We start from the raw sequence: 72,089 nt of genomic DNA, 5'->3' as shown, positions 1-72,089 counted from the left end.
ATCTAGAAAGAAGTATGCCAAATCTAGGAGGTATATCTGCCACGACCACATCCATCAAAACATTTTTAACCAGAATCTGATCCAAACTGACCACCAAATCTTTGATAATACCAATGCACCTTACTCTACCAAAATCAAAGAAGTAGAGATCATGATACTTTCTAGTGATATCCAACCCCAATTTTTCCATGATGGCTTTAGGCATGAGATTATGAGAGGCTCCGGAATCAAACATAGCATTGTGTAATACATAGTCATGCACCCACAGGCTGATGTAAAAAGGAGCTACATCACTATCTTGAGCCTGACCTTCCAATGCTGGACCAAAAGTCAACTTAGGTCTATCATCCTCCACGTTCACCATATCAGATGATGGATCCAAATTCAAAATCTTAGACACCTGACCTTTGTAGCTGTTGTTTTTCATCAACTCAGTCAAAGGAATAGATATTTTTAACTTAGCAATTTCATTTTCTAAGTTAAAAACTGAAATATTTTCTACCTCTTTCATTGAAACATCCTTCCTTTCAGTTTTCTCCTTTGACATACTTAGCTGATTGGATATTTCATTTGCTGATGGCGTTTTTTTGGTGGTAGGATCAGCGATCTCTTTTCCCTTTTTCTGCACAATGGGAGGATCATTCTTTGGCGCTGCTATCTCCTTCCTTTTCTGAATTGGCTTTATGGGCATATCTCTATTTCTAAGTGAATATTGTCGTTGTTGGGCTGACAAAGAATTCATGTATCCTCTTTGATATTCATCGGACTCCTCCTCAAGAACTGTTTCATTTGCCAAGATGAAATTTTCATCCCTTTGTACAGCTGAATTATCAGAATACTCCTCATCTTTAGTAAAAAAAATTGGCATATCATTGGGTGTAAATAAATGATTCTCTTCTCCAATTATGTTCTCCTCGTCGTCTGATTTCGGGCCATGTACAAAATTCTGTTGTAAGGGTGTCTTTACCTTCTGCTGCACTATTTGGTCTTGTGCTCGCTACTCTCTTTGCTTGATTCTAAATTGTGGTTGTTGCTGACCACGGAAGTTGGGATTTCTGACTTGTGGTTTAGACTTGTCAATTGTCAATCTGTCAAACATCTTCTCCATCTTCCTGAGCACTTGATCTGAAGTGGAAACCTCTTCCTTTATTGTCACTTTCTTTTCAACCTTTGTTCTAGCTCTCTTGGCAACGAGATTAGCTTCAATGTTGACTGCAACTTTCTGCATGTCTTCCAAAGTGGCAGGATCTCTTTCTCTTAATTGATAGGCCATATCAGGATCGAAACCATCCGGAACTTAATCAAAGCCAGACCCATAGGTAGCTTTATATGATCAAGAATTGTATTGTAAACTGAATTGAATCTAATACAATAATCTTGAACAAACTCACCAACATTCCGCTTGATGTTCTCGTATTTGGAAAAGATCTGACGAGGATTTTTCTTCACTTCCCAGTGATCCAAGAATTGTCTCTGCAAATTAGCCAATGTAGTGATACTTGCAGCCGGAAAAGCTCTGAACCATTTCCTCACTTCACCACCAAAGGTTTGTACAAATAGTGTCATTGTCACATTTTTTGCATCAATCTCATGAAGGTCGAAGAAATCTGTCATCCTGTCCACATGTTGTTAAGCTATAACACCGTGAGGAGTGCCATCAAACAGTGGAATTTTGCTTTGATAATCGGCAGGCATATCATCCAAATTTTGAGGCAGCAAAAGGGGTGCAAAACGAGCAACCATTGCTCTCGATGGATTTGCAATTGGTCTTGGGGATGTTGGGGGAGTGGGTGCAACTGGTGTATGGGGTGTATGAGGTGGGGATGGTGGTGAAGAAATTTTGGATGTTTGAGGGGTAGAAGGAGTGGACAGAGGTGACACCACTACAGATTTTTGATCAGAGATAGAAGGCTACACGGGAATGGTGGGAATGAAGGGAGTTTCGGTAGGAATTCCGGAGCTAGATGCAATTGCAGAAGACCCAAGGGTTGCAGATGCAGTCTCTAAGAAATCAGCGATATTTGAAGCCACAATTGAAGTTTGGAGCTGATTCAAGATATAATCGTCAATTGATTTATTGGCCCTTTCAATTTCAATATCTTTAACAAACTATGGATTTAAGGCAGTAGAGGCAACAACACTTTCAAATTTGGTTTCGAACAAAGACAACTCAAACTGCTCATCAAACTCAAGATCTTCAAGATACTCAAAAACAACAGGACATGAATGAGATTTGAACGTGGGAATCACAGAACTTTCTTGGCAAAGAATTCTCGGAATAAGATTGGGATTTTCGTGCACAAGAGGTGGATCAGGATCCGGATTTGCTCTGGTATATCTTCTGGAAGCCAGTGTGTTATTATTTCCAAGAAATCAAATGGACATTACCAACTTTTTCAGCCTATCAAACTCTAAACTTATCATCCAAAATCTTAGAATTGTCAAATGTACTGGGGAAATTTGTAATTTAGATATTCCATTTATAAGACTAGACCGAAGATTGACTGAAGTAGCGTTTATCTACTTGCGTTAATGCAAAGCAAAAGCGTTTCGAAGGCTACCTGGCTAATCTTCAGGCTCCGTCTGTAGTTTATAAAATCAAAAACACTAACAAACAAACAATCTCTTCCCCATTATGGTCACCACTATGTTAGTTCCTAAATCTACCTCAGGCTCAGAAAGGTAGGATCTAGGGTAACATCAAACCAAGCTTAACCTGGTAGCTAGCCCTACTAGGTCGAGAGAGGGCTCTCTCCTGTCAATCTCAGCAAAAATGATCAATGAGGCTTGAGATGACTTGAATGAAGACTGATTTTAGGCTAGGTATCTATGCAAAAGGGCTTGATTGAATTTGATGATGTTTTTTTGGCTCAAATGGAAAGGCATTTTTTCGGTCTTGGGAATGAGGCTCAGTTTTGCAGAGGTCTCTATGGGGCAAGGTAGGCAAGTGATTTGATACTTCAAATTGAATGAAATGGAAAGATTTAGACAGGTGAGGAGTTGAAGAGGGTAAGAAAACCTCAAGGATCCTCTTCAAACAATTGAAAACATTAATAACTAAACAAACCCTAGGTAGAGCACTGCAATTTCAATGGATTCTACCTTTATCCTTGTTTGTTTTAGTTAAGAAGAAACAAGAGAGATAATGGCATACATAAAACACATATGAACTTACAATTTACAGAAGGAAACACAATATCAAAGCAACATGCCACATGAATCCTATAGAGTGACGCAAACCACTAGTCTATTCCTTAGCCAACACTGTTGAAATGAGTATACAATAAGCTCCAAGCTTTTTCTCAAAAGTCCAACCATGATAATGACTGAAAAATCATAAGATATAGGCAAACAACTACTCATCCTAGCCTCCAGGGGTCGAGCTCATGAGTTTAGGAGTTGTTCCAACTAATTCTAAACTGAGAACTATAAATTAGGTAGTGGAACAACATGCCTCTAAAAACTAGGGAAGTGATTCATTCAGTTGCAAACTAACTTCTTATGGATGAATCTACCTCCATGAGTGAAAATTTGACATAATTACATCAAGATCCATCAATTTACATTAAATTACATCATGATTTTGACATCAAGAAAGAGAAAAGTCAAACTGTAAAAGAACTAGGCGAAAAACAGAGTATACTTGGTCAAACTGAGCAAAATCTTCCCTATGCGCCGCGCTGATTTCTCTATGCATAGTGCCTGTTTGTAGCCAATTTTGGAGGCCTTCCTGGTGTCCAAATTCGCTCCAAGTGTGCTTGTTGGAAATTTCTACCTGTCTAATTTCCAACCCAAGTGGAATTTTTGAATTTGGCCTCTATTTGCCCCTCCAAAACGAAGTTCTCCCAACACTGCTTCCTCTGTGTCAAAATAGGGACAGTAAGATCATATTTTAAGTGTTTTCGACCTTTTTGAGGGCTCAAAACCTATCAAAATTTCTTGGCCATTGGTAGGAAAGCATATTTCTTCATGCCAAATCCAAAATTGCTGAGTTTTTTCATTTGGAGGCTCCCATCAAAAGCGAGTGCCAGGTGGTGCGACGCATAGGGCAGAAAATTCTATGTTTTAGCCCAAAAATTTCAAAAATGCAAAAGGTGTCCCAGATTTTTTGAAATTTGGGCTGAGTACTCTCCATCAAGTGTTGTTTTGGGCCAAGGAAGCCTCAGCCAAGATCGAAAGTTTATCTTGCGCTTTTTGCCTCCTTCTTCTCTTTTTCAATTTTGCCTTCAAGCTCCTAATTCTAGCTTGGCACACCATATTTCTTGACAAATAATGATATGCCATGTTTCTCAACATATTCTTATCATTGATGGCTTTCTCCAAACTCCTCTCTAAGTGGATATTAGCTCTCTCAAGCCATGATTCTCGATCGGCATTGATTTATTGCTCAAGTGATGTGAGCTTCACCTTCCTCCTTTTGGTAGCTTGGCGGTTTTCTCGTATGTTTTGTAACTCCATAGTCGCTTTCTGATCCTCAAGCTGCTTATTTCTTTGTTCCAAGTACTTTATTATCCACTCGGCTCTTTCCAAGTTGAGGGACAAAGCATTGATGTCCGCCTGTTGCTCTTGGATGACTTCCTTGAGCTTTGAGCTTTGTGGGCCCAAATCAGTATCATCACCCTAAATGAGAATGAAATCGGTCTCCTACTCACCTGAAGGCCCCTCATCATGTAATGGCCTCTTTCCCTTGTCTTGAACCTACTGTGCTGATGAAGGAAGCGAGACCCCTTCCACCCTAAGTGGAGATAATACTCATTTTGCTGTTGCAAATAACCGTCTAGTGCCCTTCTGATAGGTGACAAACAGTGGCACACTAGCGGTCTGTGTCTCATGACCCTCCTGCTGATGAGAAGGTACACCTGCCTCATGAAAAGTCTCTGGAGGTACCTGAGGAGCTGTGAAGAACTCATGAGAAATGAAGTCCTCCCATGAAATGCCCTGCAAACCAAGCTGATGCATGACCACAATTTTGATGAGAGCAAAATGATATATACTGTTGAACTATTGTTGAGGAGTCTTTTGTTGTACTAGGGTGGTCATCTTCTCAATGTTTCGACACATGAAGTAGGGGAGATTCATCATTCTCACCTTGGTAAAGTGCATCAACAACTTGATATGATATGCATATAGGCGAGAAAACCGGCTCTCACAACTAAAATATTTCATTATCAGTTTCATCAAGGGAGCATATGAGTCTTTTAGGTACCGAAAGGGAAACACTCTGCTGAGTTGTCTCAAATAACCGGGCTTGATGTATGGTTCATAGTGTTCCCTGTCAATTTTCTGCCTCTTATTCCATTGCTCTCCAATATTAGGAATGCTGGTTGCTAAAGAAATAGATTATGGTGTTAAAGTTAATGTTACACCAGCTAGAGTGGCTTGACCATTATGTAAATGAAGCACAAACAACCGGGCCAAATCATGATGATATTGGACTCTAGAAACCATTTCACAGAATTCATAGCAGGATTGGTGTTGGAAGCAAGTGATAGCGAGAGGGCAGGCCTGCAGCTTAGCAAGTGTGGTAGGTTCCTCTCATATATGTTTGCCACCCTTATGAGGTCTCCTTGGTGCATGTATTTCTACTAGAGAGTCACTGTGTGTCTCTTCCTCACGGTCATATGAAGGATCAGACTCCATTCTTTGCTAGTGGGTGTGTTTTCTTGATGAGTAGTAGGAGATTTATGGTGTTGTTAATTTTTTTCCACCAAGGGAAAAAATATATGAGGGACTGTGGTGAGAAGGAGTATGAGGGACTGTGGTGGGAAGGAGTATGAGGGATTTTGGGACTGTTAGGACAAAGTTTTGTTTGGGAAACAGGGGATTGGGAGTGATATGTAAGCTTTAGGGACAACAATTAGGGTTTGGGGTTTTATAGTTAGGGTTTGGGAAAATGGGAATTAGGGATAGGGGTAAATGAGTTTTGGGAATATGGGAGTAAGGGAATGAGGTATAAGCTGGGAAAATGAGTGGAGAAGTGAAAAGTGAGGGAGTAGTAGGATGAACTTGGCAGCCAAAATGACCAATGCAAACCCTAGGCAATAGTTTCTTGAGAAATGGCAAGGAAGTAGGGTTTGATTTTTCTTTTACATAATCACCATAAATTGTATGATAAACTCCTTCACTAGCAAGGAAGAGGACTTAACTTACTTGCACACTGGACGTTTTGAGCAAGTTTAGCAATTTGAGGGAGTTTTTTGAGTGAAACGGGCTTGGCAGCTCTATGCACCACGCCTCCTATGTGCACTGCGCTAGTTCAAACTAACACTAAAAACCGCGGCCCTACGCGCCGCGCCTATTATATGTGCCGCGCCTCTCACCCAGTGCCCCGCACCCACAATTTTACACAGTTTTTCTTCAAGTTCGCTCCTTGGACTCAACACAACCTTCACTTTGCTCACACTTTGTTCTTTGAATGAAAACGAGCTTTTGAATTGAGAAGAATGATTTATGCACAAGAGCTTTTAATTTTTGTTTCATAAGACCCACTTTAATAATGTTTGCAATGTGACTTTATTTTTCACCTCTGTTTTTTTTTAGCAGCTTGCTTTATTTGAGCCTTTTGATGAACTGAATGACTTGCTTTTTGTTTGCCTTGCAAGGAATGGAGCTACTGAAGCTTGGCAAGGTGACCAGGGTTGCCACTGAAGTGATGTACATGTGAAAGAACTGAAAATACATGAATTTATACAAATAAAACCTAAAATACTTTGTTTTTCCTCAAAACAGAGTTTTGAGGAAAAATACATTTCCGAGTAAAATTTATTGATACTGGAACTTTATCCAACCTCCTCAAGTGCCTGCTGGCTATTATTGGACATTTTGAATACCTCTTTGATGAAACCCTAGACCTAATGAAATTGAAACCCTAAAAAAGACTTTTGCAAATTTGAAGACAAAAAGTGATCGCAGATAATCTTGATGAATGGAAATGAGCCAGCAGGTAAAGGACATGAGGGAAAATGTACAACAAGCCACTACCGTCAGATGATCCATGCTCCTAATGGAATGCAACTGATTGAGAGAGACACCTAATATGCAATGCAACAAGAGAATTTGATCTATGACGAAGGGATGAAGATACCGGCACTAACAGGATGAAAGTCTCTCTGTGAGGTTTCAAGAACTGCAGACTACTGCCTTTCTAGTAACAACCAAAACAAACTTATCTCCAAGTGTTCCATTGGGCCTAGAGTTTATTTTCATAGAAAACAAAAACTGAAAAAAAACCTATTACAATATTAAGGCCTTAAAGCCTCATATGAAGTAAAGTTTCAAAAACCGCACATTGACTGGGCCATCAAAAACACCTTCCCCCTCCAAATTGTGCAGAATGAAAGTATTGTTCATATGAACTTGAGCAATGACAAACGGTCCCGTCCATAAGGCATCAAATTTACCATGGTTTCCCTTCTTTTCCTTCAGTGCATCCCATTTTAGAACCCAGTCACCAACCTAAAAACTGCCCATTTTTGCCTTTCTATCAAAGGTTTCTTTGATCTTCTTTTGATGAATTCTTGACTTCTCAACCAGTTGTTATCTGATCTGTTGTAATTCAACCAAGTTACTCATTCTCCTTGCCATGTCATTTTCTTCATCTTGTTCTTCTTGCAAGAATTTGGCCACATGGAGAATTAGCTGGATATGAAAAACAGCATCAGCGCCATAAACCAGCTTAAATGGAGAATTTCCTATGAACTTCTTGTTGGTAACTCTGTCAGCCCATAGTGCAAACTTCAACTTGGAATCCCAGCTCCTTTTGTTGTCCTCCAACAGTTTTTTTATTATGCTTACAAGACTCTTGTTAGATGATTCTGTCAGGCCATTTCCTTGAGGATAATATGAGGTAAAATGCACCAATTGAATGCTCATGGCTTCACACATGTCCACCAATTCTTCTGCCCTGAAAGCTGCTGCATTATCAGTGACTAGTTTGGTTGGGCAACCAAATCTAGTGAAAATATTCTCATTCAAGAACTTTATGATAACCTGATGATTAGCATTTTTAGTGGGTATAGCCTCAATCCATTTGGTGAAATAATCAGTGGCTATCAAGATCCATATTTGATGACCACTGGAATGTGGGTTGGTCTCACCTATGAAGGGACCATTGGCGTGTACTGGCTTCAAGGGCAAAGATTTTAGCTGTTGTCTTCCTACAAACCTCTGACATTTGTCACAAGACTTCACAAAAGAAAACACATCAGATAACAAAGTAGGCCAATAATGCCCAGCTCTCAGGATCTTTTGGGCTGTGGTTTTCCAATAATGATGCCCTCCACAGATGCTAGAATGGAATTGGTGCATGACTTCCACAGATTTTCCTTTGTCTAGACATCTCAAGAGGATCCCTGATGGGTCTTTCCAATAAAGCAAGTTTTCATTAATGCAGAATTTGGTTGATATGAGCTTAATGGCTCGGGCTTGACTTGAGCTATGCCCTGGAGGGACTTCTAGCTTCTGCAAAAAATGAACTACACTGGAATACCATTCACAGGTGGCTAGATTCTCAGCCAAAGACTAATTCTACTCTTCTTCTTCTACTGCTTCCTCTGTCTGCTCACCACCTGAATTTGAACCCATGCAATTGATGTCTAACAAACTACAATTTTCTTTGGCCATAAGCTTGGCCAAGCCCTGGCCTTTGAAAATCTTGGTGGGCTTCACCTCTGTGTTGAACTCTATGAATTTTGCAATCCATTTAGCTCTCTTTCCATCAATATTTGGCTAAGTTAGAACATCTTTTACTGAGGCTGAAGGTACATATGCAATCACTTTGGAATGCAGAATATAAATTATGAATGCCTTTAAAGATTTTATGAGAGCATAAGCTTGTTTTTCAATAAGGTCATACCTTAGTTCAGCATCCCTCAGAGTTTTGTTGAAAAAGGCCACAGGGTGCTCTACACCTTCATCATTTTTCTACAATAGAACTGTTGTAAGTGTATCATAAGAGGCAAAAGAGAAAATATAAAACTCCCTAGTATAATCTGGACTGATTAGAGTGGGAGCTTCCATGATAGCTTGTTTGATGGCTTCAAAAGAGCTTCTTGCACCATCTGTCCATTTTATTTCTGATCCTTTCTTCAGCATGAAAGTGATGTGCTTCACTAGCTCTGAAAAGTTTGGAATAAACCTCCTGACAAAGTTAATCTTACCCAGCAAAGATTGAATGTCCCTTTTTGACTTTGGGATGGACAATGTCTGAATTGCTTGCATTCTTGCTGGATCGATCTTCACACCTTCAGCAGAAACAATATGTCCCAGAGGTTTTCCTTCTTCTAGACAAAACTGTGAATTCTTTGGGTTTACAGAAATTCAAAACCATCTGCACTTTAGAAACAACTTCTTCAAATGCTACAAATGGTCCTCGTGACTGCTGGAAAATACTGTTATGTCATCAAGGTAAATAAGGACAAACTTGTCCTTCTCTCCCACAAAGGCTATGTCCATGGCCCCCTGAAACGTAGCCCCAACATTCATCAGTCCAAAAGGTATCTTGGAGTACATGAAAGTGCCCCAAGGAGTAGTGAAGGCGGTCTTTTCCTGATCTTCTGGATGTACAACAATCTGATTATAACCTGAAAATCCATCTAAGAAAGACATGACTCTAGCCCCTGAAACTTTTTGCATCAAGTGTTCCATCTTAGGCAGGGGGTAGTTGTCTTTTTTAGAGCATTTGTTCAGATTCCTGAAGTCAACACAAAGCATGATTTCTCCATTCTTCTTTCTTAACACCACAAGGTTAGCTATCCACTTTGAATACCTTAGGGGGACTATGATCTTGGCGTCCAACAACTTCTTGATTTCCTTTTCAATCAAAGGCAATAAGAGAGGGCCGATAGATTTTAATTTCTGCTTAAAAGGGATGGTGTTCTTCTCCAGTGGAATCTTATGTTGAATGATGTTGGTATCATAGGTCTTAATATCACTGTACTCCCAAGCAAACATATCAACAAATTGTTTCATCATGGTGCAATACTCAGAACTTTGGGCAGAAGACAAGTGAGTGGACATATTTATGTACTTTGGATGGGTTGGACTCCCTACATTATGTCTATGAACAACAAACTCATTTTCGTTTTTTGGCAGGCTTATAAGGTACATCATTATGATCAAACAACTTTTCTAGGGGCACCAATCCTTTGGGTATACGGTTACTAGGTAGCTGAACAATGCTATCTTGACCAATCTCATCCTTTAGCTTGGACTAGTTGCATTCTTCAATGGTTTCGTTTTCTTGGTCAATGTGCATTACAGAAAATTCATCAATGACCTGTAAAAACCTATTAATTTCATCATCATCTTCAAAAAATTTCCAGTGTTTGACATTGTCAGGCAAAGATGGTCTATATTTCATCTGAACTTCATAAGTCAATTTAGGAGGCAAAGGAGGAATAAACGTGCTAGCAGACACAATAAGGGAATCAGCAAGCTAATTTCTCATTCTAGGGATGTAAGAAATGCTGAAACTATTAAAAGAACCTTTGAGCTTCCATACCTCATCTCTGTATGCTTTTAGCCTTGGATGCTTCTCTTGGAAAGTTTTGTTCACCTGCTGAATGATAAGGTCTGCGTCTCCAAACACCTTCAGACCTTTGATGCCCATTTCTTTAGCAGCGTTTAAGCCCAATATAAAGGCTTTGTACTCTGCTATGTTATTTGTGACTTGGAAAGTTAATTTTAAAGACAAATGAATGCATTCTTGTGTGGGGGACACAAGGACTACACCTGCCCCTACAGCTTCCTTAGAGCAAGCTCCATCAAAGAACACGTCCCAAATTTGTGGGCCTTCTTCCTTTGCGATCTGGCAAGTTGGTTTCCTAAGTTGCATGGAGGCCAACTGGGATTCTTCAATCTGAAGAATACAAGCTCCAAAATCAGTGTCAAGAGCATAGATGGGATGGTTAGTGGGATTTCTTTCATCACTGATGATATAAGCCAACTGAGTTTCTCTGTAAAATCTCCTACTCTTGCCTCCAAAAATTGGGACAATAGCATAGGACAGATCATTTTGCAATGTTCCACCTAATCTCTTGATCCAGTCTCTGGAAAGAAACATGCCAAACTTGGGGGGTACATCTATTACCACAATATCTATCATCATGCTCTTCATAGGCAGCTGAGACAAGGTGATGGCTAGGTCTTTGATTAATCCCAAACATTTCACTTTTCTGGAGTCAAAAGAAAACAGGTCATGTTAAGGCTTGGTAATGTCAAGACCCAACTCATCCATGATAGCCTTGGGAATTAGATTATGGCTGGCTCTTGTGTCCAGAAGGGAGTTGTGAAGGATTTTGTCATGAATGGTCAAAGAGACATAGAATGATGGGGAGCTATCATCACAATTTTCAATCATTGGGCTAAGAACAATAGCTGGTTTGTCATCCTGTAGATTTACATAGTAGGTGGAGGCTTGGATGGCTTTAGGCTCAAGGGCCTCAAGGATAGATCTCTTGAAGGACTCATTCTTCACTAGTTCAATCAGAGGTATAGGTATGCTTAGCTTCTGAATTTCTGATTCAAAACTGAAAGGAGAAGGAGACTTGTCAAGGCCTCTTACCTTGTGAGCTGGAGCTTTGAGGATGATGCGATCAACTGTCGGTCGTTTCTAATTTTTAGCTTGCTATATCACAAGGAGAATAGCTCTCTGAACAGGAGTTTCATTTGCATTATTCATCTTCGACCTCAGATCATATCTGTGCCAATCATCAGTTTACAGAACAGCTTCACCATCCCACTCTTGGCTGATCTAGTCATTGAATAATGACTTTTCACAGGAAGCTGAGGTCAAAAAGGAGGCACTGCCTTTGTCTTCCAAACAATGGATCTCATCATCCTCTTCAAACTACTCTTCTTGCATGACTACATTTTGGAAAGGGGTCTTCACCCTTTGGTCTTCATTGGAATCTTTGCTTTTTTGCAGAATCTGCCACTGCTCATTAGCTTTTCTATATGGATTTAGGTTTCTAAGAGCAAAGGTATTAGGAACTCTTCCTTTCCCAGGGTGCTTCTCAACCTTTAATTTGGAGATTTCAAAGGCTAGTGACTCTATCATCTTGTTCATTTTATCTATCCTAGGATTTGAAGATGATGAAGATTCGCCCCTCTATCTCCTTCTATCAACATTCCCCTTGAGCTTCTCTGCAGCCATGATGTTTGATTCTACTTCCAAGGTTGCATCCTGCATATCAGCCAAGGTAGCACATCGTCTCTCCCTCAATAGTAGATAGAAGTCAGAATCAAAGGCACTGGCATAGATGAGTTTAAAAGAGGTAGTGGTGGGTTTTACTTCAGTTGGTATCTTGTTGTACATGCGCTAAACCTCTTATTAAAATCAGATAAAAACTCACCATTTTCCCTCTTTAAGTTCCCAAACTCGGTGTGGTAGTAGAGTAGATCCTTCTTATCCCCCCAATTCTTTAGGAATGCACCATCTGAAGCCTCAATATCTGCTATAAACCTTGGGGTCGGTTCTTTGAACCATTTCCTAGCCTCAATATCTGCTATAGACCTTGGGGTCAGTTCTCTAAACCATTTCCTAGCCTCTCCATCTAGACTTTGGACAAATACTCTCATCCATGTATCATCTTCACTAATGTCCAGGTTATCAGCATAGCTATAAAATGATTCAAGATGTTCCTTAGTTGTAACACCTTCAATCCCAGTGAACTTAGGCATATACTTCTGATATTCTCCAGTAGGCATGGCATTTAAAGGAGTGGGCAGTACTAGACATCCATACCTAGCAACTATGATTCTTTCCATTTTGATAGGTGCTTGTGGTCCTGCCATAGTTGTGGTGGCTATAAGGGTACTGGAAATCTAAATGGCAAGGGGTTGAGGAGTGACTGATAGGACTAAAGGAGTATGATGGATAGGAAAGGTTTCCTTTGGGCTTGCAACAAAAGGAGAACCTAAAGAATAAAGAGCTCTATGAGTCTCTGAGATTTTTTCATCACTGCTAGTATTAGATGCTATACTCTCAACATGTATTTGTTCTATTACAGGATTTTCTTGAAGAGATATAGAATATTGTTTAGAGCTACCTGAACCTGATGCTCCTTTCTGCAACGCCTTTCTTTCTTTGATGATTTTTTCAGGGTCAGGTACTGGGTCAGCTAGTGGCTTCTGAGGATTTCTCCTAGTATGCCTCACAAACTGAGCCAGCACTATGGAGTGGAGTTTCCAAGAGGTTCGTCCTCCAGTAGAGTTGCAAGATAGATGATTACAACCGAAAAAGTGTCCAGACTTTGTCTATCATCAAAGTTGGATCTGTGTCGTCCCCCAAGGAAGCTGAGCTTCAGTCTCCTCTCCCCAACAATGGTGCCAATTATGTTAGCACTCCAAGAAGCTCTCCTAGGTTGTAGCTCGAAGATGCCTGGTAACATATAAATCTTCAATATCGTTCTCTGAACTATTGGAATGGATTGGGGTTAGAATCAAGTCAGATGACTGTTTCAACTCTGTTTTCACTCAAGACACGCATGAACACCCTCAGCTTTACAAGGCTTTAGACCACTAATGCTCAATAGTTTATATATTCAATGGATAGATGGAGAATAATGACTGTACCAGTAGATGCATACATAAACACATACGAATGGTGAGCTACAGAAAGTAAATGAAGCTTGCAAATATAATTTATCAACACAAAGATAAGATGACAGTTATCTGGAATTTAGACACAGAAGAAAAACATGAATAACATATTCAAGTGCAAGCTTAGAGAAGAGGAGGAGATGGCAATTGAACATGTAACAAAAAAAGAAGCTTATATTGTTGGAATGAAGATGAGATGTTGAGAGGAGCAGAGTCTCTACAGTCTCAAAAAGTTGAACCCTTGTTTCTTCTAGCTTTCAGCCATTTATAGGCCTTTTACAATGCTCTCAGGCACTCTGAGGCTCGAGATGTCTTAATATATCCCCTCTGTCTTCTAACTACTTGATGCCATAATCAGATAAACATGAGCTCAGAGGGCTCTTTTCTAACAACATAGTAACCAAATTCGGGTAATTTTTCCATGCTGTCAAGTGGCTCACTCGTGCCAGCGATGTTCCATGACCATTTATGTTGGTTTGGCTGCACCATGCTGTTGTTTTTTTCCCTTTTCAGCTTTCTGTCTCCCGGCCTCTGTCCACTCGAATCCCTCTTCTAGCGTTAAATAATTATTTCATAATGCCTTAAGGGGAGGTGGCCACCTATTCTGCCCCGGATGAGTGCATCGGGCCTTTGAAATCCCTGAAACAACCGCTTTCTGTTAACACAGAGAAATGCCTTCAAACTGTGAAAATCCGCCAAAAACATTGTTCATCTAGACTTCAAAAGTCCTTAAATCTGGTCTATTCTCCTATCAGGTTTGTCCTCAATCACTGTAGCAAGTCGCTTCGGCCTTATTCCAAGGCTTCCCTTTGTATTTTGGAAATACGTTTAAGACATTGAAAATAACGTAAAAATGGCTTCCTCTAGACTTGAAACAATATACATTTTCATTCCCAAACCTTTTCGGGTCTAGTTAATCACATCGCATATATATATATATATATATATATATATATATATATATATATATATATATATATATATAGATAGATATATATATATATATAGATATATATATATATATATATATATATATATATATATATATATATATATCCCGCTCCTCTGTGAAACTCCGATGCGATTGATCGCAATCGCATATCGCGATAACCCCAGGCCGTTTGGTGAGCGCTCTATTGTGTTGGCCGATTGCGATTCTGCGATGCAACGTGGGCCATCGATCTGCGCGCTTGATCGACGGTCCTCGTTGACTCTGCCGATTGCCATTGCAACTCATATATGATATGTGTCGATATCCTCCGTCTGCCTGTGTCGATTGCGATTTTCCGATCAGATCTGGACCGTTGATCGGCCAGATCTGACGGTTGTTGTGCATTCATTGTTCAAGCCTCCGCTGCTCTGTTTTTCACTGTTTTCTCTATGTTTTTGTTTCCCGATAGTGTTTTTCCGCCTTTTGGAGGGTTTTCTCTTGCGATTATTTTGATCTTTTAAATGATTTTTAAAGACTTAGAGAGTTCTTGGATCCATTTTGGATCTGTTTGGATTAGCACCTCAGGGCTAACATACCCAATCAAATCCTTCTTCTTTTTTATTGCATACATTATGCCACAATCTCTAGTCCTGATATGTATCTCAGAATTCTTTTTCCTGCACTCCAATGTGTGCCCTTTGGAGTCTCCATAAATTTGGAAATCAAATTTACTCCTTGCGTAATATCTGGTCTTGTAGTTGTGAGATACATGATGTTGCCAACCAATGTTTTGAATAGAGTTGGATTGACATATGATCCTTCATCATCCTTGCTTAATTTTGTACCTGTTGCAACTAGTGTAGGGACAAGTTTGCAATTTTCCATCCTGAATCTTTTCAACAAATCTCTAGCATATTTATTTTGACAAATAAAATTATTTTTTAAAATTTCTCAACTTTTGTGCCAATAAAATATTTCATGAGAACAATATTTTTCATCTCAAATTGTTTCATCATGGCTACTTTATATTCATATAACTCAAAATCACCTGTATAAATCATGTCATCAACATATAAGAAAACAATCAAAATTTGTCCATGCTCATTTACCTTTTTGTACAAGGTAGGCTCAATGCTGCTTCTGTAAAATCCATTCTTGATCATGTAGTTGTCAATTCTGCTATACCAAGCTCTAGGCTCTTGGTTGAGTCCATAGAGCACTTTCTTCAACCTGTAAATTTTATCTTCTTTACCTTCAACTTCATCACTTTGTGGCTGCTGCATATAAATTTCTTCTTCTAGAATTCCATTCAAGCAGGTTGATTTCACATCCATCTTATATACTTTCCACTTGTTCTGAGCTACTGTGGCTAGAAATTCTCTTACAATATCCAATCTGGCTATCGGAGCAAAAGCTTCTCCGAAGTCTCTTCTCCGTTGCTGCGAGAATCCTTTTTCTACAAGTCGTACTTTAAATCTATCAAAATTACCTTTCTCATTCAACTTTGTCTTGTACACCCATTTTACACCAATAAGGTTTTTTTCCTTTGGTAAATCAACCAAATCCCATGTATCATTCTTTTCAATAGCTTCAATTTCTTCATACATTTCTTGCACCCAATTTTCATCTTTGATTGCTTCTTCAAACAAAGAAGGTTGGAATGAAAACAATGCAAAATTTGGACTAACATCCAAATCATCATAAATATCTTTCAGACTTCTCATCTTTCTCTAGTTACCATTACTTGATTCATCACTTGATTGATTGTTAGGAGAACTTTGGTCTATTGATCTGCTTGAAGATCCATACTACTCTAAAACTCTTGGAGTCCTTGTTGGTGTCTTCACTTGTGATTCTTGTTGCTCCTTTTCTGCCACATCATCTTCTTCCATCAGTGGCACTTGTGCATCAACTCTTTTGTGACTCTTGTTCTTTGAACAAAACATCTCTAGTAATTATGGTCTTCTTGGTGACAAAATTATACAATTTGTAAGCTTTTGATTGCTCACTATAACCAGTAAATATGCATTTTTCATTTTTATCATCCAATTTACCTCTTATTTTTTAAGGAACATATGCATAAGCTACACATCCAAATACTCTGAGATGAGATACGCTGCAAGACATACCTGACCATGCGTCTTCTGGTACTTTGTTCATCACACTCTTTGTAGGAGATATGTTTATCACATAAAGAACACATGCAACTGCTTCTGCCCAATACTTATTGAGCACTAGAGAAGGTATGTAATTACCACTTATTTTGTCATCCTTTCCTTAAATTCATAACTTCTTTACATTATGAAATAGGTATATGGTGAAAGATTATGATAAAATTTAGAAGATTTATATGCAACATAAAATGACTAATAATTACCCTTTTCCTATGCAGAAAAAGAGGAAAATGGAAAATCGCCATTCCAAAGGAAACGACAAGACGAAATCAACTATTGTCCCTTTGACAGGGAACCGCATCCAAACGAGGCAATCCAGATTGGAGCGTACAAGCTAGGAAAAGGAAGAGGAGATACCAAATCGGCGCAAGAGAATGAGAAGATAACTGAGAGCTAACAATATGGCAAATCCCTCAGGATCCTTTGATCCTGAGGGATCGCTACCTTAATGATTCTTTGTATCGTTGATATCTCCGCTCGGCTGCTATAAGAAGGGACAACATTGCTAGCCCAAGGGGCGGACTATTGTTGTTTTTATGAAATTCACTATTGTAACTGAAACTTTGATCATCGACTCTCTTTAAAAGAATTACTGTAACTCTATTTTGATGCTTAATATATAAACTCTGTTGTTGTTCCATCTTTGATTCTGGAGTAATCATAAGCAGTGCGTCCCTGGAGGCTAAGGGCCTGGCCCTGGTGGATCACTTGCTTCCTATACCACTAATTCTCAATTCCAAGTCGTGTGTGGTTTGATTTCATTTAGCTGCTTTGTTCAGTAATCTGTTGTTCCTTATTATTTCATGTATTAAACAATGTAAACTTCGAAACGGGAACTCCAGCCAAAAAACCCCGAAAAAACATCTAAAACAGTGCTAAAAATAAAAAGTATGTATACTAGAATGATGATTTTATTTTTTAGGGGTCAATTTTGAACATGTTTTAAAAATGGCAGTGACTACAAATTTTCGTGCAAAATATAGCTTCAAAACAAAAATGATGATACTGGAACAATGATTTTTTTTTTAAGGGTCAATTTTCAAACTTTTTAAAAATTGCTAGTAAAACCAAATTTTTATGTGCCAAACAAAGTTGTTTATGAGGAAAAACACATTAATGTTTTTGGTACGATATCATTTTTCTTTCCAAAGTATAAATTCACAATGTTTTCAACCATAACATGCTAGATACAAAATAAAAATGATTCCGGAAATCACCCAGCCACTAGCCGGACGGGCGGGCGGGTCGTTGGGGTGGCGCCAGCCCAAGCCGCGGCACCCCGGTGGACAGCCTGCCCACTCGGCTGGTGGCTGGGAAATTCCGGGAATCGCCTAGCCACTAGCTGGGCAGGCGGGCAAGCCGTCGGGGTGGCGCGGCTGGTGGCTGGGCGATTCCTGGAATAGCCTAGCCACCAGCCGGGCAGGCGAGCGGGCAGCCGCGCCACCCCAGTGGCCTGCTAGCCCACCCGGTTGGTGGCTGGGTGATTCGCGCCACCCCGGCAGCCCGCCTACCCACCAGGTTGGTAGCTGGGCGATTTTGGGAATCGCCCAGTCACCAGCCGGGTGGCCGGCTGGGTGATTCCCGGAATCACCCAGCCACCAGCGGCTAGTGGCTGGGTTAGCCACCAGCCTCCTGCCCGGCTGGTGGCTAGGTGATTACCGGAATCACCGAGTCGGCCACCAACAGGGTGGGCCGCTGGTGGCTGGGTGATCCTAGAATCACCCAGCCACCAGCTGGACGACCGCCTGGGGGTTGGGTGATTCCTAGAATCACCCAACCACCAGCTAGGAGGGCGGCGGGTCACTGGGTGATTCCGGGAATAACCCAGCCACTAGCCGAGCAGTCCAGCCACCACCGCCTGGTGCCTGGGTGATCCGCCTGGCTGGTGGCTGGGTGATTCCGAGAATCACCCAACCACCAGCCGCACAGGCGGCTCCCTAGCCACCAGCCACCAGCCGCACAGGCGGCTCACCCAACCACCATCCACCAGCCGCTTGTGCGGCTGGTGGCTGGGTGATTCCGAGAATCACCTAGCCACCAACCGGGTGGGCGGCTGGTCGCGGCTGGTGGCTGGGTGATTCTCGGAATCACACAGCCACCAGTCGGGCGCCTGGCTGGTGGCTATGTGATTCCGGGAATCACCCAACACCCAGCCACCAACCGGGCGGCCGCCTAGTGGCTGGGTGATTCCCGGAATCACCAAGCCACCAACCGGGCAGGCGACTGGTGGCTAGGTGATTTCGAGAATCAACCAGCCACCAACCGGGCAGGCGACTGGTGGCTAGGTGATTTCGAGAATCAACCAGCCACCAGCCGGGCGGGGGGGTGGGCCGCCGGGGTGAAGCGGCTTGGCCAGCTGGTGGCTGAGTGATTACAGGAATCACCCAGACACCAGGCGGCTGCAGGCTGGGTGATTCCCGGAATCACCCAGCAACTAGGCGGCCGCCTGGCTGGTGGCTGGGTGATTCCCAGAATCACCCCGCCACCAGCCGGGTGGGCGGCTAGTGGCGTGGTGATTGTGTGTGATTGCGGCTGGTGGCTCGGTGATTCTTGGAATCACCCAGCCACTAGCCGGGCTGGGTGATTCCGAGAGCGCCTGGCTGATAGCTGGGTGATTCCGAGAATCACCCAGCCACCCGCCCGACTGGTGGTTGGGTGATTCCCGGAATCACCTAGCCACTAGCTGGGAGGGCGGGCCGGCTGTCGAGGTGGCGCGGCCTGGCTGGCTGGTGACTCGGTGATTCCCGGAATCACCTAGCCACCGCTCGGAATCACCAAGCCACCAGTCGGGCATTAGCTGGGTGATTCCCAGAATCACCCAGCCACCAACCGGGAATTGGAATCACCCAGCCACCTGATTCCCAGCAGGTGGTTGGGTGATTCTAGGAATCACACAGCCACCAGGAGACCGCAGGCTGAGTGATTCCCGGAATCACCCAGCAACTAGGTGGCTGCCCGACTGGTAGCTGGGTGATTCTAGGAATCACCTAGTGACCAGCTAGGCAGCCGCCTGGTGGCTGGGTGATTCCTGGAATCACCAAGCCACAAGCCGGGTGATTCCTGGAATCACCCAGCCACAAGCCGGGTGCCCAACTTGTCGCTGGGTGATTCCGAGAATCACCCAGCCACTAGTCGTGCCTGGCTGGTGGAAGCACCCAGCGACCAGCCGGGTGGACGGTTGGTGGCTGGGTGATTCCAAGAATCACCCAGCCACAAGCCGGGCGCCCGACTGGTGGCTGGGTGATTCTGGGAATGACCCAGCCACCAGCCGGCCAGGCCGCGCCACCACGGCTGCCAGCCCGCCCGCCCGGCTGGTGGTTGGGTGATTCTCGGAATCACCCAGCCACCAGCCACCAGCCGAGCGGTCGGCCGGCTGGTGGCTTGGTGATTCCCGGAATCACCCAACCACCAGCCGCCGATCGTCCGGCTAGTGGCTGGGGGATTCAGAGAATCACGCAACCACCAGCCGCCCACCTGGCTGGTGGCTGGCTGGGTGATTCAATCACCCAGCTTGAATCACCCAGCCAGCCACCAGCCAGGTGGGCGGCTGGTGGTTGCGTGATTCTCTGAATCACCCAGCCTGCGGCCGCCTGGTGGCTGGGAATCACCCAGCCACCGCCCGCCTGACGACTGGGTGATTCCGGGAATCACCCAGCCACCGCCCGGTATCACACAACCACCAAGCGGGCGATGGCTGGATGATTCCCGCAATCAACCAGCCACCAGATTCCCGGAATCACCCAGCCACCACCCGGGGTGGCGGTGGCTGGGTGATTCCGAGAATCATCTAGCCACCAGGCGAGCGGGAATCACCCAGCCACCAGCTGGGCGGTGGCCGCGTGATTCCGGGAATCACCCAGTGACCAGGCGGGCGGAATCACCCACCCACCAGCCTGTCGGCCGGCTGGTGGCTGGGTAATTCCAGGAATCACCCACCCACCAACCGGGCGGGCGGGCGGGCGGGCTGCCGGGGTGGCGCAGCCTAGCTGGTTGGTGGCTGGGTGATTCCCGGAATCACCCAGCCACCGAGCGGCCGCCCGATTGGTGGCTAGGTGGCTGGGTTATTCCGGAAATCACCCGGCCACCAGCCGGGCAGGAATCACCCAGCCACCAGGCAGCCGCAGGCTGGGTGATTCCCGGAATCACCCAGCCACCAGGCGGGGTGGGGTGATTCCGGGAATCACCCAGCCACCAACCGCCTGCCCGACTGGTGGCTGGGTGATTCCTGTTGGGCCGCTGGTGGCTGGGTGATTCTCGGAATCACCCAGCCACCAGCCACCAGCCGGGCAGTCGCCTAGTGGCTGGGTGATTCCCGGAATCACCTAGCAACCAGCCGGGTGGGCGGCTGGTGGCTAGGTGATTCTGAGAATCACCCAGCCACCAGTCAGGCGGGCCGTCGGGGTGGTGCGGTGGGCAGTCGCCTAGTGGCTGGGTGATTCCCGGAATCACCTAGCGATCAGCCGGGCGGGCGGCTGGTGGCTGGGTGATTCTGAGAATCACCCAACTCAGAATCATCCAGCCACCAGTCGGACGGGCCGCCAGGGTGGCGCGGCTTGGCTGGCTGGTGGCTGGGTGATTCCGGGAATCGATTCCCGGAATCACCCAGCCACCCCAGAATCACCCAGCCACCAGGCGGTCGCTCAGTTGGTGGCTGGACGATTCCCAGAATCACCCAGCCTTTAGCCCCAGCCTTTAGCCGGGGGCTAAAGGCTGGGTGATTCTGGGAATCGCCCAGCCACCAGGCGGCCCCTGGCTGGGTGATTCCCGGAATCACCCGGCCACCAGGCGACCGCCCGGCTGGTGGCTGGGTGATTCCCGCCCGACTGGTGGCTGGGTGATTCCCGCCCGACTGGTGGCTAGGTGATTCCCGGAATCAATCACCCAGCCACCAGTCGGGCGGCCGCTTGGTGGCTGGGTCATTCCCGGAATCACCTAGCCACCATCCGGGCGGGCGGCTGGTAGTTGGGTGATTCCGAGAATCACCCAGCCACCAACAGAGGGGGCGGGCGCACCACCCCGGCGGCCCACCCGCTCCCCCGGCCGATGGCTGGGCGCCCCCCCGGCTGGTGGGCGGGCCGCCGAGGTGGCGTGCCCCAGCCGTGGGCATGGACGTGTGAGGGGTTAGGGTGGGCGTAGGCATAGGCAAGGGCGGGTGAGGGGGTGGGGTGGGCGAGGATGTGGACAAGGTCAGGTGAGGGGGTGGCGCGGGCAAGGACGTGGGCGAGAGCGGGTTATGGTGCGGGCGAGGGCGGCTGAGGGTGTGGGGCGGGCGTGGGCATGGGCAAGGGCGGGTGAGCGAGTGAAGCGGTGGGTGAGGGCGACGGCGAGGGTGGGTGAGGGGGTGGCTGGGTGTGTGAGAGGGTCGGCGAGAGGGCGAGTGAGGGGGTGAGGGGGTGGGGCGAGCGAGGGCGGACGAGGGGGAGAATGAGTGGGTGAGGCGAGCATGGGCGATGTCAGGTGGTCATTGCAGATATTCCCCATGGTTTCAATATTCCAAACATTGACTATGATAGTGACCCTTATACTTATCAAGCTCTTAGTAAAGTGGTTGCGGGATTTGTAGAAGTCACGTCATCACCATTATGGAGATTTGTGACATTTCATTCAAACAAACAATTGGAAATGATTTTGTCAAGCTTCAAGGGGAAAATTTTCAAGGATACAGCTTACATGGTAAGACGTTTAAAATGTATATTTGATTAATGTTGAAAAATTCATTTATGTACAAGTTAATTGAACTTTTACTATTTCATGTTACAGGCAAAAGTCAAATCTTCTTAACAATGAAGATCAACAATTTATAAATGATTGTGAGTTCGTTCATATTGATAGTTGGACAAAAGATGATAGCCATATGTCCATGATTTTTAATCGGGTAGACAGAAAGAGTAATAGCCAAATACTGACTTATGAGGCTGTTATGAGAAAACTAACATATGAAGACAAAGAAGCAAAAGGAGAGATAGTTAACATTTATCAAAAACCACAATTATTGATTAACTATCTTATATACATTTGTTCAAATGAAGGAGATTGGGTTCTGGATTTATTTTCTGGCTCAGGTAAGTTTTATTATATGGAATTGAATTTCAATATGTTAATTTTTAATTAATATGTCATTGTACAAATTTAGTTCATTATTTTTTTTGTGCTTGATAATTAGGTACAACACTAGCATGTTGCCTTCAAAAAGGAAGAAATTGCATTGCAATTGAAAAATATCCACTACAGTGCAATTTCATTCAACAAAGAATTAATGCTCTTCAATTTCTTCCAGATGCAATGCAAGAAATTGGTTTGAAGAAAGGGGACTTTAGTGAATCACGTGTGGCAAAAAAGGCAAAGGAACCCCAACCACCATTACATGGAATGTTTGGAAAGACATACATTGAGAGATTTGCAGACATCAAAGATCCATTAGAAGAGAAAAATTAGCAAAAAAAAGCAGAAAATATTGTGGAAGAAGACAATGATGAAACTCTAGAGGATGAAGAGTTTGGATTACGTGACATTGTTGATTAAATTTAAGTTATGCTTGTAAATCAAGCTTTGCAATGTTTTGACTTTGACATTTTATGAGAAGAATAAACACTCAATTAGGATTGTTATCCGTTCAATATTTGTAATATGTGATTTTCGCATTGATTTTTAAGTTAATCATTATTTTTTATTTTTTTTAAATGTGATTATTATTATTTTTTTGACATGAAATTCATAAAAAAAGCTATTATTTAATCATTTTTAGTTAAAATTATCGTATAAAAATTGTGATTTTGACATGTCAATTCTAGCAAAAAATTATCAAAACATGTAGTTTTTTAGTTATATTTATGTTAAAAATGGTTATTTTTATGTCCATTGCTAAAAAATATTGTTTTTTAGAAACAATTATTTCATGTGGATTGAAAAATTAATTAAGGATGTATAAATATGTAGAATATCGAAAATTCTAAATATCGATCTTCTAATTTAAAAATGCAAAACAATAAAAACCTCACTAAAAAAAATGTTAAAATTAAAATAAAAAACAAGAAAATGTGAAGAAAACGACCACTTCAAAAATGATCAAATTTACAAAATAATTATTTACATTTTATACATTACAAAATTTAAAGCCAAAAAATAGGTCTTTTAAAAAAAGGGGGTGATACAAAATACTCACTTTTCGAAATCAGCATGAAAATCACTACCATTCTAAAACGTAATGTACATAAAAATATCCTTCCCATGACATTCCTTCCAAAAACTATGCTCTAAAAAAAACATGTTCGTTCTGCATCACCCATTTTCAAAATCAGGTCACCTTTTTGCTATCTCTACGAAACGGGTAACAATATCAGTTTCCGTTTCAAAGTTTACATTGTTATTAGCTCTATTATATTTCGTTCCTATTTGAGTAGTAAGGTTATTCTCTGCATAGGAATGTTATTCTACTCGTTCTAAAGTTATATTGTATTGTTGTTCCTTTAACAAACTGATATTATTGTATAACATTGTTTTTCCTTATAGATTGTTGTTACTATTCGATTACAGAGTAACAGTGTTGTGTATTTATAAATCGGTATTATTGTCTATTTATCTACGGTTTACTCTAAAGTGTGATTGTTGTTCATTTGGACTGTTGTTCCACAGTGATCGCAATTACTGTTTCTTCACAACCGTGATTAATAATTGTTATGTCGAAACTCAGATTACTGTTTCTTCAACAGAGAATTGTTGTGTGTAACATTCGATTTGGTTTGCTATGCATTTACATTTGATTCCGGTTGTTGTTTAATATTTCATCGCTTCCTTTAGTTCGTTGTCCCATTTCTGTTTGCTGTTCAAATCATTTTTCAGTGAAGATTGCAATTACTGCTTCATTTTCGTAGGTTAAAGATTTGTTGTTCAATCGAGTTAAATAGATCAGTCGTTGTTCCATTTCCTATTATTTGAATTATCATTGCTTTGATGTGCACAAAACGATATAAAACTGTAGTGAACATTGACAATTGCTGTCTAGTTCCCAGGTTGATGATATTTTACTTGCTTGCTTTTCAATTACATCAGTTTACAAAGGGAAGAGTTATCATAACTACACCCTTGACTGATAAATTGTTGTAGTTTTCTGAGTGAATGATTTAAGTCTCAGAGTGTTAAGTTTCTTTTTGAAAGTAGATTTTATTCCAAGCATCCGTTTACTCTTGTATTTAAAGCACTATACTACTAGCATTACTCTAACAAATGACCACCTCAAACTAAGAACACTCTTTGAGATAACAAATCATACCTAGATTGATAATTAATGTAGGGTAAATAGAGGTGAAAAAGACCCTTTTTACTGCTCGACATTTTGGCGCCGTTGCCGGGGAAGAGTGTAGCCATTTGTTTCTTTTCAGAGTAGTGTAAGTACCTGCTAGGAGAGAATTGGGTTTTAAAAATGGAAGGTAAGAACCTGCGTATGGAGCACGTAACATCCCTGCTCCCTTGCCCGCTTTCCTGCAGATTTGTTGTTGTTTTGGGTAGAAATCAATATTTGACTTGTGTGCATGACTAAGCAGAAAAAGCCTGAAAAGAATCTGAAACCACTACCCAAGCTTGATAAAGCTAAGGGGCAGGTGACCCTTAACCGATTGACCTTTATAGATAAAATCCTTAAGAAAGCAGAATCTCAGCCTTCAGTAGGACCTAGAAAAGTTGCTTCTAGACAACCTACTAGTTCCCTTTAGGCCACAGGATCACCATCTGTAGCTTTTCCTGAGGTGCATAGCCAAATTGAGGAGCAATATTTTCAAGAAATTTAGAATTCTAACCCAAAATCATTGCAAGAAGGGAACCTTAGCAACCTCTGCGAAGAAAAAGGAGAAACAGGGGAAACTGAAGAACCAAGATCTCCTCTTGGGATAATTCAGCCATTAAGCAGTCCAGATAAGGGAAGTGCTGCAGAAATCATTCATAGAAAAGTTGAAAAACCTCAAGAGCCAAAATCCCCCCAGACATTAGGAACTCTCATCATTCCAGACAAAGGGAGTGTTGTTAAGGCCATTCCTATTAAGACCATCCCTGCTCTATCCAACCAACCTAGGAATACTCTCCTCGAAATCCCGAAAGGCTATTAGCACATATTTGACCAAATGGCCCAGAACCAGCCAAAACACCCAAACCTCCACACTGCAATATCCCATTGTATATATTGCAGTCAATGCACCTATGAAGGCAATTCCTCTTCAGCATATCCCTACATTTCATGGCCAAACATCGGAAGATGCATATTCATTTTTGTTTGAATTCGATGTACTGTGCAGAGGATATGACTATACCACCGACCCCCAAAAGCTTAAACTGTTTCCCTCTACCTTAAAAAGAGCTGCTTTACGATGGTTTATGTGATTGGGTGGGGGTGTCATCAATGACTAGGATCAAATGAAAGGTGCTTTCTTGAAGAAATATCAAGATTATTGTAGATCCAGAGAATTAAAAGATGAAATATTTCAGATGGTAGCTAGACCTAATAAAACATTAGAAGAATATGTTGAAGGTTTTCAGTATAATATTCAAAGATCCCCTTATGAATCATTACCCTTACCTGATAATGTATTAAAAACAACATTAATTAAAAGTATGAAAGAACAATGGATTGAAACACTAAATATTATGGGAAAATGAGATATATATCAAGAAGATTTTGCTAACATCATTGATTTATGTATCAGGAGCTCACAAGGAAGCAGAAGGCTAAAACCAGCAGAACATGACAGGTTTACAAGGGATAACAAGATCTCTGCAAAAGGAGTAACTTGCGCAGAAATTGGAAATTTATTAGAAAATTGCAAAACTGACATATTGGGGACTCTAACAACATAGCTAGATATTATGCAAGCCAAACAGAAACAAGCAGAGGCAGAACAAAATCTGGCAATCTTCTATCCTAGATGCAGAAAGAAACACAGCCACAAAGAGTGCCCATTAGATGTGATTCAAGTTTGCGCCATTTGTACAAAAGACCACTCTACAGAAAGTTGTCCCTCATTTCCTGGTTTGAAAGTGGTATACAAAGAAGCAGAAGAAGAACCAGAATCACTGTACCTACTTAATCAATGCCTTCAATGGCAGTCACGACAATCAGGTATGTTCCCCGATCCAACTTCTTCTTTTCAGCCTCCACAATATCATGCTCAGCAATATAATACGATGTGGCAAAATCAACCTCCTTTCTCAAATTGGTCACAACAACCATTTCCTTCATCATCACCATGGCCGAATCAAACAAGCCAAGCCAATTGGCCAAATTTTCCCTATGCTCCACCATATTAGCAAAATAATGTGTATCCAGCATAATGGTCCCCTCCTACCTCGCAGAGTCAAGCCTGGCAAACAAATTGGCAAAGACCAATGAATCAGCCAGTAGGAACCATTCCACTCCCTCAACCTACACTGCCAGCACTACAACAAATTCCCCAGTTCAATTTAAGACCGCAGCTCCCAGCCCAACCCAACCCAAACCCAAATAACAGACCGGTTCAATATATTCAAATAATTGAAACACCAGAACTAGAAACCAATCTAAGGGAGTGCAATGACCTTCAATTAAGATCTGGGCGTATTGTAGAAACCGAGGGAGATAAAATTGTTCAAGTTGAAAATCAGTTACCTGTAGAACAACCATCACAAGAAGAAGATGTGATCAGACAACAGACTCATAATCAAACAACCACATCTTCTCCCCCATTCCCAGAACGATTAATTATACCATGACCTATAGAACATCCTAATTTTGATATTCTGGGAGAACTTAAGAATTTGTACATAAAAATCCCACTCCTCCAAGCTATCCAAGATATCCCAATATATGCAAAGACCATCAAAGAGCTATGTATAAAAAAACCAAGGAGGAGAATAAAAAATAACCCAACAGTCCAAGTAGTTGGCACCTTATCTGACCTATTATCAGGAAGAGAAGCACCTGTCAAATATGAAGACCCAGGAAATCCAATAGTGACAGTACAAATCAATGGGCAAACCTTTTCAAATGCCTTAGTTGATCTAGGGGCTGCAATTAATATCTTAACAACCACCACTTGTCAAAAACTGGGCATTACATCAGTAGAACCGACTTCCACTTTATTGGAACTGGCTGACCGATCAGTGGTTAGGCCGGAAGGCACACTACATGATGTCATGGTATCTGTTGATTCCTAGGAATATCCTGCCGACTTTCTGATAATAAACCCCAAAATTGACTTGATGGACATCCGTTAATTTTAGGCAGACCTTGGCTTGCAACCGCTGATGCTTACATTGGCTGCTGACAAGGCAGTATGACCATAACTAGAGGGAGTAACATCAAGAATCTAGCCCTATACCTTCCTTCCCAGCCAAGTGTGACGATAATAAAAACTAACAAACATCATGTATCATACCTTACCAAAAAAATTAGATTCCCATTAACTATAGAAGATGCCCTCGATTTCAAAGATCAAACAAAGGATAATGTTATTAACAACTTTATTAACCAAGCTGAATCCAAATCCCACATACAATGTCACATGATAGAGGCAGCATTTGATAATGAATTAGAAGAAGATCTTCTCAAAAACACTCACGATCAAACAATACCTACTACCTCTGTTTCAAATAGAAACACTGTAGAGATTGAGCCAGGAAAAACTTTAAACATTAATAGTAACCTAACTCCTGAACAAGAAGAGAAGCTAATCCAACTACTGAGAAAATACAAGGAAGCATTTGCATAGGATTATCTGGACATGAAGGGAATCGATCCCTAGTTATGTACACACCACATTTACACAAAAAATGATGCAAGACCTGTTCGCCAACCCCAAAGAAGACTTAACCCTCATCTAAAAGACATTGTGAAAGCTGAACTAAAAAAAAAATTAGATGTAAACTTTATTTATCCTATCTCCGATAACAAATGGATCTCTCCGCTTGTAGTGGTGCCAAAGAAGAATGGAAAATGGAGGATTTTAGTAGATTACAGAGAACTAAATAAAGCAACACAAAAAGACCACTTTCCCCTTCCATTCATTAACCAGGTATTAGATACATTAGCAGGAAAGAAATTCTTTTCTTTCCTGGATGGCTTCAGTGGATACAATCAGATTTAGATTGCTCCTGAAGACCAAGACAAAGCAACTTTTACCTGTCCTTGGGGAACGTTTTCCTACAAAGTTTTACCCTTTGGACTATGCAATGCCCCTGCCACATTTCAAAGGGCTATCCTCAACATCTTTTCAGATTTAATAAATGAAGGGCTCGAAGTGTACATGGATGATTTCACATCATATGGAGATGATTTCGACCCAGCACTAGACACATTGGAAAAGGTGTTACAATGATGTATCGCTACCAGGCTCTGCCTGAGCCATGAAAATGTTATATGATGATGACTGAAGGACTCATCCTAAGTCATTATATCTCAGCAGTTGGAATACAGGTAGATCCAGCCAAAATTCAAATAATTTTGTTAATACCTGTTCCTACCACACAAACAGAGGTACGCAGTTTTCTTGGATTTTCTTATTATTATAGGAGATTTATAGAACATTTTTCTCACATTGTTGCACCTCTATACGCACTGACAAGAAATGTTGACTTTGTTTGGACAAATAAATGTGATCATTCTTTTGAGGATCTGAAAAAGCTTGTGTCAACAGCCCCAGTACTCAGAGGTCCAAATTGGGACCTGCCATTCCAAATTTCATCATATGCTTCAGACACAGCTATTGGAGCAGTCCTTCAGCAGGAAGAAGACAAAAAACCATATGCAATTTATTATATTAGCAAGAATTTGTCTCCTGCTAAATTAAACTATACCATTACTGAAAAAATAATTTTTAGCTGTAATACATGCTGTAAATAAATTTAGGCATTATATCACTGGATATCTTGTTGTTTTATATATAGATCACTCTGCCATAAAATATTTAGCAAATAAACCAATCACAAACGGTAGAGTAACAAGATGGCTGATTTTATTGCAGGAATTCGACATCACAATAAAAGACCGACCTAGAAAAGAAAATCCTGTAGCTGACTTTCTCTCACGAATGCCAAAACCAGTGGACGCAGCAACAGTCGAAGATCAATTTCCAGATGAACATTTGTTCGCTGTTACTGTCAAAACACCCTGGTATGCTGATGTTGTGAATTATTTAGCAGTAGGCAAATTACCAAAACATCTGACTCCCAATGAACGAAAGCAGATTGTCCAGCATAGTACCCGATTTTCTTGGATTGGGGGCTACCTATTTCATACAAGAGCAGATATGCACATTAGAAGATGCGTCCGTGAAGATGAAATTTTTGACATTCTGAAAGCCTATCACGACGGACCATGTGGCGAACATTTCGCAGATTGAAGAACTGGTCACAAAGTTCTGCAAACAGGGTATTATTGGCCCACAATCTTCAAAGATGCAAAGAAATTTGTTCAAGCTTGTGACAGTTGCCAAAGAGCAGGACGCCCTAGACAGTCCGACGAAATGCCTTTGAACCCATAGCTAGTCATTGAACCATTTGAACGTTGGGCGCTCGATTTTGTTGGTTCGATCAATCCATCATCAAACCAGAAAACATATATTTTAGTAGCAACAAAATATGTCACCAAATGAGTTGAAGCAGAGGCATTGCCAAGAGCTACAGAGGATTCTGTCATTCAGTTCATGTTCCACATATTTGTGCGATATGGCCTCCCAAGAAACATAATCACGGATGGAAGACCACAGTTTGCTAGTAATAAAATTGATGCAACACTCAAAAACTATCATATTCAGCATAAAATTACTACTCCATACCACCCACAGGCGAATGGCCAAGTACAAAGCACGAATAAAGTAATATAAGAAATACTAACAAAAACCATTGTGTCACATAGATGCGATTGGGCTACAATATTGCCGGAAGCCTTGTGGGCATACAGAACAACATGGAGAAGCACTATTGGTTATTCATCATATCAGCTAGTATTTGGAAAGGAACCCATCTTTCCAATAGAATTCGAAATACATACCTTGAGAACAACATAAGAAGTCGGTCTAGATTTAAAAAAGGCCCAGATTAATAGGCTACAGTAGATCAACGAGCTGGATGAAATCAGGCTCTCCACTCTTCAACATACTGCATTAATCCAACAACAGAGAGCCAAATGGCACGATGCCCTCATCAAAAAGAAAGTCTTTCGCGAAGGAGATTGAGCGCTCCTATACGATTCGAGGTTTCAAGATTTTTCGAGGAAACTTCAGACTCGTTGGCTGGGACCATACGAAATCCAGAAGGTACATGATAATGGCACCATTACTTTAACCACCATCAATGGATCTGGACATACCTTTAAGGCAAATGGCCATCGAGTTCGATTGTACTGCAAACCACTTACTCGAGAATCCTTCTACCAGCAAATTCGGAAAGACTCTGACATGCAAATTCTGGCTGAGGAAGAAAACTCTTCCTCTCCTTTGGTTCACTAGGAAATTTGATTGATTTTAAAATTTTGTACATAAATTTTTCTGTTCTGTTTATGTAAATTTCTTTTTGTACATATTTCTGCATTTTTCCAATTTTTGGATTCTGCTGTTTCTTTTTGAAGGAACAACATTTTCACCGCTTTGATATTCATTTTCAAAGGAACAGCACTGTTGCATTTTGTTGTTCCTTTCGGAAGGAACAGCATTCTCACTGCTTTGCTATTCCTTTTTGAAGGAACAACACTTTTTCATTTTGTTGTTCCTTTTCAAAGGAAAAACATTTCCGCCATTTTGTTGTTCCTTTTCGAAGGAACAGCACTTTTTCATTCTGTTGTTCCTTTCCGAAGGAACAACATTTCCGTTGTTTTGTTGTTCTTTTCCGAAGGAACAACATTTCTGCCTTTTTGTCGTTATTTTCCAAAGGAACAGCAAATCCGCATTTTTGTTGTTCCTTTCCGAAGGAACAACACTTTCGTTTTCTGATATTCCTTTCCAAAGGAATAGCTCTTTCGTTTTCTGTTGTTCCTTTCCGAAGGAACAACACTTGCATTTTCTGTTGTTCCTTTTTGAAGGAACAACACTTTCATTTTCTGTTGTTCCTTTCCGAAGGAACAGCACTTTCATTTTTCTGCTATTCCTTTCCGAAGGAACAACACTTTCATTTTTTTGTTGTTCCTTTCCGAAGGAACAACATTTTCGCATTTTTTTGTTTGCACTTGTTTTCTTTGTTGTTCCAATTAAGGGACAATTTTTGTTCCTCTCAATGAACAGCAGTTTCGAGAATATTTTTCCCTTTGCTTGCGCTTTTTGTACAGTAGTTGTTCTCTCTTGAGACTGACATTTTTAGAGTGCATTTTCTTCTTTGTGTGTTTTACCATTTAGATCATTTTTGTGAGTCATGGTCATTTAAAGCACAGCTATACATTTATGCAATGAATACAAAAACTAGAGGATACTGAAATCAGCAAATTACATAAAAATCGTTATCTTTAGAAGAAATTGCTTTGAATTGATAAGAGAAAAGAGGAAATGACACAACTATTAATCACCTTTCTATCATTATTCTACTAATACCGATATGATTGATTATTTTTATTATAATGGTTCTTCCTAAATCCCCATAATTCTCTTTGATCATTATTATTGAATAAGAATAATGGCATATTTTTCTATTGAGATGTTAAGACTTTTTCCACCATCCCTACTCTTAAGGAGTGTTGAACCACCCTCTGTATATAAATAGGAAAAGTGCTATATAAAATAAAAAATAAGAAAAAATGTTTATATGATTGCTAACATGGTTTTTCAGATGAAGGATAGGGGGTCTCATCAAGAGCCAGCCTACCCTGATCATAAGGAAGAAAGTGAAGTGGCATTCCCACTAATGGCCACCACAGCAGGGATATGATCCAAAAGGCACATCAGAAAAAATAAAAAGTCCTTGGAACTGGAGGTCTCATCACAAGTTGGCATGCCCACCTTTCACTCATTCCTGGTTAATGGCATTATGATTTATCTAGTTACCAAGACAGCATAATGGCCTCCATTCTAACATTGCGCAGCACTTTCCTAGGCATACACAAAGGATTATGGTTCCAAGAGTGAAATAAACAACTCTGTCAAGGTTATGGACATCTGTGGGCAACAAAGCTCTGTTGATGGTATTGAAGTCATATTTCTTATGCACTAATAGTAATTATAAAGCCCTTCTTCTTATATCTTTATAAATGGTTCAAATGAGATTATGTATATAACCCTCTCGAACCTTTGATACATGAAAATCAATTACAAATCAATTATGATGATAAAATTCGATAATGATTGCATAAGACCTTCTATGCACGTTAGTTGTCCTATCCTCCAATTCTCGCATCATATCACGACATTTCCTTATTTATTAAGCAATTCTATTATACGCCTCGATTTCGGAAATCCGCTCGTCGTTGTAAACATGGCATTTCTGTATATGTTGTTCCTTTATGACTCTGTACTATGGCAGTTCAGCATGTTGCTCCTTCATTTGACGGCCGAGGATGGCCTATCACATTGTAGGGGGGGCGCAGGTGATCCCCATAATTCGCTGGCATACATGTTAGCTTATCATTCGGAGAATTATGACTCATGAATAGCAAAGCTTAACGGTATTTTGTTTCCCAATATGCATGGCTTGCTATTCCGAAGCTATTTATGTGTTTTTCTCTATAAAAATTAGCAGTAAGTTTGAAATTCGAATAGCTTGTTGTTCCGTCATCTTCTTTGTGTTTGCTAACAGTGAGCTAAAAATTTGAACAGCCTGTTGTTCCATTGCCATCTCTGTTTTTTTTTATAGTGTGCTAAGCATGGGAGGAAGATCAATTCGCAGTGAGCCACAGGTGTTGATGGTCTCTAATGCTGCACAAGAGATCCTAGCGAGGGTAGGATGGATAGTTTATCTTAAGCATCTACAACAATCCAACGAGCCGGTGGCAATTGAGTTTTTACAGAACTTGAAAGAACATCATTCCATGGTGAGGGGGAGATAGATAGCAGGCACTGACGACACAATTGGGGAGGTTTTGGGACTGCCAGCCACTGGACCTATGTGGACTCTGAAAAAGGTGAGACTACGAGACATCATGAAGATCTGCCAGGATGAAGGGCAGAACCTGACTATAAAAGGGAAGGGAGTTTTACCGGCAACCTTGGAAGAGCCATGAGCGGAATTGGCGAGAATTATCCAAAGCTACATCACTTGTGACAGTATAAAAGACGTGGTAAGACCACATCATCTTAAACTTTTAGCTGTGTCAAAGAAAAAATGCGCAGTGAATTTGCCTGCGTTTTTAAATTTTTTATTACACGATGTTGCCCAAAGCATGAAGAAATCTCGCCATGTAGAGTCAGTAGTAAGCCACCGCGGGTTAATACCACTAATAGTCAGCTACAGTCTTGCTCAACAGTAGAGCAGTTGGGAAGAACTGATTTTCACGATAGACGGGGGACTGGCTTTGCCAGCCCAAAACGAAAAACATGTTGCCAGTACATCGGGCAGACCATTGAAACGAAGAAAATCTGTTAGATTTTTATGGATCAGAGGAATGCTAGGAAATTCCCAGGGGAACATCAGTCAACCGATGGAAATACATGATTCAAGAGACGAGCAACCCCCACAATTGGAAGGAGGGGAGAACGAAAAATAATTGGAGGAAAACGATGAAGGAGAACTGGAGGAAGAGATTGAGCAATCTGGTCAGGAGGAAGAGGAAAGAGAGCAACACAATGGAAGTCCATTGCAAAACCTACTACAAGAAGATGAATTGGCCCAGATTCTGGCCAATATGGGCGAATATGTCCAACCTCACAGCCCACTTAACCCCCACACCAAAGAAGGACCACACGAGCACTCTACTCATGATAAAAGTGCATCTGAGGAACTATGTGATGAGGAAGAAGGACCGCAGGAGCACTCTGTTCATGATAAAAGTGCATCCGAAGAACTGTGTGACGAAGAAGAAGAAGAAGAGGATCACTCTGCCCATGATGAGAGTGTATCTGGAGAGAAGAGTGACGAGAATGAAGAAGAAGAACAATCTGTTCTTATTTAGAATACACCAGAAGAATTCCACAATGAAGAAGGGGTAGAAGAAGAAGTTACCCAGGAAACAGCAGAGCAAGCTAGGGTTTCTACCCCTGAACAACCCGATCAGCAGAACACTGAAGAAGCACCCCAAGAAGAAAATAAGGAAATTGGCCAAGGCGAAGGTACAATACTGGAGGTACAAAGCCCAATCTCGAGTAAACGAACGGCTGTTCCTTCCAAGAAAACAAAGGAAATTAAAAGATTACAAAAGGAACAGCAGAGGCTGCTTAACATGATCAATCAACTTTGACAACAGATAAGGGTTTTGAAAATGGGGAAGAAATCAAAAGGAACCTCTGTGGTAAAGCATGCAACCGCCCAGGCAAAACCCCTTAAGAAAAAGACGATTCAAGTCCAACCTGCCATTCAAAACCGAAAGGAACAGCATCTGGCTGTTGCCCATGTCAAAATACAAACATAGAACGTATCAGCCTGTGATAAAGAAATTCAGACAAAGACACCATCCCTAAGGAAACTCGGACCATAAAGATGAGACGTTGTGATAAGAAGATCCAAGTAGATCGCCCGCCTACAACTATTATGTTGGATAATGACACAAGGACAGTAACTTTGCGAAAAGATTTGGCACAAGCCCAACAAACAATAGAGAAACTTACAGAGCAGACTGTGCCTCGAGAAAAATACGAGAAATTACAACAGCAGCTGAAGAACATTAACGCATCAGAAAGCTAGGCCTTTGAAGGATGGCGAAAATCAGAAGAAAGAGTTAAAAAAAGTAATCCATATACTAGACATAGTCATCAAACAAATGGATACCTTATGCTCTCTGTATATTAATGTACTAGCATGTAGGGCACCTGCTGGGAACTATGCTTTATTTTTAATGGAAAGATATTTACAATTGAAAATTAAAGTTGTTAAAGCAGGAGTACCTATAGAGATAAAAACCATTGATGACTTCATAAACTATTGTAAGCATTATGGGGTGAAAGTTTAGCGATTGTTATGCGAATTTTATTTACACAATCTTGTATTAGATGGAGAAACATAGCAGAACCCTAGCTCTTTTGTGGGTTATGTCCAACTACAGCCATTTATTTCTTTTGGTGTTAATCAAATAAATTGGCTTAAAGCCTACAATATATTTCAAAGACAAGAGAATGGATTAGATTTATGGGTGAGGGGTGAACCTAGAGACCCACTGCAGTTATGGAATAAACATAGGAGCCTAATGAGAACTCAAGGAGTGATCGAAGCATTGGGACCTATTCACACAACAGTCATCTAGCAAGGCGTAGAATACTTCTTTACCATCAAAGACCTTGCCATAGCAGTAGCCAAATTCCGATACCAGACTTCTAATCGAAACATTCAAAACAGGGAACCATTCAATTATGAGAACTTTAAGCTAGATGCTGACCGCTTGGGTATCTATGGTGACCTCATTTTGAGAGAAGGCCCGTCTTGGTTAGGCTGTAGGTTCCAAAGTCTGGTCATTTGGCACCCTGCACTAGGATATCAAGCCTTATATGAAATGCCTGAAGGTCAGACAGAACATCTTTTTGAATTCCTATCTAGGCATCATGGTTGTAGACCAACTAATGAGATCCCTTCTCCAGCCTATTCCCTAACTGCCTTGCATGTCAATTACAATGTTTTCATGAGGGCATGAAAAAGGGTAAGCAGGGGGGTGTTTTGAGCACTAGAGAAGGTATGTAATTACCACTTATTTTGTCATCTTTTCCTTAAATTCATAACTTCTTTACATTATGAAATAGGTATATGGTGAAATATTATGATAAAGTTTAGAAGATTTGTGTGCAACGTAAAATGACTAATAATTACCCTTTTCCTATGCAGAAAAAGAGGAAAATGGAAAATCATCATTCCAAAGGAAATGACAAGACGAAATCAAATGTTGTCCCTTTAACAGGCAACTGCATCCAAACGAGGTAATCCAGATTGGAGCGTACAAGCCAAGAAAAGGAAGAGGAGATACCAAATCGGCACAAGAGAACGAGAGGATAACTTAGCGCTAACAATATGGCGAATCCCTCATGATCAAAGGATCCTAAGGGATCACTACCTTAACGATTCTCTATATCGTTGATATCTCCGCTTGGCTGCTATAAGAAGGGACAGCTTTGCTAGCCCAAGGGGCGAACTATTGTTGTTTTTATGAAATTCACTACTGTAACTAAAACTTTGATCATCGACTCTCTTTAAAAGAGTGATTACTGTAACTCTGTTTTGATGCTTAATATATAAACTATGTTGTCGTTCCATCTTTGATTCTAGAGTAATCATAAGCAGTGCATCCCTGAAGGCTAAGGGCCTGGCCCTGATGGATCACTTGCTTCCTGTACCACTAATTCTCAATTCCAAGTCGTGTGTGGTTTGATTTCTTTTATCTGCTTTGTTCAGTAATTTGTTGTTCCTTATTATTTCATGTATTGGCTCTGTTATATTTCATTCCTATTTGAATAGTAAGGTTATTCTCTGCACAGGAATGTTATGCTACTCATTCTAAAGTTATATCATATTGTTGTTCCTTTAACAAACTGATATTATTGTATAACATTGTTGTTCCTTATAGATTGTCGTTACTGTTCGATTATAGAGTAACAGTGTTGTGTATTTATAAATCGATATTATTATCTATTTATCTACGATTTACCGCCAAGTGTGATTGTTGTTCATTGGGACTGTTGTTCCACCGTGATCGCAATTGTTGTTTCTTCACAACCATGATTAATAATTGTTATGCCGAAACTCAGATTATTGTTTCTTCAACAGAGAAGTGTTGTGTGTAATATTCGATTTGGTTTGTTGTGCATTTACATTTGATTCCGGTTGCTGTTCAATATTTCATAGCTTCCTTTAGTTTGCTGTCCCATTTTCGTTTGTTGTTCAGATCATTTTTCAGTGAAGATTGCAATTACTGCTTCATTTTCATAGGTTAAAGCTTTGTTGTTCAATCAAGTTAAATAGATTAGTCGTTGTTCCATTTCCTGTTATTTGAATTATCATTGCTTTGATGTGCACAGAACGATCTGAAACTATAGTGAACATTGACAGTTGCTATCCAGTTCCCAGGTTGATGATCTTTTACTTATTGCTTTTCAATTACATCACTTTATAAAGGGAAGAGTTACCATTACTGCACCCTTGACTGATAAATTGTTGTAGTTTTCTGAGTGAATGATTTAAGTCTCAGAGTGTTAAGTTTCTTTTTGAAAGTAGATTTTATTCCAAGCATCCGTTTACTCTTGTATTTAAAGCACTATACTACTAGCATTACTCTGACAAATGACCGCCTCAAACTGAGTACACTCTTTGAGATAACAAATCGTACCTGGATTGATAATTAATGTAGGGTAAATGGAGGTGAAAAAGACCCTTTTTACTACTCGACAATACTCATTAGACTAGTTTCTTCCTTTCGACATGCTCCTTGCCATATTCATAATCATTTTGTTCTTTCTCTCTGCTACACCATTCTGTTGTGGTTTGTTTCTAGTTGTACATTTTCTTTTGATTCCATGTTGTTTGCAATACTCATGGAATGCCTTTGAATCATATTCTCCACCATGATCTGACCTCAATACCTTGATCAGTCGATCACTTTGGTTCTCTGCTAAGGCTTTCAATTCTTTGAACTTTGAAAAAGTGTCAGACCTCTGCTTCAAGAAGTAAACCCAAGTCTTTCTGCTATAATCATCATTGAAAGTGAGGAAGTAACAACTTCCACCAATCGACTATGTCCTCATAGGTCCACACAAGTCTGTATGCACTATCTCAAGAGGTTGCTCTGCTCTATATGCAACTCCCGTTGGAAAAATTTCATGATGTTGCTTTCCCAAGATGCAACACTCACAAGTACTAGCACATTCTTTGATTTGAGGTAATCCTCTGACCATTTGTTTCTGCTACAATAATCTTAAACCAGAAAATTGAAAGTGTCCAAATCGAAAGTTCCATAACCAATAATCATTAGCACATGCAACTATAAAAGAAATGACATGATCATTGTAATTCATAATTAGAGGAAAGATTTTGTTCCTCATCATCTGCACCTTTTCTATCAGCTTCTTGCTTGGGGGCTTGTCATATATAACACATTCTTGTCCTTGAAAGATAACTCCTTTCTGTGTCAATTGATTAACACTTATCAAATTATGTTTGAGACCAGGGACATAATATACCTCTGAGGTTGTCTTCGGCTCCAACTTCTTAGTCTGAATGTTGACCATTCCTTTGCCATCTACATCGACAGTCTTGTCAATCCCCAACTTTACCTTTGTCTTCACAGATTGATCCAAATTTGCAACCAAATCCCTGTTGCCTATCATGTGGTTACTGGAACCACTATCTAATAGCCACACATTATCAGAAGGTTCATGCATGGTATAACAAGATAGGAATATAGAGTTAGTACTCTTTGTAGTGACATTAGCTCTCTAGTTCCCTTGATCATCTATCCTCTTCTTGTAATCACGAGCATAGTGACCAAATTTATTGCAATAATAACATCTCACCTTTGATTTGTCAACTCTTTGATTATTGTTGAAGCTTCTATTGTTGCTTCCACTTTCATGTTCATGCTCTTCTTGGCCATCTTTATGACCATCATGTCTTCTGCCTTGTCCTCTGCCTCTAAATCTACTTCTACCTCGGCCTCTGTCTCTTGAAATAGAAACCTTATTTTTGAAAGCGATTTCTAAAGTGGAATCCTTATTTCTATTTATCCTTGCCTCATGTGATAGAAGTGATCCCATTAACTCATCAACTATCAGTGATTCAAAGACTTGGCTTCGTCTATGGCTGCTACCACAACATCAAATTTGGTAGACAAAGATCTGAGGACCTTCTCAACTGTTGTTTAATCTTTAATTTCCTCACCATAAATTTTTAACTGGTTTATGACAGCCATGACTCGATTCATGAAAAAATCGATGTCCTTTATCTCCTTCATCTGCAGACTTTCAAAATCTCTCCTGGTATTTTGCAACTTAACAATATTGACTTTGGCCATACCTTTATATCTTATCGCCAAGGTCTCCCATACTTCCTTTATTGAAGACATGATTATAATCTTCTAGAACACTGCTTGATCCACTCCTTGCTAAATAAGCTGCAACGCTTGCGCATTCATTTTCTTGTCTTTCTTCCATAGGTCCCTCTCTGCATTAGTGAGAGCTCGTTTTTCTGCTTCATCCTTAGGTTCTGAAAACCCAAACTGGACATAATCCCAAACATCATGAGCCTGCAATGTGGTTTTCATCTTAATGGTGCACACATCATAATCTTTGCTTATAAACAATGGAAACTAGGGCTAGAAATTTGAGAAAGCCATCTTCTTCAAAAATCTCCATTTAAAAACTTTGCAAAACTTCTCTAATAATTTTATAAAAAAAAATCTTTTAAAAAATTCTTTATAAAAACTCTTTAAAAAATTCCTTAATATAATAAATCCCATTTTTTCAAAAATCCTACTTTAAAAGAAATTTTATATAAAAAAACCTTAATATAAAAACTCTTAAAAAAAAAAAACCTCTTTGTAAAAACTTTATGATGTTCCCATTAACACTGTCCATATACCACTTTGAAAAAAAAACATATCACTATAGTGCATGTGAGTTCAAACTTTCTAATGACGTGTTTTAATGCCTCCTTCGAGTTTCAACACATGGTCCCACAAGATTTGTTGTTTGACCCACCACTGAACCTTTGGACAAGCAAGACGAGCGTTGCATTGCAAAAACTCAAACAATCGTAATTTTGCCTCTAACGCACGCTAAGAGAGAGGGCTAAGAGTGTTGGTCGATTTTTTTAATTATTTAATGATTTTGTTGTTCGTTAATGGTTCTTGGCTCCAAGGATCTTGTGATTTTTTCTCGTATTTGATATTAATTTGTTAGAAAGATAAAAGAGTCAAAATAAAAATTTCACACAAAATACACAAGTTGTGGTTTTTCTATTGGTCCCACAAAATTTGATGATTACAATGAAACCGGTGAAGGGTATTTAACATTTTCCAACTATTGACATGCAACCACACACTAGGGACTCTCTAATTTTAGCCAACTCATCGTACAGTATTAATTAACTTATTTTAACCTATCTAGTAAGTTGGAAGGAGAACATGTTGCAAACAGATGACAAAATTGGAAGTAGAACATGTTGTACACAGAAGTTAATAGATTATCTGCAACCCTCATCGAAAACCCCGTCTGCTCTGCAAGTTATCTACAGCCGAACCCCTACCGCTCTACGAATTATTTGCCCATTCTCTGCTTCTTCCAGTGAGCCTCTTCAATGCTTGCTTCACAGATTGCAAATATGCCTTATGCTCCTGCTGAGAACCTGCAGACGATTCTTAATATCTGGAGTAGCCCGACACCCTTTGCTCTGAATGCGACCTTAGAAACAGTGAGTAGAAAATGGGGCAACAAGACTAAGATTCTCATAGATTGCTACGACGACCAAATTAAAACTTCTGCCATCAAGTGGGTTTTTCGAATGGTTCAGCAGAGCTAATCTTCTACTCTTCATTCTTAACCTCATGAATCCAAACCACTGGTAATATTGAAATTTCTAACATTCTCCTTGGAGAGGGTGTAGTATATATTTTAGTCCGAGGGGTTGTGTAAGTTTGTTTTCCTTCATTGCCTTTTTAATAAAAATAAAAGAACAAAAATTATATTCTAAATAGAAAAATAATGTCAACTATAATTAAAAAGAAATGAATATGTTGTAAAGTAACTAGAAGTAAAATAAATTTGTGAATCAGATGTTTAAATCTTATAGTTTTCAAAAATATTTTAACAAAAGATTTAAATACACTATTTGAAGATCTATGTTAACATGGATATCAATTTCATATATGTCTATATATAGTAAAAAAAAGATGGTTAATTTTTTATTTGGTCCTATATATATACTCTATTTAGCATTCAAAAATATAATTTAAACAATAAAAAATAACGCATTGTATTTTGCACTCTAAACAAATTTGCACATGAAAAAAATTGATCATTCTTAACTTATGTTAGATCTGTACTTAAGATAAATCTATGTTGGTTAAATTTATATTTATGGCTTCTGACTTTGGTAATTATAAGAAAGTTTCAGAGAAAGATTCTTGGTTTGGGAAAGTATGAGAATATTTATATAATTTCTTGGTTTTAGAAATTTCATCCAAACTTTATATATGTTACTTGAGGTGAGTTTAGCATTGTTTTCTTAATATATATATGTTTTAGCTTAATGGTATGCGATATTATAATATGTGTGTGTGTGTGTGTGTGTGTGTTTAACTTTGACTTTGTGTTGAAATTGACTTTAATATTAGTTTTCTAGATAAAATGATTCTGAAATAGAAATAAAAAATAGATGGACTCTATCTTGGCTTACGAGAATACAATATTCTATTGTCATATTTGTTACTTTCCAAAACATTTACAAGATTCTTGTTTTCATGCATGAGCTCATTCTTCATGGAAAAAAGGGTCCATATCTAAATCAAAAGTTGGAAATTTCCTAGAGCTTAAAAAAAAAGAAAAGGAAAAAGAATCAACAAACACAAGAGTTTGAGAAGACTAATCTTACTTGTCTAGAACTATCATTTGGCGAATCTTATCTTGTCTCAGAAATTAATGCAAAGTCAAAGAAACATCAACCCATTCTTGGGAAAAAAATGCCCAATTCTAAATCAAAAGTTGGACATTTCCACCAACATAATAATAATAATAATAATAAAAAAATTATGAAGAGAATCAAAACAATATTTTGAGAAGGCTAATATTACATGTCTAGAAGTGTCATTTGGCGAACCTTATGTTGTCTAAGAGAATAATTCAAAAGCCAGGGAGTTTGAGATTTAATCCTAAATGATGGAAGGTGTACTTGTTGATTGTTTTCAATAAATGAAGTGGTTTCATAAAACTAAAACCTCTAACGATTTAGAATCTTGTAGATGAGTTTCATGAAAAGACTATCCTTCTTAATGATTTGAAGGAGCAAGTTGAGTCCTTGTCTGATTTAGAAACTGCAATTTTTAAGAAGCAAATTTGCAAGTTGAAGAACCAAAATAATCAACGAGTTATGGATATTTGTTATTTAAAAGCCTCGATCGAACTACTTCATGAAGAAGCAGATCCTCTTCAAGCAGAGAACAACATATTATTGGATCAATATCAAACTCTAAAACATGATTATGAGGCCTTGTTGCAATAGTTGATTGAGAGGGATTAAGTCATTCAAGACTTGCAGGAGTGCAAACAAAAAATTGAACAGGAAGTTAGTCACATACCAAATGTTGACAAGGAGAATATTGTTGTTAAGTTGCCAAGCTTACCTTCTTCCACACATCAGGACATTGACTATTAGAAGCCTGCTATTAATGATCATGACTCATCACATGCCTTTGTGTCACCTAGCTTTGAAAAGCACACAACTCATATTAGTAGGACTAACTACTAAGAAAAATGGGATATAGCAGAGGAGGACTTGCGAAAAATGGAAAAGGATTTTCTATTCCTAGTGCACCTGAAGTGTAGACATCGAAAGTAGGTATTGGATATGTTGCTAATGTTTTGCTACCTACATCTGACCCTATTGAATTTGGGAATGCGTCTTTTGCTGCGGGTGGAGTTCAAACTAGGTTGCTAGAAGACCAATCCCTTACTAACTATGTTGTGAGATTAATGTCATGGATGAAAGATCCATTACCAGTGAGAGTGTTGTTGGTGTATAGGGTTTCACTCTGATTAGTGCATATGGCTTAGAGCCTATGAAACAACAATATGAGAATAAGAATCAGAGACACCTACCCGAGAATCAAAGTTCTTGGAAATCCGGTAGCTATGTATTCAATTCGTTTATTGTAGTTTGATTCATGGATGGTCATTGAATCATTTAAATAGATGCTTTTGGACTTCATATAGTTATGTCTAATCAACTATCCAGTTGTAAAATGTTCATAACATTTGTTGTTGATTACCACTGCTCCCTTAGGTGTGTTTCAAGGAGGGGAGTTTTATGATAACAACGGTTGTTGGTTGATGATATTCCCTCAATTGAGTTTCAAGGGGGGAATTCAGATGATGATTGATAATATTATCATTGTTGACTATCTTTGATCACTATGATGGTGACGGTGTTTAGACATCTTCATGAGTGTTGTTGTTCCATGTTTGAGCTAAGTTTTACATACTTATAAACTTCAATGTTTCTTTGTTGGTTGATGATGTTGCTTTTGTTTGAAGCCTTTGTCCTAGTGCTTCACCAACAACTATTTTATTTGAAACATTTATGAGGAATTTTTTGGTGTTCTCCTTTCTTGTGTCTCTGCAACATATTTTACTTAAGAGATCAACCAAGTTCACTAAGGCTTCTTGGCTCCCATCTTCACAATTTTTAGTACTTCCTAATTGGTGCGGGCCTAGGTTCTTGCCATGATCCAGGTGGATATTGGTGGCCACCTGCCAAGTCCACCTGGACCCCCACCATTGTCTTTCTCAGCATTTTCAGTTTCCTTAATTGTAGCACAACTTACTATTTTTAGCAGTTTTTCGGGTCCTGAACTTCCAGAGCCGTTTTGAGGCCCTAAACGATGTTTTTTGGGGAATCCGGGGGCAACACGAGTCCATGGAATGGACTGTGTTGCCCGTTCCAACAATGATAGTGCTCGGATAGATCTTTCTAATGAGCTATTGTACACGTCAAACGGAGATCATATGCCAAAGTTACGACCCCAGGAAGTTGATGTACCAACTTACCCCCAAACGGGGCCCACAGTTTGGCGTTTCATCTCCTAGGGTTAGGTTTTGGAATGTTAAGGGTTTTTCCATTGTTTCTCAACAATAAATAGGCCTTCGAGCCTCATTGTAACACAGTTCAGAGGCATGTAGCCATCACATCTCTTCTCAGAGATAAGCTACCATCGCCCTAGCTAGTTTATTTCCATTTCTGTTTGTAAGCATATTTCAGTATTTTCCATTAATGAAATGAAGTATTATTTCCGCTGCATCTTGGTGTATATGGTTATCTCTGTAATTTGTTGCGTTCCTGATTAAATCCGGATCAGTGGTATCAGAGCGGTCTGCTTTTTCTCTGTTTTTCTTTGCATGTCCCCAACAAGGTCGGGATATAAGAAGTTAGGGCTTGAACTGGTTGAACCTTTGCAAGACCAGCCTCGCAAATCCCGACGGCCTCCCATGGCGGACGAGAAGAAAGACGAGGGGGCAGGAGATCCCATCAAAATCTTGCTCGAAGAAGCACTCGAGCGACAACGGAACGCGATGATGGACAGCTTTGCGCAGATCCTTCAGCGGCTACCCAGAAGCGGCGCATCGGCTTCCAGCAGCTCCTCTGGAAACGCCACACCCTTTAAGGTACAAGTTAATTTTGAAATCCCCATATTCGAGGGTCAGATAGACGTCGATGCCATAGATAAATGGTTAAATCTGCTAGAGGGTTATTTTTCTGTTCATGAATTTTCGAGTCGGGAAAAGATTGTTTTTGCTCTTCTCAAAGCAGCCCCCCACGTCAAGGACTGGTGGGAAACCTACTGCGAGCAGAAGGATGAAAGTACTAGCTCACTATTTTCAGCCGCACCCACCCGGGATTCGTTCCGAGATGCCATCAAGGAGTAGTACTACCCTGTCGGAAGCTATGAGGATGAATACATAAAGTGGACCACGCTGCGGCAGGGAAGGGACCAAGATGTGCCGGAGTTCACCAATATTTTCCATACCCTTTGCACAAAGTTGGGTATCAAGGATTCGAAGCAACATTTGATACTCAAATACCGTGGCTGCCTACACAAGTACATCCAGGAAGAAATACAGTTCCTAAACATCCCCTCGCTCGGCGTCAAGGTCGAGCAGAAGTTTAAACAAAAGAAGCGAGACTTTGGATCTGCGAATCCAAAGCAGGGGAAAGGTGCCCCTAAACCACAGAACAAAGGACAAAGCCAAGGCGGGACAACCCAAGACAACCAGCCGAAGCTGCAAGCAAAGAGCAACGCCGCGAAGCTGAGAAAGGACACTGGAAAATGGTGCGAGTTCCATAAGAGCTCCACTCACAACACAAGTGAGTGTCGGGCCAAGCAGTGACTGGTGGCTGAGCTAAAGGTTTCAGAATCAGATGCATGTTCTGACTCTGAGTCAGAACCCGATAAGGGGTATGAAAAAGGGAAGCAGATCATTGATGCGGATCCCAGCGCCACTGTTGCTACCGCAAAGATCCAAAAAAATGAACCCGAAGATCCAGAGGAGGAGGAGCGTCTCTTCCACTCCCAGATGTGGGTAAAGGGCTCCCCGATACAGTTCATTGTTGATAGCGGGAGTCAAAAGAACCTCATTTCGGCAGAGGTCGTGAAGCGGTTGGGCTTACCGACCACAGCACATCCACAACCATACACCATTGGGTGGCTTCACCAAGGGCGAGATCTTCGCGTGAGCCAGCAGTGTCGCCTTCCATACAACATCAAGCCCTTCACGGATGAGGTATTGTGTGACATTGCTCCCCTTGAAGTTTGTGATGTATTACTAGGACAACCATACTTGTGGAAGCGACATGCTGTGTATGAATCAAGGCCCCGTGCTGTTATTATTACATTGGGAAATAAGTTGTTCAGGATACCAGAGGTAGCACCACCTGCCGCCATTTCTTTGATTACTGCAAAACAATGCAGTAAGATCATTTCCAAAACCAGGAAATTTGTTTTCCTGATGATACGCCCTCAAGGGAAGAAGAAGACAGTGGCCGCGGCCTCCAAACGGGGTCCCTCTGCACGGCAGCTACAAATGGACAAGATTGTGGAGGAGTACGAAGACATCTTCACCTCCCCGGCAGGGGTTCCTCTGCACTGTCAAGTCAAGCACTCCATCGATCTGACCCCAGGTGCGCCGCTACCCAATGGACCAATTTATCGGCACTCCGTTCTGGAGAACAATGAAATCAAGAGGCAGATTCAGGAGCTCCTGCAGAAAGGTCACATCCGTCCGAGTTCTTCGCCCTGTGGGAGCCCGATAGTGTTGGTACAGAAGAAGGATGGGACGTGGAGACTCTGTATTGACTATCGGGCGTTGAACAAGATCACTGTCCGTAATAGGTACCCGATCCCGCGGATTGATGACCTCCTAGACCAACTAAAGGGGGCGAAATATTTCAGCAAGATCGATCTGAAGTCAGGATATCACCAGGTACCAATTGAACCCTCAGATGTGTGGAAGACTGCCTTCAAATCCAAGGAGGGCCTCTTCGAATGGTTGGTCATGCCTTTCGGATTGACGAATGCTCCTGCGACCTTTATGAGGCTAATGGATGACATCTTGCGGCCATTCACCAACTCCTTTGTAGTAGTATACTTGGATGACATTCTGATCTTCAGCCAGAGTTGGGAAGAGCACCTCCAACACATCCGACAGGTTCTCCAAACACTGCGGCAACACAAGCTATGTGCCAATTTGGAGAAATGCACTTTTGGCATGACCGAGGTTCAGTATCTGGGATACATCATTGATGAACAGGGGGTGCATGTCGATCCAGCCAAGGTCCAAGTCATTCGGGATTGGCCCTCTCCAACCACTCTAACAGAGCTCCGCAGCTTTCTAGGTCTTGCCAACTTCTACCGCAGGTTTGTGTTGGGATTTTCTCATATTTCTTGGCCCTTGAGTCAAGTCACCAAGGGCGGGGCGAAAGCAAAATTCTTTTGGTCTGAATCTCAACAGAAGGCATTCAGGAAGTTGAAGGATCGCCTCTGCACGGCACCAGTGCTCGCGTTACCAGATTTACAACAACCATTTGAGGTCGAGACAGATGCCTCTGACTATGCTATTGGGGCAGTCCTTACTCAACATGGACATCCAGTGGCATATCACAGTGAAACACTTTCAGACACAGTCCGGAAGTACCCCACTTATGATAAAGAGATGTATTCCATTGTACAGGCCTGCCGACAATGGAAGCATTACATTTTGGGGAAGGAAACGGTCATCCACACAGACCACCGGCCTCTGCAGTTCATACAGACCCAAGGGAAATTGCAGAATGATCGCCATCAGAAGTGGTCTACATACCTGCAACAGTTTCACTTGAATATCAAGTATAAAAAGGGCAGCACCAATAATGTTGCAGATTGCCTCAGTCGACCACCGATCATGGCGCTAGCCACCGTGCTCAACTCTTGCGGGCACGAGACTTCTGATTGGCCACTTCTCTACAAAAGCGACCCAGAATTCGGCCACACATACCAGACACTCTTGGAGGGTCGGCAGGTTGCAGATTTTCACCTCCAAGATGCCCTATTATGCCACCTCGGTCACCTTTGTGTTCCTTCAAGCGAGCGTGCCAAGATGATTTGGGAAGCACACTACAGTCGAGCTGCTGGGCATTTCGGGGTCGAGAAAACAGTGGCAGTACTGCAAAACTATTTCTATTGGCCGAATCTTCGACAGGATGTTGGGAAGTACATCCGATCATGTACTGCCTGTGCCATTGCCAAACCGACCATTAAGAAGCAAGGCCTCTATACCCCGTTGCCTACCCCTAGTCGACCTTGGGAATCCATCTCCATGGATTACATGTCAGGCCTTCCTTCCACTAAGCATGGAAATGACTGTGTTTTTGTGGTCGTCGACAGGTTCTCAAAGATGGCCATTATGATGGCCTGCAAGAAGAATATCACAGCAGAAGCCACTGCTAAACTCTTCTTTGAACGAGTGTGGGTGCACTTTGGGATCCCACAGTCTATCATCTCAGATCGGGACAGTCGGTTTCTCAGCACCTTTTGGTCCAGTCTCTGGTCAATGCTGGACACCAAACTCACGAAGTCCACAGCCTTCCATCCTCAAACTGATGGCCAGACAGAGGTTGTCAATAGGATGATTGTGCATATTCTGCGCATGTATAACTCAAAGCATCCACGCACATGGGACGAGAGCCTCCCCTACGTTCAGCACAGCTACAACCGAGCTCTTCACAGCTCCACTGGCCATAGCCCTTTTCAGGTGGGTTTGGGATTCCAGCCACTATGCCCCATTGATGTGGCCATGCCACTTGCAGCTACTCACATGAATTCGGATCATGTCCAGTCCGAAACAGATAAGGCCACCAGCTTCATTGAGTGCATCCAACATATTCGCCAGCAGGTCCATGACATTCTTGAGAAATCAAATGCCAAGTACAAGCAACGACATGATCAACATCGGGTGCCACACAAGTTTCAGGTGGGCGACAAAGTCTGGTTGCATTTGCAAAAGGAACGCCTTACTGGAGCCTATCGGAAATTGAGACCACTCCGATATGGTCCTTACACCATTACTAAGGCTATGGGAGACAATGCATTTGAGCTCAGCATTCCCCCATTCCTTGGCCTGCACCCAGTATTCAATGTGGACCGCCTTCGGCCATACTTTCCACCATTGCTAGACACATCCGACATTGCAAAACAGCTCAAACCCACAGAATTAAATCCAGATTGCATGGAACAAGCTGCAACTGATCGGATCATGGACACACAGATCAAGAACACTCGCCAACAGAATATCCAACTGTATCGAGTTGTCAAAGCGGGCCAACTCCTTCAACAGGGCAAGTGGCTCACCAGGGAACAAGTTCAGCAGAAGTTTCCTCATCTCATGGAGGAGCTCAACGCAATGGGGACCATTGCTTCCTAAGGGGGGAGGAATGATCCAGGTGGATATTGGTGGCCACCTGCCAAGTCCACCTGGACCCCCACCATTGTCTTTCTCAGCATTTTTAGTTTCCTTAATTTTAGCACAACTTACTATTTTTAGCAGTTTTTCGGGTCCTGAACTTCCAGAGCCGTTTTGAGGCCCTAAACGACGTTTTTTGGGGAATCCGGGGGCAACACAAGTCCATGGAATGGACTGTGTTGCCCGTTCCAACAATGATAGTGCTCGGATAGATCTTTCTAATGAGCTATTGTACGCGTCAAACGGAGATCATATGCCAAAGTTACGACCCCGGGAAGTTGATGTACCAACTTACCCCCAAACGGGGCCCACAGTTTGGCGTTTCATCTCCTAGGGTTAGGTTTTGGAATGTTAAGGGTTTTTCCATTGTTTCTCAACAATAAATAGGCCTTCGAGCCTCATTGTAACACAGTTCAGAGGCATGTAGCCATCACATCTCTTCTCAGAGATAAGCTACCATCGCCTTAGCTAGTTTATTTCCATTTCTATTTGTAAGCATATTTCAGTATTTTCCATTAATGAAATGAAGTATTATTTCCGCTGCATCTTGGTGTATATGGTTATCTCTGTAATTTGTTGCGTTCCTGTTTAAATCCGGATCATGCCACTTAGTAGATTGGTGTGGAGATCTACAGTTTCAACTACACACTTATTTGAGTCGTCACATCTTTTTCTATTTTGGAAAGGATTTTCTTTTCTACTAGTTTTTCTCCTTTTCTCCACTTATGAGAGTTTATGGGGTACCTTATCAAGTCTTGTTTTTGTTGGGTATGTGTTATATTATTTGCACAGCTAGCCCCATGTGTTATTATGTTGCATCGATTTCAGTGGGTGGGAAGGGGGTCACAGGGGGTGGCAATCCCCCATTCTGCGGGGTGGGGGTTTACAGAGGGGCAGTAGCCCCATACATGGGGTTCGAGGAAACGTCCCAAAAAAAAAATAGGCAGACCATCTCATGGTAGGGCGAACCCACCCACGGTTTTGAACATGGTTTTGCACGTGGTTTTATGCATGATGGTTTTATCCATGGTATTTTGTAGATCTGATCAAGGGACCTACAATTATGCTCAAATACAAGGTTAATGGATTGGGGATTTATGAATTATTCGACATGGATATAATGTATTGTAATATGAAATGAATATAATGAAAAATCAATCCGGTTTTACTAGTTTTGGGTTCTTGGACAAAAAATTTCTATGTATATATTTTTGTTTTTGCCATTGTTTATTTTTTTTGTTTTTTTAAGAATTCGTTTGCAGGTAATTTATGTACATGGTTAAACATTAAGTTGTCGGGATCCAATTTTTTTTATGTTTACTCCCTACATTTCGTGTAAGGCGAGGTGTTAGAATTGGTCTTTTCCAATGCTTCTTCTTCTAATGAGCTAGTTATAATGAGTTATAAGCTCGCCTAGGGATTTTTATTTGCCCAATTGTCATAGTTATATTTTAACCAACACTAGGCCTCCTCCGTTGTTATTGATTGGAATTTGGATTAGGGGCCAAAATTTGCTCAAAAAGGAAAGTGTCTGGAATTGCTCGAAAGTTGAACAACTGCGTCTATCTCGACAATACGATCCCAACCAACTCGTTTCACTCAAAATAGAGTTCGTATGAGGAAGTTAGAGCCCGCTCACCGTTTCACCAAACAACAACAAAAAAATTATAGGTACTACCCAGTAGCAATCCGTACTGCTGACGTGGCAACTAACTGTGCAGGTGACATGGGCAAGTCAAAGAAGTCAACGCCCAATGAGGGCTCGCCAAGTGTCTCAGTGTTGTTGGTTTTTAGTTTGGTGATATGGCGGAATCTATTTGGTTTGTATTGGACCAATGAGAGGGTGCCACGTGGCAAGCCCGAAGGCCGCCACGTGTCCCTTCAACTGGTCAAAGGTCAACAATGTGTTTTGGGAAAAATTTTGGTGGAGGTCAGGTTTGAACCCACCACCTTGACTCCACAAACCACAACAATTACCACTACACCAAACCTTAAGACTTGACATGTAATGGAATGCGCACATTGTTAAAGGTTAAGTGCGAAGGTTAGGGGTTAACCACTAGCGGTTAACACTAAATGCGCATGTGACCACTACAAGACTTAACCACTAGCAGTTTACCATAAACATGGATTATGCACAATAATGTTTAACCATTAATTAAACCCGCAATTAACTTCGCAGAGATTTTGGCAAATTCCGCCAAATCTGGAAGAACACCCAAATTTAGTGGGATTAACTGAAGTTTTCCAGATTTGGAGGAGATTCCTAGGGAAAAATTGAAAAGACCATAACTTGATGGGATTTCGACCAATTTTTGAAAATAAATAGTCAGTTTTGGATGATTTCGACCTTCTAAGGACAATGGAATAGATTTCAAAGGCAATAAGAGACTTATACACGTGATTTTTCCACAGGGAAGTTCAGGGAAGCTTAGGGCCACCAAGGAAGGAGGTCATGCCCAAATAACCCAGAATCAGTTTTCAGAGATCTAATAGTCATTTTTTCGGTTTTTGGATCCTCTAAACCCACTAGTATAGTTTTCAAAGCCATTGGAGTTGAGAAAAATATTGTAATCAAACATTTGACCAAATAATTCCAAAAGGGCCTAGCAATTGAAGGAGGTCCTAGGAGATGTAGCCCAGTTCTGGAGGGTGAACTCCTTGATTAGATTTTTCTTATTATTTTTTTGAATATATTTATCTTCATTTCATTTGTTGTCCATATTATTTAAGCAACTAATTAACTCATAATTTGTTCACACATGACACATAAAATACATATAACTTGACACATAAACCTCTTGCATAACTGGGTAAATGAGACAATCCTAAACATAATTTTAACTTATGAGGAAGCTTGCATAGCATTAACAAGTTTGCCCAATATTTCAGATCAGTTATAAATGGAGGAATTCTCTATGTATTTTTGCAACAATGTGAGTAATAAATACTCTTTCATAGCCTTCCTACAAGACTCCCATATGCTCTTTGATTTATCTACATCCCTCCTAAAATATCCCCTCCTACTCTATGAATTATCTGCCCATTCTCTATCTTTGCTATTGAGCCTCTTTAGTGTGTGCTTTAGAGATTGAAAATATACGTTGTCCTCATGTTGAGAACTAGCAAAGCATATTTTATTCGTAAAATTAGTTGACATCCGTTGCTCTGAATACAAACTTACAAATAAAGAGGGATTGATGGATGGATGGTATGGTCAATCACTTTGATCTCAAACGACATTCATACCAACAATGCCCTAAGCCACCAATGCCTTAGTTTCATGAGGTGGTATCATTCATTAAACCACGCTTCTAGAGACCAGGGTGGGTTTCAGAGGTGGACAAGCTTTGAGAGTGTGGGTGAGAGAGAATAGTGAGACCACAATTCCTTTCCATGCATGGTTTCAGCGCTTTTGTCGTGTAAATATACCATTATGTGGCCAAGTGATCTATGTCTTTGCACACCCTCATTAGAGAATTCCCCATGGAGTATGAGAGAAAAAAATTATTTCCCTAATCGATGCTCGTTGCTTAGAATGATTGTTATTGTATGTAGAAAAGTTATGACAATTGCACTCTAAACCATTGAAGACATTTTTACACAGGTTGTTAAATGCTCAAGCGGTTTTTTCCAATATATTGGAAAAAAATATTTTGGAATATTAGAAGATGATACTATACGACTTGAATTAATGATTTGAAGTTAGACTATGTTGTAATGTAAACACAATCTATAAATTGGCTCCTTGCTAATAACAAAGGATTATTTTTCATTTTAATATTTGAATCTATAAGTTGTATTGGGGGTTTCTTTTTTAATATATAGAGAAATTATTTTTCATTTGTGAATGTATATGCATATGGTTGAAGTTTAATTCATTAGCTATTCAGTTTCATTAAACGATACTATGTTCATGAGAAGGGCTCACTCATCAATATGTATCATTGTGGATTTTTAAATTAGATTAGACTGCTAATGTGTTGTCATGAGATTGTTTATAATTAATTTGCATTTGTATTTTGTGATTGGGTAGCGAAACCTCTCAAGAGAAGGGCCCACTCATCAATATGTATCATTGTGGATTTGTAAATTAGATTAGATTGCTAATGTGTTGTCATGAGATTGTTTATAATTAATTTGCATTTCTATTTTATGATTGGGTAGCGAACACTCTCATGTCTATGTTGAGTATGTAGCACTTGTAGAATACAAATTGGTATGATTGGGTATAGATGGTATATATTATATATGTAGATTGGTATAGATTGTATATATTCCCTGATCTATGCAAATAATAGTTGTAGGATATGGATTTGACTTGATGACTTCTTGTGCATTGATTGTCAATAAATTTGTCCCTGATAAGAAATTGTAGCCTACACAAATAGTGCATTATAGCCTCAAGAAAAAAGACATACCTTGGATTGACATATGAATGATGTCATTAGTTGATTGTTTATTTAAAGCAATTAATTAAGGAAAACCATTAGATTTTATTTTTCAAAACCTAAAAATAATTTCAGCATAAATAGAATCCATAAATCCCTTATAGTGTGAGATCATCACAAAAACCACACCCAATAAAGTAATGTATTTTAAGCAATATTTAACCTTAATAACATATATAAAATTAGAAACTAACCTTTGTTATAATATCACATCTAGCTTAATAAATTTTATTAGGTAAGATTTATTATAAAAATATATCAAATTTATTATTAATAATATATATATATATATATATATATATATATATATATATATATATATATATATTAATTATTAATTTAACTTTAATTATATTTCTTTTTATTTTCTACGTCACATAAAGACAGCGAACCATCAAATAAATGACTTACCAACGAGCATTAAATGAGTTAACACTGTATATAATGAGTTGACACTGTATATGCCCACAATTGAATTTTAGCATGCCAAAAATCTAACAATGAACATATACACTCTCACTCATTTATATGCCCACAATTGAATTTTAGCATGCCAAAAATCTAACAATGAACATATACACTCTCACTCATTTAATACCCATGAACAGACAACATATTTGTTGCAATCACATTTCTAAAATATTGAAATCTATATAAAACATTATTCATGTCACATTATATTTTTTAAAAGATTCTTGAATCTGTATAAAAATAACCAGCCATACAACCGACAAGATAGTCAACCAATAAGATATCCTACCCTATCACATCACATCACATCTAGCAAATGTCATGAAGATTCTAAAATTTATATAATAAGACCAAAATACCTTTACCACAACCCATGTGAACCGCACCTTGTCCTCCCTATTTTTTTGGGGTCAAACTCACCGAATCGACGCGGCTCCAGCGCTCACCTACTACCATAATACCCTTTAGCTACGAACATTCCATCGGCCAGGCCAACCCTGTTCCCTTCTGGACAATATCGCAGCATTCCTCTTCCCATTCTTAAACGTATTACAATGTGAAGTTCTATTCAAGCTTTAACTCAGCCCCTGTATCATTGGCTAGATACAGGGCAGAGAGGTATCATGCCTTTTACGATTCAACACACAATACGATCTATAAAGCAATGAACAATGCCAGTTTTGGGTACTTCCAGCCACCCCATTTTGTTGCAATTAAATCGTCTCTCACACCGAAAGGAACCCTTCTAGTGCAATTAAATCAGCACTCACAGAAATAAACTGGGAGAACAAGAACCTTATCAGAGAACACAGAACGCAGAATTGAATACAAAATAGGGATATTTATACACGGTCAAGAAGCTTCTCGAGTCGGTGATGGTGGCTTCTTCTGGAAGCTATCTAACTCTCAAAACTGGCTCTGAATTCTCTAGAAAAAACTAGACTTAGCACATTTAATGCAGGTAGTTGGAATTAATGCTTTCCAACAAACCTCACATTCAAACTGGGAGAACAGGAACCTCACATTCCTCAGGCTGAGAATATCCAACAAGATGTGATTGATAAGTACACATAGATGATGAAGTTGGAAGCAGAGCATCTTGCAAACTTAGAATAGCAAGAGAGGATTTATGCACACATTTTGGCATTAAAGACAGGAGTTAATAGGTTATATGCCAATAAACATACCTTATCTATTCAGATGGATTTGAAATTTGAGCACTACAAGCTGCCCATTGAGTAATCAGAATGCACGCTAGAGTTAATAATCATTACGAATTGGCAACGTTTTTTCGTTCTCTTTACAGTGGGACAGTGGAAATCCACAGCAGGATTATTTTTAAAAACTATAGGACGGTGGAATCCCACCCCTGCAAAAAATTATTATAAAGCACACACCAGGGCAAGTATACAACACAACTTATTTGTTCTATAAATAATGCAATTGTCAATTTAGTTGATTAATAAACTATTCCTGAAAAGCACTCACAACTGTCATTTTTCTGTTTTGCCAAACTATGGTGGCTCAAAAGTTAGGCAGAGTTTCATAGCTATCAATGAACCCAGAAGTTCCTCACAGGTAGAGCACATCAAGGGACCGATGAAGGGCAGTTCCTTTCGGAGGTAAATTTTTCCTTCTTCAATTGGGAATCGTCCAATAGTGCTCCTTCACCTCCATGTCTGAAAAAACATCATTGCTCTCAACCCAAGTCTTGCAACATTAGATTTAGTATAATCCAGTCAACAATGCTTGCAGATTGTTAACTGAAATATTTCAACAAATGCTAAGCTGTAGTGGTAGATTTAGCTTTACTGTCCAACCTTTTTTCATCAAAGGGTTGCAATGCAAAGCAATTCTTAGCACCCAATTAAGCACTCTGGCTGTATTAAGCCCGGCTGCCCAGTAGCTTCTTATGCAGTAATAGGACCACAGCTCTCCTCCGCAACCCTCATGGAAGACGCCCGCCCGCTCTGTGAGTTATCTACAGCCCTCATGGAAGACCCCCTTCCGCTATATGAGTTATCTACAGCCCTCCTGGAAGAACCCCGTCCGCTCTGTGAGTTATCTGTAGCCCTCCTCGAAGAACCCCGCCCGCTCCGCGAATTATCTGCCCATTCTCTGTTTCTGCCCGTGAGCCTTTTCAATGTTTGCTTCAGAGATTGCAAATAAACATTGAGCTCTTGCTGAGAACCGGTAGATGATTCTTGATTCCTAGGATAAGCGGGCATCCTTCGCTCCGAATAAGACCTTAGAAACGAAGAGGGATACATGGATGATATGGTAAATCGCTCTGATCTTAAACCACGCGCTGATCCACTTGTGTCTCGGCTGCAGGAGGCGGCGCTGCTCATTGAAACCTGCTTTGAGAGGCGAGGGCGGGTTACAGAGGTGGACGGGCTCTGAGAGAGCGCAGTGAAGCTACAATTCCTTTGCAGACCTGGTTTTAACCCTTCTGTTGTGCAAATATACCATTCCGTGGCCAACTGATCGGACTCCTTGCGCAGCCTCACCAGAGAATGCCCCGTTGAGTTCGAGCGACGGAATTTCTTGCCCCGATCCAGGCCCAGCCCAGAGAGCGATTTTTTAGAATCGGCGCTCTCTGGTGCCACGGGGGTTTCGACATCGTTGTCCATGCGAACGCTCCCGTTCCTCGCTCCGTCCACCACAATTGTTACCTCCTCCAGTGGCGTGATCTCGGGCAGTTCGATGATTCCGTAGCCCGTGCCCGTGGGGTTCGCGTGGTCCGTGGGCACCAGATCGGTTCGGCAGACCGGGCACGTTGTGTGGGAGAAGAGCCACATATCAATGCAGTCCGGATGGAAAGCGTGGCTGCATTTGGGCAGCAAGCGGAGCTGCTCGTCGTCTCCGAATTCGCTGAGACAGACCGCGCATTCGAGCGTTTCTTTGGTTTGCGTCTTGAGGCCCTTCACGAGATCGTAGCTGAACACCGGAAAGCTTTCGATGACGGCCCTGTCGAGACCACTGTTGCCCTGGTTCTGCCTCCGGGCCTGTGCGTTGGCCCCTCTTGCTCCTCTCAGGCTTTCGTCTCCTCTAATGTATTTGGTGCAGAAGATAGAGAAACAGCCCACGAAGAAAAACACGCCCACCAGCACAAACAGGATAATGGCTGTGGATGGGTTAAACCCAGCGTTGAAGCCGCCATAGTAATCATTGTTAAAACTACCGTTGGAGCCGCCGTAGAGATCGGTGTTGTTATCGGGAGGGCTATTGCTGTTATCGGCCAATCTCAGAGCAGAAAATGGGGCAGCAAGACTAAGGTTCTCAGAGTTTCCTACGACCACCAAATTAAAACCTCTGCCATTAGCAGGTGGGTTCTTCGAACGATTCACCAAAGCTAATCGTCTACTCTTCATTCCTAACCCGATGAATCCACACGACTGACAAAATTGAAATTCCAGCGATCTCTCCTTGCAGAGAAATGGCTCACGGCATCTTGCTTTATATAAATTTAATAAGCACATGTATTTAATCTTTGATTCCAAGTTGCCGTGGCCTCCAAGAAATCTATGCATCTGGTACTTACTAATTGTCCATATGCTGGCCTTGACCTGAAAAGAGCTGGCCTGCTGCATCTGTGGGGCATACGCTGGCATTGACCTGAAAAGAGCTGGCCTGCTGCATCTGTGGGGCAGAGGATAGTTGTTAGTGCAGGTGTGGAGAGTTAATAACCATATAAATTTAATTGGTAAAGTTTTGTGTTTGCTTGGTTTATTTTTTTAAAATTATATGCATGAATTGTGTTAGTATACGGTTAAAATTTTCTTTAATCGATTAGAATTATAAACTTTTATTAAACTTTGTAAATGAAATGTTTTTTTAATAGAAGTTAAATGTGTAATTTTTTTGAAGTGTAAAGTTATATTATAAGTAGATATAAGTTTTCAATTAATTAAAGTTAAATCTTAAATTTATTTTAAAATTTAAAAAATAGAATTATGGTTATATATTTTGTTTTGTAAATTAGAATTTTTATGGATTAAATATAAATACATTTGTTGCTATGAATTTTTTTCTAATATAATATTCTCTATTTTAAAGGTATTAAAATATAGATGAATGATAGTGAGATTGGCAAAGTAAATGTAAAGAGACAAAAGAAACAATTAGAGAAGAGAATCAATCAAATTGGGGCTAATCCTCAAGGTGGCTTATTTTTCCTTTCTTTTTCAAAACCTCAATCCAACCTTCCAAAGGTAGTTTGATCAAAGCAATCTGCAAATTATCACTGCACGTTGAAGGAGATTCCTTATTAAAGTCTGTAGAAGTCGACTCATGAGTTCGTTTTAAAATACTCAAAGACGCATTACTATTCAATATCTATGTGCTTTGTCAAAGGAGCATGGTCCACACCCGGAGTTGTAGGAGCTGTTTGAGGCCTTAAGTCTTGGACCTTGTCCCCCGGATGGATTTTATCATCTGCTTCTTCATCGTCCTTGTTCGACATAGAGGAGGTCTTGCCCTCCATAGGAGGAGGGTTGTAGGGCTTCCAACTTTTAGATCTAATTTCTATTAAAAGTTAAACATCAAACAAGAATTTTGTAAGTGACCTATTTAATGACAAAAGTGGCAACAAAAAACAGTATTCTCGTAGTCCAAAAACCGGGTCCAGTGAAAATCTCCAATTTTTATATTCATTTGGTTTAGCATCCCTTTACTGATATGGATTTCAACACAAATTCTTCCATAGATGTATACACCAAGCTACCCATGAGAGGCATCGATAGTAAGGTAGCAACCCAAAGAGTCTCCAATGCCTTAAAAGATTGTGTAGTGCCACATGTGAGTTTTCATATTAGGAAGCCTGGCCGATATTTCCATCTTGGTAATGACAGTTGTGAAAGGGTCAAAATATGGGAACCAAGGGGTTGAAAAAAGTCCAACATTGCCCCCAAAATCAGGGCCCTTCAAATAAAACTTTGTGATTATCTTTTGATTCCCCAAATAACACAATGAAGAAGCCTTTTGAGCAGAAAATAAACTTGCGATTCTTACTCCATATAAAATGGATCCATTGGTAGAGATTGACTATGTGCGCGTAGAAGCCATTAAAATGACATATTAGAACTGCCTCTAAATACATCTGATGAAGATCCTCCATATCTGAGTGAGAGATTTTTGAGGGAACTTCCTTATATTTTTCCATCAAAAATGGTCCATGAGTCATCTAGGCCTGCTTTGCCTTGGGGGGAGGGAGAGGTGCAAGCATGGATGACATATTTATAAGAAAATTTTGAGAGGAGGAAGGCTTACCTGTAATCCCCCCTCGTAGATGAAGAACCATAAAAATAATGGCATCTTTACCAATGTTGTAAATTGAGAGAGGAGAAGCATTGTCCAACTGCTTCCTTTGAAAAAGAAGGTATTGCATGCCTAAGGGGATACTCACTCAGAGCTGTAAATAAAACTTGAGGTCTCAAACTAGATTTGCAGATCAAACCCTAATGAGTAGTGACTACCTAGAGGAGAGCTTAACAAAGATTTGATAACAAGTTGGTGAATCTGGCGCACAATCTCCTAACAACATATAAGTAAGGAGTGGTACGGGAATTTCTCGGCTCGCCTCTCTATGGGAGCCTCTTGTTTTGTTTGAATAGAATTGCATATTGTAATATGTTTTAGCCACAAGATTAGGGTCCTCTAACCTTGTAGATCAAATTCTGAAGAAGCTGATTCATGAGCTCATTATAATATACCTGAAGAAGCATTACTATTCAATATTTATGTGCTTTGTCGAAGGAGCATGGTCTGCACCAAGAGCTATAAGAGATGTTTGAGGCCTTAAGTCATGGACTTTATCCCCCAGATGGATTTCATCATTCGTTTCTTCATCATATTTGTTCGACGTAGAGGAGACCTTGCCCTCCATAGGAGGAGGGTTATAGACTTCCAACTTTTAGATCTAGAATTACGCATGTTCTGCTTCTGTTGAAAATTAAACATCGAACTAAGAATTTTGTAAGGGGCCTATTTGATGACAAAAGTGGCAACAAAAAGCAATATTCTCACAGTCCAAAGCCCGTGTCCAATGAAAATCTCCAATTTTTATATTGATTTGGTTTAGCAGACCTTTACTCATATCGATTTCAACACAAATTCTTCCATAATTGTATACACCAAGCTACCCATGAGAGGCATCAATGGTAAGGTAGAAACCCAAAGACTCTCCAATGCCCTAAAAGATTACTTAGTGCCACAAGTGAGTTTCCATATTAGGAAATCCGACCCATATTGCCATCTTGGTAATGATAATTGTGATAGGGTCCAAATATGGGAACCAAGGGGTTAAAAAAAGTCCAACATTTCCCCAAAACCAAGGCCTTTTTTATAAAACTTTTTGATAATCTTCTGATTCCCCAAATAACACAATGAAGAAGCCTTTTGAGCATAAAATAAAATTGCAATTATTAGTCCATACGAAATGGATACATTGGTAGAGATTGGTTGTGTGGTGCTAGAAGCCATTAAAATGACATATTAGAGCCACCTCTAAATACAATTGATGAATATACTTCAGATCTAAGTGGGATATTTCTAAGGAGGGAACTTCCTTAGATTTTTCCACCAAAAATGGTCTAGGAGCCATCTGGGCCTACTCTGCCTTGAGGGAGCGGGGGAGAGGGGGCGACCTTGGATGAAAAATTTATAAGAAAAAGTCCAAGAGGAGGAAGACTTACCTCTAATCCCCCTTCGTAGATGAAGAACCATATAAACAATATCATCTTTACTATTGTTATGAATTGAGAGAGTAGAAGCATGGTCCGACTACTTACTTTGAAAAAACAAGTGTTGCATGCTTAAGGGAATACTCACTCGAAGCTGTAAATAAAATTTGAGGTCTCTAACCAGATCTCAGGAGAAAGCCCTAATGAACAGTGACTTCTAAGAGGGGAGCTTAACAAAGATCTCATAACAAGTTGGTGAATCTGGCACACGATCTGAATTGGATCCATGAAGAATAATCAAAAGAACCATGGCTATATCAGGTCGGGACAGACATCAAAGAATTCAAAACAATGATCAAAAACACCTCTAAACCAGTGGCAGTGGCAGCCAGCGTGGAACGACGAGGACCTCAGTCAAAGCGTGCTGACCGAGGCCCATGGAGACTGCGCGGGAGGCGAAATTAGCCCCTAGGAGGCCCAGATCAGGAAACATAGGAGGTATCGCTGGGCGAAAACCCTCAAAATGGAGAAGCCTCGAGCACTTGGTCGCATGGAGAGCCGGAGAACCGAAGGACAAAAGGCGAAAAGGCTAAAAGCTAAAAGGCGAGACCTGCTCCGAAACCAGCGGTATTGATCGGGGGCTCCTTGGGTGGTAAGCAGTTTTGGTGAAATTGGAGCGATTCCACTCAGCGGCTGACGCGTGGCAAGCGAAGGAGAGAGAAAACTGCCGCTCATCGCGCGCTAATGGTCGAGCAAGTCAACCGCGTGAAATGAGCAGATGGCGTTGGATCTGGGGGATCCAAATCGGACGGTTGACATCGCGCCTGATGGCAAGACTAGATTTAATGAGGGAATAAGCCACGATTCAGAAGAATTTGAGGTCTGCTTTGACCGCCACGGTGGAGGAAGACTCATTCCACGACGTAACCGAAGAATTGAACTGACGAAGCAGGCTGGCGCAGTTTACAGGAGGACATGTGGCCACTCCCTGTGAGCCTGATGATGATGCCGAACAGGGAACTCCAAGCGCAGCTGCAGAAGGCGATTCGATGGAGGTGGAAGAGGAACTGAACAGCCATAGGCTCGAATGGTCTTAAAGCCATGAACAAAAGACAGAAGACATAGGAGAGGAAGAATCGAAGATAGAAGACAGAGAAGCAAAGAAGACAGTGAAGCAAAGAAAAGCAGAAAGAAGACAGAGGGCCGAGTTGACCAAAGGCAGCGTCGAGCACCAGAGAGCTTGAGAGATTCAAGCCATCCCCGAGAGGATTTGTCAGACCAGAGAGGTCAAAGAGCTGGTAGGCAAAAGAGTTTGTGCACTCCAGTGGCTTGGGGAATCCAAGAACCACCCTGCCAAGAAAATCTGTTTCAAGAAACTCATATTGAGCTCCTGCATTGTAATTCTTTGCTTAAGACACAATAAAATAAGGCCACCACTGAGAGTTGGACCGGAGATGTAGCCCTAGAGGATAGGGTGAACTCCTTATTAATTTCTTGTGTTCTTGTATTTTTCTTATTGTATTTCTCTGTTGTCTTTCCATTTCAAGTGTCTATGTATTTGCAATTTGATCGATCCGTTGCTTAAATAACATAGACACGCACACCAGCACATGAGTTTGTAATACCTTTATTCAACAAATCTTTAACTGAGGTCACTCATAAGGTGATTATCAGATCAAGTGGTATCAGAGCTTTAGGTTGTAAGGTTAGACAAGCTTGTGTTGGTTTAGCTGTTGAATGCTCACTAGATCAAAGCTCAAATTAGGAGAAGGAGATTTGGTCGAAACTAATCATGAAACTGGGAGAGTCTATCCTCGGAAGAAAATGTTAGAAGAAGGTTCTGTAGGGCCAGACCCTCAATTCCTAGAAAGTTTCCTAGCTATAAAGTCTATGGTAGAAGAAATGTATAGGGACTTTAGAAAGCATAAGGATGAGGATTCATCAGGTTCTAAACAAAACAAAGAAGAAGATGAGTCTCATTCCCATGACCACTCAAAAGGAAAAGGGAAAGAGGAAAGATTTCTCACACCTCCTAATAGCCCTATGCATAATAAGAAAGCATCGTTGATCAAGCTAGATGTTAAATTTGACTTGCCTATATATGATGGAGAGCTAAATGCTAAAAAGTTGGACAATTGGATTAGACAAATTGATGTGTATTGCAGAGTATAGAACATAGACTTAGACAAGAGCAAGATTCAGCTGGCAAGCCTACACCTAGGAGGCACTGCCTTGGTTTGGTGGGAAGGTAGGACCCAAGCTGACATGAAAAGACATGGTAAGACCATCTCTATCTGGAGTGAATTTGTTTCTGCAATTAAAAAGCAATTCTATCCATTGGCCTACATGCAACAAGCCATGATGAGTTGGCAAACTCTTCGACAATTGAAAGGGCAAAGTGTGCAAGGGTACACTCAAGAATTTAGAAAGAGAGCATTGATTCTAGGGATCTCATTAGACTCACCAGAGACTCTTTTGAAGTACATTGGTGGTCTACACAGCTACATGAGGCATACCATCCTCATGTTCAATCCCACTAGTATAGATGAGGTATCTATACAAGCTACTCATCTAGAAGCTAGAGGAAAGAATGGAAATCCAGAAGTTGGGGGACCATCCCAACCCACTGCAAGTAAGAGCAAGGAGAAAAGAAAGCAGAAGTGGAAAGCAAGGAAGGCTAACACTGCACAGAAAAGCAAAGCTTCATGCACTCACTGTAAAAAGGATGGGCATGAAGATGAGCATTGTCAGATTCTGCATCCAAAGCTGAGACCTAAGAAGTCCGAGGGCAAGAAGAAGAAGACTGCTGCAACTATTCAGAAAGATTTGGGGTCAGAATTAGGAGATGAAACAACTATTGCAGCCACAGGTATAAAAGGTAAGAATTTTGAAGCATCTGCTAGTAATTCTACTCAATCTGTTATTGATGAAGAAAATGAGAGAAAAAGACATGAGCTTTTCCGTATTCGAGTTATTTCCAAACATCAAAAGATTGATACTCTGTTTGATAGTGGCTCACAAGTAAATTTAATTTCTGGAGCAATTGTAAAGAAATTGGGATTAGCAACCACACCTCATAAGAAACCATACCCATTAGGATGGTTGAATGATAAAGCACAACTACAAGTGACTAGACAGTGCAAACTCAAGTTTTCTTTTGGGTCAGCATTTGTAGATGAGGTGGAGTTAGACATAATTCCTTCGGATATATGTGGAAATGTTTTAGGCAGTCCTTACTTGTATGATAAAAAGGCTATTTTCTATAGAGTTGAGAACAAGTATCTGCTTGTTAAAGATGGAATTGAATACTTTGTAAGAGCTCATAAGCTCAAGAATAATTATACTCTCATAAACTCAGGGCAGATGAAAAGAATGATAAATTCATGCAAACAATTCTTACTGATGGTTGTAAAGGAAAAGAAACTTGATAAAACCAATGTATTTGAGGGTTGTAATGCTGAACAACAAGCTGATATAGAAAAGATTGTTTCAGAGTATGATGTCTTATTTAAAGAACCTAAAGGTATGCCACCCAAAAAGGAAATAGTACATGATATTATTTTGTATCAAGATGTTCCATTTCCTAACATTGGAATGTACAAGTTGTCTGCTTTAGAGAATTTTGAAATCAAGAAGCAGGTGCAGGAGTTGCTCGAGAAAGGGTTCATCAGGCCTAGCACATCACCATGTGGGTCACCAATCATTTTGGTGAGAAAGAAAGATGGCTCGTGGAGAATGTGCATTGACTACCGAGCACTGAATAAGATAACAATCAAAAATCATTATCCCCTTCCTCGCATAGATGATCTTTTAGATCAATTAAAGGAAGTTGTTTATTTCACCAAGCTAGACTTGCACAGTGGATACCATCAGGTCAGAGTTGCAGAACAAGATGCATGGAAGACTGCTTTCAAAACAAAGCAGGGATTGTATGAGTGGCTGGTTATACCTTTTGGCTTAACTAATGCTCCTGCTACTTTCATAAGATTAATGAATGATGCACTCAGACCTTTTCTTGATGATTTTGTTATCGTGTATCTGGATGACATTCTGATTTTTAGTAAAACGTGGGAAGAACATTTAAAGCATGTTAAGCAGACACTAGATTTTTTGAAAAGAGAAAAACTTTATGTTAAACTCTCAAAATGTGAATTTGGCAAAACATCTCTAAACTACTTCAGACATATAGTAGGGGGTGGTGAATTGAAAATAGATCCCTCTAAAGTGGTAGTCATTGTGAACTGGCCTAAACCCAAGTCTGCTACAGAAGTGAGAAGCTTCTTAGGAGCAACACAATATTGGAGGAAGTTCATTTCTAACTTTTCCTCAATTGCAGCTCCCTTACATGCTTTAACAGGATTGAACAAGGTGTTTCAGTGGGGAGGCAAACATCAGAACGCCTTCGACATCTTGAAAGAAAAGATTAGTACAACACCTGTACTAGCACTACTTGATCTGCAAAGACCATTTGAGATCCAAACAGATACCAGTGACTATGCCATGGGAGCAGTGTTGACTCAACACGGTAAACCCATATGTTATCATTCTAAGACTTTTAATCCTGCAGTAGTTAACTATCCTACATATGATAAAGAATTTTATGCATTAGTTCAGAGTGTGAAAAAGTGGAAACATTACTTAATGGGCAAAGAGACAGTAATACATATTGATCATCAACCACTTCAATATCTACACTCCCAAACTAAGTTGCAGCAATCAAGACATTACAGATGGATGGGTTTTCTACAACAGTTCCATTTAGTCATCAGATATAAAAAGGGCATACATAAAAAAGTTGCAAACATGTTATCTAGACCCATTATAAATGCATCTACCATACTCAAGCATAATTCTGTACTACATGAAAGTTACATTGAACAATATGATCAGGATATGGACTTTAAAGATGTATATGCAACTTTGAGTCAAGGCAAAAGAGTAGAAGAATTGGATTATCATGTGAAGGACCGACTCTTATATCATTGTGGGAAAGTTTGCATTCCACAAACTGAGAGAGTAAAGATAATTAGGGAAGCACACACTTCTCTGATATCAGGTCACTTTGGGATAAGTAAAACAGTTGCACAGCTGCAAAGGTTTTGTTATTGGCCGAAAATGAATGAGACAGTTTGTAGATATGTAAGAGGGTGTGCTATGTGTGCTAAAAGCAAGCCCAGTAACAGAAAACTAGGCTTGTACACTCTTTTGCTAGTACCTTCTCACCCTTGGGAAAGTGTTTCCATGGATTTTGTTGGAGGACTACCTAAATCTAGGAAAGGTCATGATTATCTATATGTTGTTGTGGATAGGTTCAACAAAATGTGTATTTTGATACCTTGTAATAAACAAATTACAGCTGAACAGACTACAAAATTATTCTTTGAACATGTATGGGTTGATTTTGGACTACCCACTTCTATTGTATCTGATTGAGACACTCGATTTGTGGGGAATTTTTGGTCAAGTCTGTGGGAACTAATGGACACCAAACTGAAGAAAAGCACAGCTTTTCATCCACAAACAGATGGCCAGACAGAAGTAGTTAACAGGACAGTGATCCAGTTACTGAGAGGATATTGCAGCAAACATCCTAAGCTTTGGGATGAACACTTGTGTTATGTGCAGCATGCTTACAACAGAGAAAAACATTCTTCTACACAGAGATCTCCTTTTGAGACCTGTTTTGGTTTCACACCAAGGTCTCCTTTGGATTTTGTCTTTGGTAAAGATACCATGGTTGATGGACACAGTGATGTGGACAAGGCAACTAGGTTCATTGAACAGATCCAGGAGATCCACCAGGCAGTACAGGAACAACTGGAAAAGAGCCAAGCCAAGTATAAGGCTAGGCATGACAAGCATTGGATGGAGCATAGTTTTCAAGTTGGTGACCAGGTCTGGTTGTATATCAGCAAGGATAGGATGCAAGGTGAAGGTAAAAAGCTAAAGCCTATCAGGTATGGACCCTTTAGGATACTTGAGAAGATTGGTGAAAATGATTTTCGCCTTGATCTACCAGCTTACATGCACATCTACTCAGTCGTAAATGCAGATTGCTTGAGATTGTTTGAACCTTCAATGGTTGAGGACCCTGAAGAGCAGAGTCAATTACCTTCTATTGATGACCTGCTACCTGAATATCTTAATGAGTTGCAGGAAGACATAGTGCTGGACAGGAAGGTGAGGACGACGTGCAGGGGAGATGTGGAGTACCTCAGAGTTGGGCTCAAAGGTTCAAAGCCAAGCAGTGCAAAGTGGATTGAGATTGGGCAAGTGAGAAAAAAATACCCTCACTTAGTCGATGCTTGAAAACCAACTTTTGGTGGTCCAAAAGCTTTTTCAGTGGGAAGGTCGTGATCTGAATTGGATCCATGAAGAATAATCAAAAGAACCATGGCTGTATCAGGTCGGGACAGACATCAAAGAATTCAAAACAGCGATCAAAAACACCTCTAAACCAGTGGCAGTGGTAGCCAGCATGGAACGACGAGGACCTCGGTCAAAGCGCGCTGACCGAGGCCCATGGAGACTGCGCGGGAGGCGAAATTAGCCCCAAGGAGGCATAGATCGGGAGACAGAGGAGGTATCGCTGGGCGAAAACCCTCAAAATGGAGAAGCGCCGAGCACTTGGTCGCATGGAGAGCCGGAGAACTGAAGGATAAAAGGTGAAAAGGCTAAAAGCTAAAAGGCGGGACCCGCTCCAAAACTGACGGTATTGATCGAGGGCTCCTTGGGCGGTAAGCAATTTTGGTGAAATCAGAGCGATTCCACTCAGCGACCGACGCGTGGCAAGCAGAGGAGAGAGAAAACCATCGCTCATCGTGCGCTAATGATCAAGCAAGTCAACCGCGCAAAATGAGCAGATGACGTTGGATCTGGGGGATCCAGATTGGACTATTGACGTCGCGCCTGACGACAAGACCAGATTTAACGAGGGAATAAGCCACGATTCAGAATAATTTGAGGCCCACTTTGACCACCACGGTGGAGGAAGACTCATTCCACGATGTAACTGAAGAATTGAACCGACAAAGCAGGCTCGCACAATTTACAGGAGGACATGTGGCCACTCCCTGTGAGCCTGATGATGACACCGAACAGGGAACTCCAAGCGCGGCTGCAGAAGGCGATCCGACGGAGGTGGAAGAGGAACTAAACAACCATAGGCTCGAATGGTCTTAAAGCCATGAACAGAAGACAAAAGACACAGGAGAGGAAGAACTGAAGACAGAAGACAGAGAAGCAAAGAAGACAGTGAAGCAAAAAAAAGCAGAAAGAAGACAGAGGGCCGAGCTGACCAAAGGTAGCGTCGAGCACCAAAGAGCTTGAGAGATTCAAGCCATCCCCGAGAGGATCTGTCAGACCAGAGAGGTCAAAGAGCTGGTAGGCAAAAGAGTCTGTGCACTCCAGTGGCTTGGGGAATCCAAGAACCACCCTGCCAAGCAAATTTGTTTCAGGAAACTCATATTGAGCTCCTGCATTGTAATTCTCTGCTTAAGACACAATAAAATAAGGCCACCACTGAGAGCTGGACTAGAGATGTAGCCCTGGAGGATAGGGTGAACTCCTTATTAATTTCTTGTGTTCTTGTATTTTGCTTATTGTATTTCTCTGCTGTCTTTCCATTTCAAGTGTCTGTGTATTTGCAATCTGATCGATCCGTTGCTTAAATAACATAGACACACACACCAACACATGAGTCTATAATACCTTTATTTAATAAATATTTAACTGAGGTCACTCATAGGGTGATTATCAGATCACGATCTCCTGATAACATATAAGCAAGGAGTAGTGTGAGGGTTTCTCCACCTTCCACTATATGGGAGCCTCTTGTTTCCTTTGAATGGAGCTAAATATCACCATAAATTTTAGCCATGGGATCAAGGTCCTCTAACCTTGTGAGATCGGAAACTGCTATAGTCGTGTCTAGATCTGGTTCTTTTGGGGTTTTTGTAATTGGATTGTTGTCTTCCTACAAGAGATTAACAACACCCTTAACCTGTGAACTCCCCTTGGGTACGGGCGATGGCCTTCTTGGCCTCTACGATAACGATTAATGCCTGACCTGCAGACGTAAAGGAAAATTCCCTTGTGAGATTCAGACCATAGACCCTTTGAGCCTAGATGTATTGATAGTCTGGATTGCCATAAGGGTTTTTGATCTCTAATGCTAAAAACTCTTTTTACATATTATTAAAAAGTATATAATTATATTAAAATAATTTTAATGATTATCATTATCGATAAAGATTTTGTTTTTATTACTATTAAAATTAGATTGAGACTGTTTTTAATTTTGAACTAAAAATTGATTTTTTTTTAATTAAAAAAAATAAATTAATAATTTAAATTCATATTCATAAATAATAATAAGTTTCATTACATTTAAATATCACATTTCAATACGCTTTAGCAATTAAATATTTTTTCAAAACTTAAAGTTAAAAACAAAACAAATTACTACTTTCTAATACAAATTAACTTATACTAGCAACTACACAGTTTCAAAAAAAAACTTTTAATAACACAAACAATCATAAATTTTTATTTATAAAATACAACAACACGAGCGGGACTACTTACAAATTGATTCCAAACACCAAAACACCAAAACTCCAGAGGATACAAATAACTAAATAAATTTAATTACATACAACGTAGGGATGACAAACAAATATTCATTTTTACTAGAACGTTACATGCACCCAAAATTTATAATAAAAAAAAAGCTTTAAATTTTACACCATGTTTAGTTTTAAATATGGAATTCAAAATAATAATCAATATTTTCACATTTTTACATGCTAACATTTCACCTTGTTTAATTTTACATAGTGTGAATGCATATTGCAGAGTTTGTTTGACATTGGTGTGCTCCTAAGGGAAAGGCCTTAAGAGATACATATCAATGTCATTGGCATTATATTTTAAGCATCGGAAAAGTGAGGTCCAACTCTTCCATCACATTTTGTTTTGAGAAACCTTGTTTGTGACTGGCCAATGATATATTTATTATTATAAATCTTGTTTTGTTTGTGAAAGATGCGATTGACAAACTATTACTATGGATTTTGTGTTATTTTGCGTGATTGTCGATGTTATTGGTGAGATAAAATAGACCACACAATATTATTCCAATTGCTGAAAAATTGTTCTCGTTTGTGTCATTAATTTCTATGCATTTGTTGTGGATGAGGTGTGATAGTTTTACTCTTTCTCCAATATAAATATTCATCCATTAATAGTTAGATCAAACAATGAAAAATGACATGTCACTTTAAATATGCAGTTCTCAATGGTGCGTATTTCCTTTGATAAACAAACACTACTTACTATTAGAAGGAACAAATACTTTCTGGAGGTACTTTAACTCAGAGTAGGTGAAACTGAAACTTTTATATCTGATCTCGTTGCCTTAAGTTTTATATCATTTAGTTGGTTTGAGATTATAGATTGAACAAATAATGTGCTTTCCTCAATTTCTGGAGTATATCCACTAGAATTGCATTACAGTTTGTTTGAGTAAAATCGAACATTCTCACCCTTTATGTTGCATTTGTTGCTCATAAACATTACAACTATCTCCTGTGTCTTTATGTTATTCTAAATCTCAAATCGTGTAATTAAACATGGGGCTCTTTATTGTTTATGCTATCTGGATATAGGCAAATGCAATGTCATATTTTTGTATATAATTATTTAATAATTTTTGGGTTTTCGAATTTTTAAGTTTAGTATTGTTTAAGGTTTAAGTGTATTAAGAAACTTGGCTTTGCTGATTGGCTCATCGTCGTGGTGGAATTTTCAAGCTTCATATGGCCTACAAACATTAAGATAGAAATTCATGTGAAAAGTGTCACTTTTATTATATTTTTTATTTTTATTTTTTTCATTTTGAAATGTTATGATTGGTTTGTGGGAAATTTTGAAATTTCAAATCGGCGAGAATGGGCCCAAGAACCTTAAACATATTTTCTTGGGAAAATATCACCGATGCTACATGAAACTATGATTTAATGTTAATGTTTTTAATGATTTTATTTTATTTAAGAGATGTATATCAAGGCCATTGGTATTATATTTCAAGCACTAGAAAACTCAGTGCCAACTTTGCCATCACATTGCGGAAAGATATTTACAATAGGTAAACCTTTCCATCCCATTGTCGTTTGTGTTTGTGACTAGCCAATATATTTCTTCCAATGCCATGGTAGGTGGAGTGGCGAGAGCCAAATAAAGATTCTCAACATGTTAGTTTCTTGCGTAGCACATGTTACCATAAAGATTCTTAACATGTTAGTTTCTTGCCTCAAGATACCTCTCTTCTTTGTATATGTTTTATTTTTTTTTAACTTTATTGGTTCTTTTTCCCTAAATTCTCTGTACCCTTCTTGTGCCAACTTCCTTTCGTACCCTTCTTGTGCCAACTTCCTTTCGCCGAGAAAATGTTACCATAGAGATTCTTAACATGTTAGTTTAAGGTACCTTCTCTTGAAATACTTTATTCTTGCTTTAGACTTGAACCTGTATTTTTCTTTTCATCAAAATTTTTATATATTATATAATCCCAATTTTCATTACAGTAAAATTATATTTTGGAAAATAATTAAAACATCAAAGATGATAGGATTACATTAAACCATGATACATGATAGAATTGGAATTTAATCGAAGTTATGAATGGAAATCTGACTATTCAATAAGTCGAAATGAGAAGATAAAAACAGGGTTAGTCATTCAGTGAGTATTCGTTGCAAATTTCATCTATGCCACCGCATAAGCAGAAACTGACCCACCTCCTCCTCACTTATTACTTCCACCCCACCGACTCTCGTCACTTTGTTTTACTCAAACATATTTCACTTAATGGGCGAAATAGTAGATGGACAGATGTGAAAAATATAGACAAATACCTAATTTGACCAATTAAAAAAACCTTCAATATAAATATTGTTTATTTATTAATTTAATTATGGATTATTCATATCCATTAAATATGTGGA

At 40.3% G+C, this 72,089-nt stretch overlaps 1 protein-coding gene across 1 annotated transcript; it reads right to left on the bottom strand.

Annotated features, from left to right (window-relative positions):
- Positions 1 to 55,835: 55,835 nt before the first annotated feature.
- LOC149234497 (uncharacterized) lies at positions 55,836 to 57,972 on the bottom strand. The gene has a single exon (XM_089371854.1). The coding sequence runs from the start codon at positions 57,931 to 57,933 to the stop codon at positions 56,311 to 56,313; it is 1,623 nt and encodes a 540-aa protein (XP_089227980.1). The 5' UTR covers positions 57,934 to 57,972; the 3' UTR covers positions 55,836 to 56,310.
- Between the last annotated feature and the right edge of the window lie 14,117 nt (positions 57,973 to 72,089).

Source organism: Pinus tabuliformis, chromosome 8 (assembly GCF_031772625.1).
Source record: "Pinus tabuliformis cultivar Carrire ecotype Pingquan chromosome 8, CPIR1, whole genome shotgun sequence".
In the NCBI taxonomy this organism is placed as follows: Eukaryota; Viridiplantae; Streptophyta; class Pinopsida; order Pinales; family Pinaceae; genus Pinus; species Pinus tabuliformis.
Note: the sequence above shows the minus strand (reverse complement) of the source record. Positions and strands in the feature narration are given on the sequence as shown.

Excerpts from the sequence above, each read along its gene's own strand:
- LOC149234497 (XM_089371854.1), bottom strand. The coding sequence starts at position 57,933 with ATGCATAGATTTCTTGGAGGCCACGGCAACTTGGAATCAAAGATTAAA.